This window comes from Saccopteryx leptura, chromosome 4, assembly GCF_036850995.1.
Source record: "Saccopteryx leptura isolate mSacLep1 chromosome 4, mSacLep1_pri_phased_curated, whole genome shotgun sequence".
Taxonomy (NCBI): domain Eukaryota; kingdom Metazoa; phylum Chordata; class Mammalia; order Chiroptera; family Emballonuridae; genus Saccopteryx; species Saccopteryx leptura.
Window position 1 is genome coordinate 54,552,005 of NC_089506.1, and position 72,089 is coordinate 54,624,093.

The following is a 72,089-nucleotide window of genomic DNA, read 5'->3' on the forward strand; positions in this document are numbered from 1 at the left end:
ACGAATAGGTGGTAGGGACCAGGTTGACTACCACTGATCTAGACTATATTTCTGCAAGGTTGATGGGATTACAGCCTTGTTAAGCCTTTTCCTTTAACCATTTAAGCCTTTTTCTCCAAGTCCAGGTGAGTATGAGAAAGCTCTGGGCCTCTGCCATTCTTGGAGAAGGACAGAAAACTGTAGAAATTCCTCCATTGTGGACAGGCAGACTGATGGTTAATGGCCGTGGTATCCTTTGGAAGCACTTATGGTACCCAGAATATCTTTCTAAGTTTTCTCTTAGGGAACTCCAAGGTTTTGCTTGTGCTGAAGTCTCAAGGTCTGGGTCATAAATATATTTGAGAAATTAAACAAATCTATGACTCTTGTTCACAGAAAAAGACCCATGCTGAATTCTTCATACAATTTTAGGATGTTCAAGGACCTCTTCAATCTACACTGTAACCCCCCAGAATAGGAGACTCTGAGTGGCATGCCCCAGGAGCCTGCCAATGACCTCTATGGTATCATTACTATTTTTATCAATGAGTTGGGTTCTGAAGGCAATGATGACACACCAACCAAATGCATGGTTAAGACTAAGACCAGAGCCCTGCTAAGTAGCTCAGTAGGTTGGAGTGTTGTCTCAATACACCAAGGTTGAGGGTTTGATCCCCAGTCAGGGCACAACAAAAAACAACTAATGAATGCATAAATAAATGAAATAATAAATCAATGTTTCTTTCTCTTCTTTCCCCTCTCTTTCTCTCAAACCAATTAAAAAAAAAAGAAAAACCAAGATCAGAAAAACAGAAATCACATTGTTTGGCACACCAATTTAATATGGCAACATTTACTAGAAGCGAAAGTGAACTATTGTATTTAGACGCCGTTTTACACTGAATTGTGTTCTCCCCAAATTCATATGTTGAAATCCTAACCACCAGCATGTGACTGTATGTATAAATAGGGCCTTTTAAGTAGGTGATTAATGCCGCGGACCAGCGCGGCTCCAAATAACGGTGCGGAACTGAGGAAACACACTTTGTCAAAACAAAACCGTTGGGACCGGGAGGACTCTTCAAACTGCCTGGCAGTATCTGAGTGCCTCATAGCCCCAGTTCGCTTAATTATATAGGCATATGCAAATCAAGGACCCTGATACAAAGTTGCACATCAAAGGCTAAGACAGGAACTCTCCCAAGGCAAAAACAGGATACATTAGTGAAATTTACAAACATCTGAAACAAACAAAGAGTCAGAGGAGGGGCATGTATATTGCTTCCTGCAACCCAAGGAAGGAAGTGGAGTGGGTGCAAATACTCAGCATCAAAGCCAAATATGGAGATGGAGGGGGGAGAACTTAGCCTCCTGCCAAGCCTGGAATCTATAATGGCTTTTTTGCCATTAACGGTCCACAACAGATTAAGCTCTGGCCAGATAGCTTGGTTTAGAGCAGGGGTCCCCAAACTATGGCCCACGGGCCACATGCGGCCCCCTGAGGCCATTTATCCAGCCCCCGCCGCACTTCCGGAAGGGGCACCTCTTTCATTGGTGGTCAGTGAGAGGAGCACATTGACCATCTCATTAGCCAAAAGCAGGCCCATAGTTCCCATTGAAATACTGGTCAGTTTGTTGATTTAAATTTATTTGTTCTTCATTTTAAATATTGTATTTGTTCCCGTTTTGTTTTTTTACTTTAAAATAAGATATGTGCAGTGTGCACAGGGATTTGTTCATAGTTTTTTCTTATAGTCCGGCCCTCCAACGGTCTGAGGGACAGTGAACTGGCCCCCTGTGTAAAAAGTTTGGGGACCCCTGGTTTAGAGCATTGTTCCAAAGTGTAGAGGTTGCTGATTAAATCACCAACCGGGGCATATACAGGAACAGATCGATGTTCTGGCCTCTCTCTCTCTCTACCTCTCTCTTGCAATAAAATAAAATAAAATAAAATAAAATAAAATAAAATAAAATAAAATAGAAGAGAGAGAAATGATTAAGTTAAGTGTTAAAATGAGGCTGTTAGGGTGAGCCTAATGTCCTTATAAGAAGAAGAAATTTGAACAAACAAGGAGACACAGAGGAAAGACCATGTGAAGAGGGAGCGAAGGGACAGCCAACATAATAGTGGTAATCATTAGGCTACAAGCCAAAGAGAGAACCTGAGTAGCAACCAATCTGCTGACACCTTGATCTTGGACTTTTAGCCTCCAGAACTGAGAAAATAAATTTCTGTTTATTGTGGTCACTGGAGTGAACTAATACAGATTCCAAAAGAAAATTCAATAAGAGGAAAATAAGGGATGGAGATGGGACAGATATTTGACTTTAGAGCAGCAGTGTCAAAGCTATATGAAAGAGACATAGGGATTTAAGTTGATTTTAAATGCAGTAAAAATAAAATTCTTGCTGCCCCTCCTTGTAGCACTCCTCATCACAGAGCCCCTGTCTTTGAGAAAAGCAGTCTTTATCATGGGACTTGCTTTTGCCAATGAAATGAGCAGATGTGAGCAAGGTGGACCACTTTTAAGCAGTTGACCATCATTGCATTCTTTGCCATGGGATGAGCAGTATAAGAAGTATTTTAACCAGACACTGATGATACCTTATCAGAAATAGTGAAGAGTAAATGTGTTGTTGGTGATGTGGAGTCAGTGGCTTTTAAAAATTTTTAATAATGTAACAAAATCTTAGAAAGAACCCTCAACATAATAGTGGTGTTTAAATTTAGCGGTATTTAAATTAGTCTAAATTTATTTTATATAGTCAGGTTAATAACAATTTGTATAAAGCCAATCACTATAACAGTGAAGCTTTTCTGATGAATATAAACAATTGAGAATTGGAAATATTTACTCATCAATTGTTATCATGTAGCTGCTTTTTGCCAAGGACTATTCTTGGCATTGGAAATACAACACAGGTTAAGTTTCTTGGTCTCCTGGAAGAACCTGAGTAGAGGAGACAGACGATCAACAACTAAACCAATAAATAAGATACTTTTTTAATAGTGGTAAGTGCTGTAAAGAACAAATAATGCAATGTGATAGAGTAGGTGGCTGTGTATAGACACAGTAACGTGAGTGGCCTGGGATGACCTCTCTTAGGAGCTAACATTTGAGATGAAGCTTGAGTGACAAGGAGGATTCTGAGCAGGAACATTGCAAGCAGAGGAAATGGCAGTCCAAAGGCCACAGTGGAAGTAAACATGTGTCTGAGTAACAGTGATGCTGTGCTCTGCTACTGCAGAACAAGAGGGAGAGAGGTGGAGGAGGGACAGGTCACCTAAGATCTTACATGCCAGTTCTCAAACCATCTATAGTAAAGAACTTTCAAAAATAAAATTTTAAGTCACAGGACAACATATGACCCAACATGACTAGTTTGCAGCATGTACTGCTACAAGATCATCACCATTCAAGTTTGACAAACCCCCAGCCCAACTGGACCCCATCTTCAATGAGGTGAGTTCACAGATCATGTGCTCGACATTGTGACAATGTCCAATTGCTATGACAGTTTCTAAATGCTGACTTTCAATTTCTCTTCTTACTGTATGTACCTTGATGAAGACCAGGAATACGTGTCTGTGGATCTGCAGACTACCCTTTGCATAGTGCTTAGAAAGGACTGTGAATTTTACTCTAAGTGTGGTGGGAGGCATACACAGGGGAGGCAGGAATGAGAACAACGAAGGACCTATTACAGGACTTTGGTGGCAGGCATTCTTTATTAAGATGGAGAAGACTCATGGAGGAACAAATCTGGTAGGAGAGAGCAAAAGTTCTGCCTTGAAGTGAGAAGTATCTAGGCCTCCAAGTGAGAGGTCAAGAAGAGAGTTAGATATATGAATCTGGGGCTCACAGCTGAAGTCAGGGCCAGAGTTGTAATTTTGGGAGTCATGATAGCCTGTATTTAAAGCTGCAGACTAGGTGAGTTATATTAGCAAATGTTGTTATGAAAGAAATGGCATCCTAAGACCTAGACCTGGGGGCATTCTGACATGAGAGTTGCTGACTCCATCAGTGTCAGTATCCAAGAACTTTGATTCTAAGATTTATTGAATCAGGGCATCAGGAAACAAATAATTAAATCCCAAAGTGTCACAAGGTTGGCATAAAAAGGGTCAATAAATACACATAGAATGAGTAAATGAGCTCCAAAATACCCTTCCAATTCTGAGATATTGAAATTCTAGTATTAATTAAGCTCCATATCCATGCCATAGTGGGTTGAATAGTGGCCTCCAAGAAGCCATTCCATGCCTCAGAAACTGTGAATGGGACCTTATTTCATAAAAGAATCTTTGCAGATATAAGTAAGATCTCAAGATGAGATCATCCTGGATTATCCATGTTGGCCCAAAATCCAACAGAAAGTATCTTTTTTTTTTTTTTCTTTTTCTTTCTGAAGCTGGAAACGGGGAGAGACAGTCAGACAGACTCCCGCATGCGCCCGACCGGGATCCACCCGGCACGCCCACCAGGGGGCGATGCTCTGCCCCTCCGGGGCGTCGCTCTGCCGTGACCAGAGCCACTCTAGCACCTGGGGCAGAGGCCAAGGAGCCATCCCCAGCGCCCAGGCCATCTTTGCTCCAATGGAGCCTCGCTGTGGGAGGGGAAGAGAGAGACAGAGAGGAAGGAGGGGGGGTGAGGGTGGAGAAGCAAATGGGCGCTTCTCCTATGTGCCCTGGCCGGGAATCGAACCCGGGGCCCCCGCACGCCAGGCCGACGCTCTACCGCTGAGCCAACAGAAAGTATCTTTATAAGAGACACACAGAGGAGGGACACAGACAGAAAGGGAGAGGCCATGTGACTATGGCACAGATTGGAGTAACGCTGCCTTTAATCAAGGAAGCTGAGGAATGGTGGCTGTTTCTGGAAGGGAGAAGAAGCAGGAAGGCTGCTCCTCCAGAGCTGTTAGAGGGAGCGCAGCCCTTCGGACATGTTGAGTTTATATTTCTGGTCTTCAGGACTGAGAGAATAAATGTCTGCGATTTTAAGCTACCCAGCCTGGGGTAGTTTGTGAGGGCAGCTTGCGGAACTAACATCCACGGAATCTTTCAGCTATGTTGTATTCTGAGCCAGTGATTCTCAGCTCTGAGGGCACCTCCGGATGACCCGGAGAACTGATACGACAGGCTACAGCCCAGGTCACAGCCCAGAGATTCCGCGTCCTTGGGCAAGCGGTGCAGGCTGGCTCCGGTGGACAGTCTGAGTTGAAAATTATCACTTAATTAGTCACAACTTAATACCATGGGGTGACACAGAAGTACATGGAATCGGAACAGCAATATAAAAAAATTTTAACCTTAGGAAATGGCTTTGGAATTAATAATCTGTATTGTCATGCCCTAATATATTCTTAAGAACTATTGAGGTCCTTTTGTCGCTCAGGTAGTCCTGTCCTGCCCCTGAAGGGGAAAATGGCTGTTTTGACAGATCTGGATGCTGCCCTTGCTGCCCCTGAAACACCAGGGAAAGCATCCTTCTCGATCGACAATGCTTAACTTTAACAGGACTCAAAAGACGTCATTTTCAAGCCTTCGCTGCAAATTGTTTCATCACCTTCCTTACAATGAGATAATCACAATTTTGAATTTCTAGTGGCATGGTTCATCATGTAACTAAAAAAAAAAAAATCTGCAGCCTAGATGTGCTGAATAGGAGAATAGAACATTATTATTTGGAGGGGAGAGGGTCCCTAATTGTGGAAAAAAGCAATTCCTTATATGTCAGCCCTAAATAAATGTTTCTTTATTTCTGAAGTTGTGTGACCTCTTGTGGTGGTCTTTCTAGCACGTCAGGAAGCAGTCAGGAGTGAATTGCAGTTAGCAGTGTGTACTCATCTATAAAGGGCCTTTGACAACGAGCTCACTGCATCTATTGACTCCCTGGGAAGTCTGAGGTCACAAGCTTGGCTGGAGCATATGAGCCCAGATAATGAAGATGGTTTTACCCTCTTGACACAAAGCCAGAAAGTTCATCTACTTCACTGTGCACTTTGGGTCATGTGCTAACCATGAGGGTTTCTCTAACACTAATCCCCCTAATGATGGCTTCTCCTAGCCCTCACACAAACCCCACAAAGCCCCGTGGCTTGGCAATCCAGACAGAATAAAGGCAGCCCGGTGTTTGGATTTTGAACTGAGTTCAAGGCAATTAAAGTCATGGGCTAAGGAGAAAGGAGGGGCTTTAGAAATACCCATGTAATAAGTAGTATGACTAGAGTGCTCTGCAAATTAACTCAATTAGACAAAGCCTGATTTAACAGGGGGAAGATGGTGAGAAGCGCTACCCTCATTAAGTTGGGCTGTTAGAGGCGCCTCTAATAAAATTAAATTTGTTTTAGTTGTTTGGATCACATAAAAGAGTCTGTGCATGTGCACATGTGCACATGCATGGGTTCTGTGATTTTGAGGGTATTTTTTTAAAGAGGAGAGGAATAGACCGCAAAAGAAAAATATATTTTAAAATCTCCAAATCAAAAACTGAGTGAATGCTCAGGAGCTCAAGTGGGAGAGAAGAAGAAAGTTGTTTGGTAGTGGAAGGTGAGAGAAGGTTCTCCCAATTATAAAGCCATGAGCCCCCTGCAGTGGGGGCTTCTGCTCAGTTGCCTGGGTTATGGAATCCTGCCCAGAGCCCAGGCGCAGTTCCCCCGGGTCTGCATGACGGTGGCCAGCCTGGTGTCCAAGGAGTGCTGCCCGCCTTTGGGTGCGGAGCCGGCCAATGTCTGCGGCTCTCAGGAGGGCCGCGGCCAGTGCACGGAGGTACAAGCCGACACCCGGCCCTGGAGTGGTCCTTACGTCCTGAGAAACCAGGATGACCGAGAGCGGTGGCCACGGAAGTTCTTCAACCGGACCTGCAAGTGCACAGGTGAGGGGGACCCGTATGGGGAAACGTGCTGCTCCAAAGTTAGTGGGGAGGGCCCGGCTGGGAATGCTGCCCCTCGTAAGGCAGGGATGAGGCTCATTTGACTGTGAGACTAGGTTTTGAGAGGAAAAGCACGTTTGTTTCTCGTAGGCAGCAAATTGAGTAAGGCTGTTGTCTTGGTCATATTCTTCCAACCCTCTAGTGCATGTAGTTATGAAATCTAAATAAACAATACACGGGCCAAGCCTGGCTATATGAACTCATGCCAACATACCACTGGCTTGTCCGTTGGAAGCTAAAGAGCTCAGGAGTCAGCTTTGAAACCCAGAGCAAGTCCTTTCACGATGCAATGCCCTCTCCTGAAATGGGTTTGTACTTGTTGGAGAGAGGGGTGGGTGAGGTTGGAAGACAGGCATGCAAGGCAGGTGTTCTGTATAGTCCTTGTCTCAGCGTTTCTAATGGTTTGAACAGATCTCAGGCAGGGTAAAGGCGATGCCTGGGTTGTAACTCTGCCAAAGTCGGAGAGATGTGGTGGGTCAGAGCTTTCTCAGCGATCTGGAGAAGGAAGATTGTGATCAGATAACAATGGCTTTTTTCACTCTTGTCTGGGTTTGATGTGGGCATTTCCGATTTGTTCCGTGTCTCTCTTTTCAGCCTTGTTCTCTCTTATTATCCATTTCTTTGAAATCTCTGTGCCCTTCTTGTTCCTCTGACTCTTCCGTGCCTTCTCAGGTCCTCTTGGGCAGGGCTCCCATCCAGTGTCAGCAGCATGCACAGCAGTGATAGAGTCTCACAGGCTGGCAGGGCACTGGAAACACAAGAAAACATATGCAGCAACTTGAACAAAGCTCTTGGACACTGTTCTACAGTCTCCAGCTGCATAAGAGTTTTTCTTTTGTAAGTTATGTTTTTATTATGTTCTTATATGATAGTGGACCATAGGAAAATACAGATAGTTGAACTATGTAAGGGTATAAAAAGTAAACTAAGGGAATGTATAAAGGATTGTGATATAAATGTAGAAATGATGCTAGTTTTTTCAACTTTAATTCTGGCTTATAATAATTTTTGTAGCCATATTATTAATTCTGTGTTACAAAGCATCTGTTAGTTTTACCTTGAGCATTCATTTGGACAAGAAATTCTTTTTTCTTCTTTTTCCAAATGAGAGGAGGGGAGATAGTGAGACAGAGTCCCACATGTGCCCCAATTGGGATCCACCCAGCAACCCCCATCTGGGACTGATGCTCTGTCTGTCTGGGGCCATGCTTGCAATGAAGCTATTTTTAGTGCCTGAGGCGGAGGCTCCACAGCGCCATCCTCAGTGCCTGGGACTGATGTGCTCAAATCAATCAAGCTATGGCTACAGGAGGAAGAAAGAGAGAGAGAAATAAAAAAGAGGACGAGGGGAGGAAAAGCAGATGATCGCTTCTCCAGTGTTCCCTGATGAGGAATTGAACAAGGACATCCACACACAGGGTAGATGCTCTACCACTGAGCCAACCGGCCAGGGCCTGGACATAAAATTTTTAATAGCATATTGAATATATACTATCCATTTTTTCTAAGCTAATTGAGCATTTGCTTTATAGATATTATCTCATGAGTTCTCATGGCTTTTTAGTCTAATGAGAAGCAGCTGATTTCATGTTACCTATGCAATTGGAAACCAGTAACTTCTTTGCCCATGACTCAAAAAATCTTCTAGAACACTTCTTTCCGGGTCAATCAATGTTAGAGTACCACAGAATACAAAGGTTGGAAATCTTTATGTGATAGAATCTTGAGACAGAAGGTATTAGAAAATCAGATATAATATTTAACACTTCTTATCAACATTTTATTTTATTTGACCTGGGTAACAAGTTTGGTTTTTTTTAAAGGCAGGGATGGAAAGAATAGAGAATGGCAGAATAGAAGGAATAATTGTGATCTCCTTTTCTTGAGGGAATGCTTATAAATATATCTCTAGAAGTGATGATAACTTAGGGTCACAGTGACCTGTATTCATAACATAAAAGGGGGTTCTGGCTGGGTAGCTCAGTTGATTAGAATATCCTCCCAATAATCCAAGGTTGCAGATTCAATCCCTGGTCAGAGGCAGAGGACCAGAAACAGTACCTGTCCTATAAGTCCAGGCTGTGAGGACCTCACATGTCCGTAAGCCAGTCAAAGGAAGCATGGCTTCCTTAGGGTATAGGTCTCCAACTCTGACCATTGTCAAGACCATGACTGCTTCTGAAGCCCACTACCAAGTCATGGCTCACCCTTTCCTTCCATGTTTGTTCTGTCTGGACTCATTAAGGACCATAGTTTTTTCCATCCCAACTTTGGGTGGCTAGATGGTTTTTACTTTTGGTCTTAGGACTAAATCTCTAGTCACTAAGCTGAAAAGTTATTTAGTATACACAATAATTATTATAATATGTCATATGTTCCAAAGCAAGACACATGTCTTTAATTGTATTCTCCCTAAAGAATGAGTTGCTTGCTTTGCTAGGGTAGCTTTTTCATGGTTTAGAAGCCAGTCTTCAGAATTTAACCCTGATCTTGAGTGCTCCAAAGCCCTCTTCTCTGGTAGGTTCATAATTAGTTTGCAAATAAGACCCCAGGGATTCTTCTAGGGTGACCCAAAATGTAAAGAAGAGGTGTAGATTAACTTCTGGCAAATTGATTATTGATGATCTTGAACTTTGTTAAATCAGTGGAAAAATAAACATGCCATTTGCCTGTTGCTGGACATTAAGGTTGTTTCTATATCTTGGCTATTGGGAATAGTACTGCAATGAATATGGAAATGTTAACATCTCTTTGAGATCCTGATTTCAATTCCTTTGGATAAATATCCAAAAGTGAGATTGCTGAATTATATGATAGTTCTATTTTTAAGCTTTTGAAAAGCCTTTATACTGTTTTCTATAGCAGTTTTATGCATTCCCACCAGTAGTGTACAGGTTTCCAATTTTCACATATCCTAGCCAAGTGGTGTATATGTGCGATTAAATACTATCCAGCCTGAAAAAAAATAAGAAAATTCTGCAATATGTAAAAACATGGATGAACCTAGAGGATATTATGCTAAAGAAATGTCAGCTACAGAAAGAGAAATACTGAAGGAATCACTTATATGAGGAATCTAAATTAATCAAATTGAGCAAGATAAGTTCTACAGTTCTGTATAGCTTTGTAACTACAGTAATGTATTGTACACTTCAAAATGTGTTAAGAAGGTAGATATCATGTTTAGTGTTCTTACCACAAATTTTTTTTAAATAAAAAATTAACATACCATAGTCTCTATGATCTTGAAGTTGGTAAAAGATTTTAGCTTATTTAATTAAAAAGAATGAAAACTAGCCCTGGCCAGTTGGTTCCGTGGTAGAGCATCAGCCCAGCATGTGGATATCCTTGTTTGATTCCTAGTCAAGGCACACAGAAGCAATCATTTGCTTCTCTACCCCTTCCCCCCCCTCTCCTTCTCCTGCAGCCATAGCTTGATTGATTTGTGAAACTTGGCCCCAGGCACTGAGGATAGCTCCATGAAACCTCTGCCTCAGACACTAAAAATAGCTTGGTTGCAAGCATGGCCCCAGATGGACAGAGCATTGACCCTGGACAGGGATTGCAGGGTATATCCTGGTCAGAGTAATGAGGGATTCTTTCTTTCTGTCTTCTCTCCTCTCATTTGGAAAAAAAAGGAAAAAAAATGAATGCAAACTCTGAAGGGAAAAAAAATCTTAAATTATGTCTCAAATTCTTTAGAGAAAACTTCTATATTTTCTATGGGAATAAATTGAAACCAAACATTATTGAAATTAATTGTCAGGAAGAACTGAATTTCAGGAGACTTGGCCATTTACTTCACAAGTTGTACCTTTCAGTTGGCATTTCTGAGACTGATCAGTTGTAACTGTGTTTCTAAACTTTTGAAAAACATGCACACCAAATAGTTTTAGAACAGTTGTCTGAGAAGATCTTGTTTGTACAAGTGACTAATTGCCTCCATTTTTCAATCTCTGAAATGGGGATAATGATGAAACCACACCTGCAAAATCCTTTTGAGCTCTATAGATGAAAGGCCCTATGTGAGTAGAAAGTATTGTTATTAAAATAATAGAATCCCTAATTAAAAGGAATAGGCTATTTGGCGCTCCTTATAAATTCACTAATTGGTGGCCTTTAAGCTTATTTAGTCTAATAGCTTTCTGAGGTTGAGCTGATGTAGTTCATGTAGGAACGTGCGTAGTCTGGTTACCCTTAGTCTCTTTCCATTTGTATCCCAGTCCTAAGTAGGTATTGGACTTTGTTTTCTTAAATTTAATTTTTGTCAAGAACATATTCAATAGTAGATAGATAGATATCTAGGGATTCTTTATTTTTTCTCTCTCCATTTCTAAAAGGCCCCTCTTCCATTTTTTGCTGCTGCTATTGGTGGATTAAAGGAAAAAGTTAACTTGTTAAATTGATGTAAGAAACTACTAGGAAATTTAAATTAAAGAAATAAACATTTTGAGTACTAGGTGTTACATTGTTGAACTTTTCAGTTATCTTCAGCATTTTAACAAAATATTTGGACCAGGTTTAGAAGCTAAAAAATGAAAAAGATCTGCAGAGCATTGGAATATTTTTTTCTGTGGCATGGTAAAAAAATGAATTTTTTTATTGAATACATTTCTGGGTCACAAGTGAGTTGAAATTCAGACAAATATTTCCTTGTTTGTACTCCTACAATTGCTTTTCATGGGCAACCTTGGCTTTGTGAAAAGACACATCTGTGTTCAACAAAATTGTGAAAGATCTCTGGTTTTCTGAGCCAGAATTAACATCTTGTCTTTTGTCTCCCTGGTGTTTGGTTTGTTCCTCTGTTTTCACTTTCGCCACAGGCAGACTTGCATTGATATGTCATTGTGTTCATATCCATCTACCCTAGATGAAGGCACTGTACATTATTTATGTTTGTATCCTCTAGTGCTTATTTTATTCTGTTCAATTATTCTTGGCTTTCTTCATTATGAACCCAACCAATGTTTTATTTAGCACCAATAGTGTTAGGCCCCTAAGGTACAAAAAGGAAAAAACATTACGTGATTTTTAATACGTTGGTAGTATAGTGGATGAGTAAGACAGATATGAAAACAAATACTTACATGGTACTAGTTGATAAGTGGTATCCAGTAATACCAGTAATAATAACAATATAGAGCTTACTATGCACCAGACACTGTTTTGAGTGTTCTAATATATTTACATGCTTGTTTTCCATAAGAACAATACAAAGTAGCCTGACCTGCAGTGGCACAGTGGGTAAAGCGTCGACCTGGAATGCTGAGGTTGCCAGTTCAAAACCCTGGGCTTACGTAGTCAAGGCACATATGAAAGTTGATGCTTTCTGCTCCTCCCCCTTTCTCTCTCTCTCTCTCTCTCTGTCCCCTCTCTCTAAAATGAATAAATAAAATCTAAAATAAATAAATAAATATATGTTTAAAAAAAAGAGCCATATGAAGTAGAACTCTTACCCCAATATGACAGTTTTCGAGAGGTGAAATCCAAAGTTACAAAGTGTGGCAATTTGTGAATGCACATAAAACCGTGGGAGCCCAGAGGAAGGCATGCTCGATTTCAGCTGCCCTTTAGGTAGTAGGTATTAATCAAGAAAATTGTTGAATAAATGGCTGAAGGAGATAATTAGTTACTGGTAATTTTGTTTCAAGCAACTGAAAATAATCATGTAAAGAAAGAGTAGGAATCTTAAAGCTCATGATGAATTACTCAGTTTGAACAATGAGATCCCAAAATTCAAAGACAAGTTTTATGCCTTTAAATGTAGAAATGTATTGATTTTATTATTTCAAAATTTAGGTCTGCTGTTTCTTAGAATTTTGAAGGAAAGAATTACGTTTTTATTTTAGAACTGTATATATCTACCTCCAGTCATCTGGCTATAGGTGAACAGCTGGAAGTTTGGGTGTTTAGTATTCTTCAGATGCATTTTATTCAATCAGTCCTCAAAAAATACTTTATTTTTTATAAAAGCTGCCAGAATAGGTCATACATTTTCATTAAAGATGTTTTAAAAGTAATTATTGTACAATTTTCAGTCAAGATGGTGATGTAGGTAAATTCAGTACTCAAATTCTCCCACAACCACATCAAAATTACAACTAAACTACAGAACAGCCATCATTTAGAACCACCTAAAATCTAGCTAAATATAAAAACTATAATTAAAGATATAAAGAAGAAGCCACATTGAGACTGATCTGAAGGGTGGATGAGAATCAGAGATATGGAACAGGCTGGTCCCCAGCCCATGTATGGTAGAGATGAACGGGAAGCAATTGAATGATCTGGAATTGGGACATGATCTGGAGAGGCAGCTTTCTCCTAGACATAAGTGCTGGCAGAGGCCATTGTTCCTGTATAGAGATGGCAGGCAGGTGCCATATCTGAGTCTCTATCAACCTTGCTTATACTGTTCGCCTATCCTGGTGATTACCTGAGACCCGGACCCACCCAATTTGCAGTCCCATACAAGCTATTTCCAATGGATTTTCCATATGAATGTCCTGTCTTGGATCATGCTTCAGGCTTTCTTAAAATCTCTCAAACAAGCAACATCTGGCTTTGGTGTACCCCTTACATCTCTCTAAGTGGACCCTGGTCTGGTACTAGCAGCAACCAGCTTTAGTTTGCAGCTTGGCCTCTCCTGAGCGCCTCTAAGCCCAGCACAGGTAGCAGCCATCTGCAGATCACTTTGTAGCTCATGCTGGGTGGTCCTGGGTAGGGCACAGGTGGTGGATAACCTTGGTCTGCACCTTCTGGGAGGACTCAGAGCCACTCTACAGTGACACATTCAAGGGGTAGACTTAGTAAGCACCAGAGCCCCACTGAAGTAAGTCCTGCTCCATGGTGTGGGGCCAGGCACAGCTGATCCTTCATGATGGTCGCAACCATGCTTGAAGCCCATCTGCCTGGGACAAATCCCTCCCATTGTCATCATGCCAATAGCAATCAAAGTTCTAATACAACAGAAGGGTACGCACAGCCCACATGGGAAGTGCATTTGGAGTGCTCAGCTCAGGTGATTAAGGATGCTGTGCCACTGAACCCTACAGAATACCTACTATATAAGGCCACTCTACCAAGCCTGGGAGACTGAGTAGCTCTGTAAAATACATATACATCAACACAAAGAGGCACCAAAATGAGGAGACAAAGAAACATGCCCCTAATGAAAGAACAGAACAAAACTCCAGAAAAAGAGCTAAACAATATGGAGATAAGCAATCTACTAGAAACAGGGTTCAGAACACTGGTTATGAGTATGCTCAATGAACTTAAGGGAAGAGTGGGTGAACTTGGTGAGAAAATCAACAAAGACACAGGAAACAAAAATGGAACTAGAAAACAAAATAGAACTATTCAGAAATCAAGAATATAGTAACTGAAATGAAGAATACATTACAGGGAATCAATAGTTGGAATAGATGAAGCAGAGGTTCAAATCAGAGATTTGGAAGAAGTAGAAAACCACCAATTAGTACAGCAAAAAGAAAAAAATAGTCAGAAAAGAAATGAGGCTAGTGACCTCTGAGACAACTTTAAGTATACCAATATTCTTATCCTAGGGGTTCCAGAAGGAGGAGAGATAGATAGCAAAAAATTGAAAATCTATGTGAAAAAATAATGACAAAATTTTTTTCTAACCTGGTGAAGGAAATAGACATACAAGTTCAGGAAGTGCAGAGAGTCCCAAACAAAGGAAACCCAAAAAGGCCCAAATCAAGTCACATTATAATTAAAATGTCAAAGGTTAAAACAAACAAACAAACAAAATGCCAAAGGTTAAAGATAGAGAGACAATCCTTTTTATTTTTTTATTTAGTGAGAGGAAGGGAGGCAGAGACAAACTCCCGCATGTGCCCCAACTGGGGTCCACCCAGCAAGCCCACTAGGGGGCAATGCTCTGCCCATTTGGGGCCCTTGCTCTGTGGCAACCAGAGCCATTTGTTTAGCACCTGAGGTGGAGGCTATGGAGCCACCCTCAGCACCCGGGGCCAACTAGCTCTAACCGAGCCATGGCTGTAGGAGGAACTGCGGGAGCACAGCGTGGAAGCATCCGTAGCTCACATGTAGAATTAAGGGTGACCCTGTAAAGGGTCCATGGGAGCTTAAAGGGGGAGTAGGTAACCTAGGCAACCAAGGAGGAAGAACAAGTAAAAAGATCTGGAAGCGTGAGATGGAGGAGGAGGTGATCCGGAGAGCTGGTCACCCAGGTTAACCGCTTTTCTCCTCCTATCTTCTGGGAGATAAAGTATTATTTTCCCTCTTTGTTTCAACATTTGACTCCAATGATTTTGGCAGTAACAAAAGCAGCGCTCAAGGCTAAGAGGAGAAAAGTCAAAAGCAAGCGAAAATAATTTAAACGTCAGTGTTAATCAGAAAGCTGCTTAGAGATTAAGATGGCTAGTCCTTGTTCCCTGGGATGACAGAGCAGAGACATTTGTGCAACCACAGGGAACCTGCAGTGATTTGCATTTCCTGACACCGTGGCAGCTAATTGACCTTTATGACCTGACAGCTTCCATTGATTTTGTCTTAACTCTGTCTCCTTTGTGAAATAAACCAGCTTTCTCACTTAGTTTTTCCTGTAAATTCTTGAAAATCAGCTTATTTATTTGGGTTTCACTTTTAGCTTAGTGTATACGCTCTTCTCCGAATCAATGAACTGTGTCAGCCTTTCAGTGTACGCCACAGGACGGTAGGGCTCAGCAGCGTGGATGTCGAGGCTGCTGCTCAGTCCCAGGGAGGGGCAGGGGGAGGACATAGGAAGGAATCCCTGGGGCATGGCCAGTGAGGAGAAGAAGTATGTAGAGGACAACATGGGATAAGTTTGCTAGGGCCACTATAGCAAAGAACCGCAGACAGGGTGACAAACTGTATTGTCTCACAGTTCTCGAGGTCTGAAGTCCAAGATCAAGATGCCGGCAGGTTTGGCTGTCTTCTTTCCGTGTCTTCACTATCTGTGTAACTGTCTGTGCCCAACTTTCCTCTTCTTATAAGGACACCAGACATACTAGATGGAGGGCCACTATCATGACCTCAGTTTAACTTTAATTACCCCTTTAAATACACTCTCTGCAAAGACAGTCACATCCTGAGGTACTGGGGATTAGGACTTCAACATATTAACTTGGGGGGAGACCAAGTTCAGCCATAACAGCATGTCATACATTCAATATTCTGTCTTTGCAGGAAAAATTTTTAGGGAACTTTCTAGTGTTCATTTTGAGATACTTGTACAAACATTTCAAGAGAATAAAGGATAGAAATTGCCTTTCTTTTCCCTCTTGTAAGCACCTTCATCTTCTCTTCCATTCTATCCTAAGTTCAAATTCAGAAATTCCTTCCAAACTACATAAACTTACTTATGCCATCTCTTCCCCACCCTCTCCTCCCTTAAATACTCTAGGGAACTTTGCTGGCTACAACTGTGGAGACTGCAGGTTTGGCTGGACTGGCTCCAACTGCGATCAGAAGAAACCACTGGTTGTTCGACAGAACATTCATTTTTTGACGCCTCAGGAGAGAGAGCAGTTCCTGGGTGCCTTAGACCTCGCAAAGAATACCACACACCCTGACTACGTGATCACTACGCAACACTGGCTGGGGCTGCTTGGGCCCAATGGGACCCAGCCACAGGTTGCCAACTGCAGCATTTACGATTTCTTTGTGTGGCTCCATTACTATTCTGTAAGAGATACATTATTAGGTGGGTGTTGTTCTTAAATGAAAGCATATTATTATAGGTTTGGTTTTGGGGGTGGGTGGGTGGAAAGTAGTTTCAGGCAAGTGAATTCACAAGAGCACAAGCTGAAGGAAGGGTTAGGTTTGTGAAAATCAGACAATTGTCAAATGCCGCCTACAGTTAGGCTGGAGCAGTTTCTTCCTGTACATTGGCTGCAGTCATGTGAAAATGTTCTCTCCTGTGGTTTGTGGTTTGATTTCAAAGTCGAACTCTTCTCTACAACATTAATTCTCAAAGGAAAAGTGAAGACAAGTTTCTTTTGATGCCAGAAGAAAACATTTCTAACTCTGGCCATGGAAGCCCTCTTTGACCTTTTCTTCAAATTAGAGGAATTAACTGAATATGTGTTAAAGCATGTGAAACGTCTTTGGGCAGAATTAGAGTGTTTGTGCTAGAAGTGTCACATTGAATTCACATGTATTAGTTTTCAGATGTTCAGGTCATCATTTATGGTGCCCATGCACTGCTGGGATGCCCAGGGTTTTTCTGGAGTTGTATTGTCATGAAAATCATAAGCTGAGCCACAGCAATGCCGTGTTCCTTCTGGCTCAGTTACTGTCTACAGCTACAGTGCCCTGCCCTTCTGGACCCTAAACATTGAGGCCTGGGTTGGACTTGGAATGGGGGTTTGTCTGCTGGGAACTTCATTAATCTAGTAGGTTCAGCTTCATCCTCAGTCATTTTTCAGTCAGGGGAAAACCATAGACACTAGTTTGTTCCAGGAGGGTTTGAATCCATTCCAGGGTCTGCTCAATACAGTTCTGAACCCTTGGCTATACCTGCAATTATCTCCCATCTGGAAACCCCTATTGGGTGTCAGGGTGAATGAGGACATCAAGCTCACTTTGAACAGTCCCACTCTCATTTGGAACTGCCCATCCTTGCGTTTATCACTGGTTCCCCATCACTTCCTTCTCCCTCACCATTTTTTAAATTTAAATTTAAATTTTTTTAAAATTAAAAAATGTTCAATTACACTTGACAAACAATATTATTCTCCTTCATAATTATGTTTTGAGAACTTTAAACTTTGTTCTGGATTAAAACCTTTAAAAAGGACTGTGTAGCTAATAGCAGCAACAATAGCCCTTTCCTCAATGTGAGTCTCTTAAAATCGTGCCTCTCGGGTAAGCATCTGTCTCTCTTTATTGATAGATAAAGAGGTTCCTCTGGTCATAAATCTTTATAGCTTTCTCATCATGACTCTGAGGAATTGTTGCTTTATGAGAAGCTAGTCTCTCAAGAGGAAAAGAACTCTATAGTTTCTAGTTGTATCCAGAAATTAAATTTATATTCATGTCTTTTCAGCTCTCCGAAGTTATTATAGGTACTTTGAAAAAGAACTAAAGTTAGCTAAAGTTTCTACATAATCATCAAAGCTGTTATAAAAGGGGAAAAGTGGGTGGAACAAGCAGTAGGGAGGTCATTATATTGCCTACAACTTTTCAGTGAAATTGGCAGTCCAGTGGCCAGCAAATTGGTTCGAATGTACCAGTATATATTTTTCTCTCTTCTAGTCTCGGCAACCAGGCTTGTTAGCCAATAGTTGTAACTGATTGATGGTGAAGGCAAAATCTGTAAAAGTTGTGAAAATTCATTTTGGTTATATAAATGCTGAAGTAGATTGAGTGTGGTAGAAGTTTCTTTATTCTTAATTAATCCCTCCCTTATCAATGTATGCATTTGTAAATAATTGGTTAGAAAATGTTTTGTAAAAATATATTTTGCCTGACCAGATGGTGGTGCAGTGGATAGAGCATTGGCCTGGGATGCTGAAGATTTAGGTTTAAAATACTGAGATCTCTATTTTGAGTGCAGAGTCACCTGAGCTTGAACCCATGGCTTGAACCTGGGGTCAGAGACATGACCCCATGGTCACTGGCTTGAGCCCAAGGGTTGATGGCTTGAGCTCAAGGCTGCTGGCTTAAGCTCAAGGCTGCTGGCTAAAGCCAGCAGTAATTGGCTCAGCTGGAGGCCCCCTCATCAAGGCACATATGAGAAAGCAATCAATGAACAACTAAGGTGCTGCAATGAAGAATTGATGTGTCTCATCTCTTTCCCTTCCTGTCTGTTTCTGTCTGTCTCTCTTTCTTGCTAAAAAAATAAAAATAAATAAAAATGTATTTTATTTTGGTCTTAATGATCTATTACATCGGCTACTGTGATTTCATTTTAATGAAATACAGTATTGCTTAAAATTAAATATATTTATATAACATGGGCTCTTAAATCTGAAAGTGATCCGGATTTCTCTGGGTCTCTGGGGACAAACTTTTGAGAGATGTAGAGGAATTTATCCTAAAACTGAGTTGCTTCTAAAATTGTTTTGGTGTTGATGTTGTTGCTTTCAGAAAAATAAATGACAAAAACAATTTTTTTGGACAAGAAAATCATGGTTGTATTGGCTTTGCAGGTGCATTCTAGGTAAGGTTTAACTTAAAAAAATTCTATTCTGTGATCTCTAATTAGTTTCTCAATCATTTTAGGACCAGGGCGCCCATACAAAGCCATTGATTTTTCACATCAAGGACCTGCCTTTGTCACCTGGCACCGGTACCATTTGTTGTGGCTGGAAAGAGATCTTCAGGTTGGTGAATGCTATACCTTTCATTCTTTAAATTATGCTATACATTTTGTGAAGACCCGTATCAGTCTTTGCATTATATGCTTTCTTGTTGTATCTGATGGCATGAATTAAATGAGACATGCCCTTTGCTTTCAGCGACTTATTGGCAATGAGTCCTTTGCTTTGCCCTACTGGAACTTTGCCACAGGCAGGAACGAGTGTGATGTGTGTACAGACCAGCTGCTCGGGGCAGCAAGACAAGATGATCCGACTCTGATTAGTCAGAACTCAAGATTCTCCAGCTGGGAAATTGTCTGTGATAGGTAATCACCTCTGGTCTGGAAATCCAGAGACCGTATTTTCTTACTCTGAGAAATGGAGAGTCCCTTTATATTTCTGTTTCTAATGCATGCAGGATTCTATTGACATGTTTCTGAAAATGACTTTCTTGGGGGAGGTGGGATTTTTTATCTATTTATCTATTTATTTATTTTTATATAATTATATTTTTTGGGGAGGTGGGATTTTAAAAAACTCTGTGCCCTTTCATAAAAAATAGAGGTAAAAAAATCACATTTGTGAATTGAGTATGCTTGGCCATCATTTTGAGATCAACTGTTTAGCACCAGTCATATTCCAAGCACTATTATAGTGCTGGGAATGTAAAGATGAATAAAACATAGCTTTCCTTTTGAATATCATTTTGTATTTACACAGGTGGATTGCTTGTAAACAAAGAATCATACAGTATCAGAAGGAAGTATCATAATAGATGTATGTGCAAAGCCAAGGAGAGAGGCAGGGAAAGGCTCTAAGGAGGCAAAGACCTCAACCAGGGAAGGGAGGGTGGTGAGTATGTTCAAGGTTGGGGGGGAGTTTCATGTATGAAGCTAGAACGATCTCGGGAAGCAATCTGGTGTGGCTGGACCACAGGGGCCTGGGAGTTGAGAGGGGCTGGAGAAAGGGTGTGGGAGGGTGAGCTCTAAGTACTCAAAAACACAGGAGGTGAGCAGCCCGCAGCCCAAGAGGAAGTCTGTCCTCAGTGATTCCTTAAATTTGTTTCTTTTTCCTGGCTCAGATCTCAGAAAAAGATTCCCCAAGAGGGCTTCCTTTATTCATTTGTTTCTTCCAAAATTTTATTTTTAACCCTGCTGATCGAGCTTCCTTGTCCTGTGTCTTTTGACTGTTCCAGGGTACAGAGTGAGCTGCATTGTCAACCCCGCGAGGCTGGGCATGTGCATATTTTCAGGTGTCTAAGCCACGCTAGCTGGGGTCCCATTCTTCACATCCTCAGCTTTTCTTGCAGCCCTGCAGATAGTGTTCCACACCACACAGTGATGTAACAAGAGCTTTTTACGTGACTTAGCATAATTTCATACAGCACTGTTTTTCAGTGCCTTGAGGTATTTTAATAGGTGGTATATGAAAAGAGCTTTCTATAAATTTAGGGAATGCTTAATAAAAACATTTTTTTAAAAATTTAGAGTGAGTCAGGGCATTTCTTATGTAAGTGTATTATTATTCTCAAGAAGGGTCTATAGTTATCTGACGCTGGCGCCCCTATTTCACAGACCATCTCACTGGAACACATTTGGGAATGTTGCCTTGGAGGCTCTTCTTTTTTTTTTGCCTCGTTTTAGGTACTGGCTTTTGGTTCTCATGGTGCTGATGCTGACTCATTTCCCACATCCTCATTAATGTCCCCCTACCCAGTAAAACCCACACAGAAACAGCTTAACATTTTATCTCTATAAAATAACAGTCTGATAGTGGCCTTTCAGCCACAATAGGCACGTAGAATATAATCTTTTGGGGGAGGCGTGAAACTTTGTCAGCCTCCATGTTACAACATAAGCATCCCACTGCCTTAGAACATTTTCTAACACAGCGTTTGTCCTAATATCTCCCCTCCATATTGTTTCATCTGTTTTCACTCTGACAGCCTTCATTTGCCTTCAGTTTGCTTAAAATGCTTTCCTTCTGCCCAAATTGGCTTAGCTTAGTATAGTACTGGTCATCTTATTCTTTCTTCAGTTATTTTTTAATTTTTTTTTTTTTGTGGCAGAGACAGAGAGAGTCAGAGAGAGGGACAGACAGACAGGAAGGGAGAGAGATGAGAAATATCAATTCTTCATTGCAGTTCCTTAGTTGTTCATTGACTGCTTTCTCATATGTGCCTTGACCGTGGGACTACAGCAGACCGAGTGACCCCTTGCTCAAGCCAGCGACCTTGGGCTCAAGCTGGCGAGCCTTGTTCAAACCCGAAGAGCCCACGCTCAAGCTGACAACCTCGGGGTCTCAAACCTGGGTCCTCTGCATCCAAGCCTGACGCTCTATCCACTGTGCCACCGCCTGGTCAGGCTCTTCAGTTATTTTAAGATTCAAATGCACATACTAGGAATTACCACTTTGTCTGTAAATTATCTTACTGTCTTTCCAGTATTTGAGTAATTATTAGGCATATTTATTCATATGTCATATTTTTGCATCTATGTTTTTGAAGTACCTTTGGAGATAGTACTTTTATGACATATTTTTGATCCTTGTAAGGTCACTATAATAAGTTTATTGGATGACTCTGATTGGTTTGCTTGGCCCAAAGTTATGATACTTTCTACACAGTAAGACATATTCTTTTTAATCCCCTTACAAATCTTAGCTTAGATGACTACAACCGCCGGGTCACCTTGTGTAATGGAACCTATGAAGGTTTGCTGAGAAGAAATCAAAGGGGTAGAGATGGTGAGAAATTGCCGTCCGAAAAAGACGTACAAGATTGTCTGTCTCTCGAGAAGTTTGACAATCCCCCTTTCTTCCAGAACTCCACCTTCAGCTTCAGGTAGGTGCTCTGAGCTCTGCTAGACCGGTACTTTCGATTTTCATGACTGTGGTTGAAATGAACAGAAAGGAAATCCAGGTTAGAGAGATTTACAGAGTTAATAATGGAGAGGGGCTTGATAAGAGGGGTAACAAGGGATCAGTGTTAGAAAAGTCATCATCCACTCACTATAATTAATAGTGCAGTTTTAATAACTTAGCTTTTTAAAACCATTTTTTGTATTCCATAAATATATTACAGTCTTCAGAACCAGGGTAACTCATTGAATATAGTATTTAAAAAATATTTGCTCATGCTCTTTCTTTTACTTTTCTATCTTTTTAAAAATAAATGATCTGTCATAGAGCTTAATATTGGGGACTGATATCTCAGAGGACTGTTATAGACTTAATGCATCTTAAATTACAACTCAGCAATGACATTGCCATATGTAAATTTTAAAGGCCAGCTAATAATTCTCTCCCTCTAAAAAGACTTTAAAAATTATGAAAAATATGTATTTATATAAATAAGATTTTAAACAAGCATGAATGGGACTCCAAAAAGAAATGTTGGATAGATTCATATTATTCTCCCAAACTGGATTTTCTATGTGATCTGGGTGTAAATTATATAGCTGATGGGTTATTTGGAGACAGGGTCAGGGTAGACTGAACTTAAATGCAGAGGTTGTGTTAGGTGTAGCAGGTCTCAGGTTTTGTGACAGGGTTGGTACAGCCCTCAGGGTGGGGTCAAAGGTAAGAGAAAGGGCAACATTTGAGACTATCTTTGAAAAGGAACAGGTTCTCAAAGTGTGGTACCCAGACAACCATAATTGGCATCACTTAGGAACAGGCTAGAAATACAAATTGTTAGAACCCAGCCTGTACCTACTGAGTCAGAAACTCTGGGAGGGGGGCATGATAGGAGTGTTTTTCTCCCATGATTCTGCTGTATGCTTAAATTTGAGGATTACTGAAGTTAGGCTATAAACAATTAGAATTACCTGAAAATGGGTAGGTTGCTAAAAAAACACAGGGAAATTTCAGGATATGTTTATTTTGGGATATGTTAGAACACTGAATATATATTACAGTCAAGCTGCAGGTCTATTTAGTTGAGAAATAGGAATATAAAATTATATGTTAATTCAAAAAACATTTATTGATCATAGACCATGTGCTGGGCAGGGTATTGAGCCCTGACAATAAAAATCTGAAGAAAAAAAGACTGCCCTCTAGGAGTTTGTAGTCTGAGGGAGATGGATGTGAAGATTAAAAATTGTCACACACCCTGGCCGGTTGGCTCAGCGGTAGAGCGTCGGCCTGGCGTGCGGGGGCCCTGGGTTCGATTCCCGGCCAGGGCACATAGTAGAAGCGTCCATTTGCTTCTCCACTCCCCCCCCCCCCCACTCCTTCCTCTCTGTCTCTCTCTTCCCCACCCGCAGCCAAGGCTCCATTGGAGCAAAGATGGCCCGGGCGCTGGGGATGGCTCCTTGGCCTCTGCTCCAGGCGCTAGAGTGGCTCTGGTCGCGGCAGAGCGACGCCCTGGAGGGGCAGAGCGTCGCCCCCTGGTGGGCAGAGCATCGCCCCTGGTGGGCGTGCCGGGTGGATCCCAGTCGGGCGCATGCGGGAGTCTGTCTGACTGTCTCTCCCCGTTTCCAGCTTCAGAAAAATACAAAAAAAAAATAAAAATTGTCACACAGTACACAAAAGATATATAATCCAGCTAGTAGGTGAAAAACCAGCACTGAATAAGAGTTCCCTCCCCTTGGAGAAGATGATCATTAAAAGTTGGGGCTATTTCTTAGTCTATGAGCTGTAACATAGCTTCCCGTTTCCTTACCCAATCTCAGATTGGGAGATGATTAGGTAGGCTGGAGCAAAGAAAAAAAACCCATCAATTTGTGACTGTTGTTGTTGCTGTTGATTTCTTCCAGGAATGCCCTGGAGGGGTTTGATAAAGCAGATGGGACCCCAGACTCCCAAGTGATGAGCCTTCACAACTTGGTTCATTCCTTCCTGAACGGGACAAGCGCCTTGCCACATTCTGCTGCCAATGATCCTATTTTTGTGGTATGTTCAAAGCCTAGGAATAGATGAAAAATGTTTTAGATACTATGTTGGATTTATTTGCTTTTCAATAAGATTAAAGTTTGTTATGTGTTTTATTCTCTGTGTGAACAATGGGATGTATGCATATGTAAATTAATTTCAGTCTGCCCCAGATGGGGTGGTTTGAAGTCCCCTTCTCAGAAACTAGCACTTTGGAGATGGTTAGCTTTGGAATGATCCTAGATAGGACTTTACAGTCTAGAGGTACATTTATTAATTACTGTAATGATAGTATAAATAATATCATAATTTAGCATAATTATATCATAAATTTGCATAATTATAAATGATGTTTAATTGGTGAAAAGGTGGTGTTGAAGATAAGTGGTGGGTTAGAAGGACTTTGTAGATACCATGACCCTAGCATGAAGTCCAGCATTCTGGCCCCTTTGAAGCAGCACAGGAAGCCCAAAGTTCTGTTTGGTGTGTGGTCCTGGTTCCCTCACTTCCCAAAGGCTTCTGATTAAAAGTCAGCTGTTCCTACTGTCAGAATATCGTGTCTGTTTTGGAACAAACCTTTCATGCAAGATGCTTGTAAGAGGAGAGTGAGTACTTCCGTGGGTGTATAAGAACAGGTTCTTAGGTTTACTAGAATTTGGTCTTATACTTGTTTTTATTGTTACACACCATCAGTGGAAAATCTATTTAAGATGGGGGACATATGACCACTACGCACCCCCATTGCAGGAGGCTTCTGATATATAGAACAGTCTGGTAGAGCTGACTGGACATACTGGGATGGGTCAATATGCAAACTTGAAGGAATATTCTTTGGTCCTGTCTCCTTTGTAAATGAATAGAGATTCAACTCAAATGCATTTAGGATAAGAAAAATTAATTTATTAATTTATTTATAACTTATTTATTTACAGTTATGTAAGCCAATAAATAAATTATTTTCCAAAAACTGGGAAATTCAAGAGAGCTGCTGGCTTCAGGCATTGCTGAATCTGGTGGCTCACATGAGGTCTACTCTCTGTGTGGATCTTCTTAGACAGTTTCTTTCTATGTGGTAGCTGAGATGGCCATTGGGAGTCACCGACACACATGCCACCAGTTTAGCACCTGACTTAAGAAGTCATGTGTCCATAGCAGCAGGACAACAGTCCCAGAATTAGCCCAGAATTAGCCTGGAACAGGTGGTGTGGCAAGGGGAACGAGGTCTTCTGATTGGCCAGATCAAGGTCACATGTTCACCTCCATTGTAGGAATAAGTGCATGAACCTTGTATATATACCGCTTGTAGTTATTTCTTTGCAGGAAGAAATATTCTGTTGGAAGAGGGAGGAGAGTGGAGAATGGGTGCCAGACAGACAAAACCAAAAATGCCTTCAATTAATACAAACATCACATATGATGTTGTTTACTTTGTTAGCAGCCAGTAGAGAGAATTGCTATGACTATGTAGAAGCCTCATAGCTCTTCAAAATTCTTCAGAATATCAATTCCTTTGATACTTTTGAGCCTGATTTTAGTTTCACTTTAAAACAGAAGGGAACTTGACAATGGTATTGTATTAATTAGAGTTTGAAATTTTACTAGTCTAAAAAATATGTTCACTAAGCGGCTCTCCTAAGACAAATAAAATGGGGTAAGCACAAGTCAGAGCCACTTTATCCCAGCTGCCCCTACTGTCCTCCAGGCTAAGAGCAAGAGTAATACACCTGCAGTGGAACATGTGGACTTATTATTGCTTGCTATAGGGATGCTAGGTGATTTGGGGAAGGTTTAAGGAATCGGGGCTTTGGTCTGGGTAGGATGCTCTCAGGAAGCGGGGCTAATTTTATGATTATCATGATAATTCTTACCTATAGAGAACACAAATCAGAACTGGTAAAGCAGTGGCAGTTCCTTGTTTTGGCTAAAAAGGGCTAATGTTCATGTCCAGTATTTTGTGACTTGGACGGTGATCATGTTTCATCTAGGCTTAGACATGATTTTATGGAGTTGTGTTGTTTCTGTCTTGATCCATTACAACATTACAACCAGAGTTATCATGTCTGATGTTGATAGTTCATGAAATGTTTTGTGTCTGACAGGAGAACGCCAAGACCTGACTGATAGTACCAGGCCAGCCCCTGGATGTCAGGGGCTACTCCCCAAACTACCCTCCTTCAGGTGCAGCTCCACCGAGGCTGGCTTCGAAGCTTTAGACAACATAAATGTGTTTTGTGTCAGCCGATGAAACCCCAGAATGTCTGTTTTACAGACACAACTCACCATCCACTATTTTAATATGGTCTTCAGGGTTGTATGCCTTGGATAGATGTTTTCGGAGCAATTACAGGAAGAAACTTCATCACCAATTCCTTTTTATTTTACCAGTATTTTGAGTTTATATTATTATCCAGTGTAGATTGTACTGAAGCAAACATTATATGACCCCCCCCCACTCCGAATTTTCCTCACCTTAATGTTAATCTTAGCAATGTGTTTCAGTCTGCTTAGGATGCATGGCAAAATAGCACCGATGGGGTGGCTTAAACAACTGAAATTGACGTCTCACAGTTCTGGAGACGGGGAAGTCCAAGATCAAGGTGCTGGTTTATTGGCTCCTGGTGAAAAACCTCTGCTTTCTTGCAAGCTCCTTTCACGGCAGCAAGAGAAAGGGAGTGAGCTCCTGGTGTGTCTTCTGATAAGAACACTAATTCTGTTATCTTAGGGTCTTGGCTTTGACATCATTTAACCTTAATTACCTTCTTGTGGGCCCCATATCCACATATAGTCACTTTGGAGATCAAGGCTTTAACAAGAAAATTTGGGGGTGGGTGGGGTCATAATTCAGTCCATAGCACAACACATTCAGGACCATCAATTTTTTCTGGACTCCTGGGAGGCTACCCGACATCATCTAAAGAGCACATGATTACAAATCAAATCAGTTTTATTCAGTCCTGCCTTGTGCAGTCTGGGGAGCCCACTGACCTCTTTTTCCCACTCCGCCAAGTTCTAGTCACAGGCCTAATCTGGTGTTGGGCAAAAGTGTCAAGCAACTCATAATAAGTTAGGATATTATGAAGCTGGTCAAGTACCACACAAATGTTATAAAAATTTCAGTGTGCTTTACAGTAGTTGGGAAAAAAATTAGAGAACTACGCGTTGCATTTGAATTTTCAAATCTTAATTAAGGTTCATCTTGTTCTTCACAGGAGACAGTTGTGCCTCAAGGTGATTTGTTGACAAGCACATAGAGGTATTTCAGAGATGATTCTTATTTTCACTCCACCCAGGGCACAGAAAAGGGAGATAAGAAGAGGGAAGGGAAAGGAGTAGCTACCATGACTCTAAGCTTGCCTGGCGGTGTGAAGGTGGAGGGAGCTTTCTGGAGTCGCAGATAAATAAAAGCATGGTGAGAATGAGCTATAAGAAATCCTGACATGGGAACAGTTGGTGGAGCAGTTCCTTCATTCTAAAATTATTTTTGCCATATGTATGGTAGCAATCAAGGAAGAGAGTGTCACAAATGTGTACTATTGGTCCCGACCTGTAATAAAGGGCAGAGAGAGGCTACCTGTTAGGTCTCCACAGCCATGTTTGCTCTTCTGTAAGATGTCTGCCTTGTTCAAGCATTCTAACTTGGTCTTTCACATCATTTTCTGGCTATGATCTCAGTCATCAGCTATGCCAAGCATTTTTGGTGTCTACCTTTTCTGCTATATACATGAAAGATGAATACATATATTCATCTTTACTATATACCTCTAAATAAGTTTTTATTAAAACATAATTTTCTTTTCTAATCTTATTTTTCAATTACAGTTGACATTCAATATTATTTTATACTAGTTTAAGATGTACAGCATAGTATGTGGTGTATCAAATATTTTACAAAGTGATCCCCCCAATGTTTCAAGTCCCCATCTGGCAGCATACCTAGTTATTACAATGTTATTGACCATCTTCCCTATGCTGTACTTTACATCCTGTGACTATTCTGGAACTACTAATCTGTACTTTTTAGTGCCTTCACCGAACTTTCTCACCCAGCCCTCCAACCACCCTCCCTTTTGGCAACCATCAGTTTGTTCTCTGTATCTAAGAGTTTGTTTCTATTTTGTTTGTACATTTCATTCTTTAGATCCCACATAAAAGTGAAATCATATGGTATTTGTCTTTCTCTGTCTGACTTATTTTACTTAACATAATACCCACTAAGTCCATTTATACTGTTGCAATGGTAAGAGTTCATTCTTTTTGGGGGCTTAAATTATACATTTTCAACTGTGCATCATTTGTGCACACAATTCCTATCATAAGAAAAAATGTCACATTACCCCTTATCAAGTACTTCACAATATTATGAGTAGAAAAGCAAAATCTTCTGACAAATTGAGACTTATACCTCAAATCTATCTCTCCTACAAAAGGGAATAATGATAATCCTAGTAATTTGATTTTCAGCATCTTAATATATCTTACTTCCTCCTTTTGAGGGAGGCTGTAAGTATGCACAGCTTGGCAACATTTTTCTCTGAATGGCCAGGTAGCAAGTATTTTAAGCTTTGCAGGCTGGACAAACTGTTGTATCTACTCAGCTCTGCCACTGTAGCATGAAAGTAGCCATAGACAATACATGAACAAATGAATGTGGTGTTGTAACAAAACTTTGTTTATAAAAATGGGTGGTAAGCCCTATTTGGCCACAGGTTTTAGTTTCCTAACCTCTGGTTTAAAGGATCAATGTCCCTTCTCTGCGATAGGAATAAATATATAGTAATATTTTTCTTCCTGTTCTAGTTGGAAGCCCATATTATGACTTTATGGATAAGGAATTCTGTGAGCTACACATAGTTCAAAGATACTAGATGTTTAATGACCCTTGTCTTTGTTACTTTTAATGCCTTTAATATTTAAAATTTTGGTTTTTGGGGGGATATGTTATCATGTACATATAAGTAAACAGAAAGCCACAGCCTTTCCTGGAAGGTACCGAAGGAGTAATGTTTTAGCACTAGTCCTAGAACTCACAAATACTGTAGACTATTTACAAAAAGTTTCATGTTGAAACCAATGTAGCCTTAAAATAATTTTTTACATATTGAGAGCCAGGTTAAAAGCATTTAAGTTAACAGAGTTATAGCTTCTGGAATTTAAAATATATGAGGCAATTCATGCAAGTATATTGCATACATTTATTAAAATTATTTTTTGTGATATCTCTTCAAGCAAGAGAAGTATAAAATTGTATGTGATCACAGTAATGAGTAAAAGAAGATATAATAATAAAATACAGAAAAAACTGAATCAATTGCTGAAATCCTAATATTCCTAAAGTAATTGAAGGAAATACACATATTTATCCTGAAAAATAAGATTTGATTACAGCCAGTGGTGGGATTCAGCCAGTTCTCACCAGTTTGGCAGAACTAATAGCTAATTTTTTGTTGAGTTCGGAAAACTGGTTGTTAAAATGGCACTTGTAATCAGGGTTTTCTTTAAGGTAGGCACCTGGGCAGCTGCCCAATGTGGAAATTACAAATTTGCATTCCTTACTCTTTTTTAACATTAATTTGCGCAACAGTGCATTCTAAGTGCCTATAGAAATGTTCATTCTGACCATAGATGAAAAAAAATAGCAAGTGAGGCTGCCAATCAAGAAGCAATATAGAAATATCTTAGATAACAGTTTTATTGTTTTTTGTTAGTTATTATTTAATATTTTTCCATTAACATTTAAAAACTCTTTTTTACAACATAATCTAGTTTTGTGCACCTCTTTTATTGTTCTTCTTTAAGTATTAAATGCATGAAATAACAAACTACCTTTCTGTATATCATTTTTTTATATTTAAAACAGTCGTTAGGGCAGAGAACCAGTTGTTAAATGATTTGAATCCCACCACTGGTCACAGCTAAGTAGTGCTGCCTTCTATTAAAGTTAGATATTACCAAGAAAAGAAAAAAAGAAGGGAGAAGTTTCAACTCATAGTTGCTTCCCTTTAGTTGTTCATTGATTGCTTGTTGTATGTGCCTTGACTGGGCAAGCTCAGGGTTTTGACCCGGGACCTCAGTGTTCCAGATCAACCATTTATCTACTATGCTACCACAGGCCAGGTTTGGTGATTCTTAATTTCATCTCTTCACAGTTGCTTTTATTATAGCTGAGGAAATGTAGTTTTGCTAAATCATGTTAATAGAAATTAACATTAATTGGTGGAGGACAAGTTTGAATATTTTGCTTGGCTTTTAAAAAGAGAGGGCATTGGTTTTATGAAAAGTAAATGTTCACATTTTAAAATGCCACATTTACTAATTTAATTTATGTATTTTAAAGTAACTGAAATTTATAGTCACCAATTCATAAGGAGTATAACATCATGGTGAGTTTTATAAGAGCTGAGATACCAGAGAGGGTGCCTGGCCACCTGCTTGGGCAGACCCTCCCAGAGTGGCAGAATTTCTACAGGCTCAGTCTGGGGGATGCTTTGTTTTTGTTTTGTTTTGTTTGTTTGTTTCGCTTTAACTTGGCAGGTGCTAAATGGCTAAACAGAGTTGAAGGGGTTCTCTTTAACTCCAGATGTTGTAAGGATAAACCCATGCTCTTTGAGAAAAATTAAACTTACACACTTTATTGTTGATGAAATTAAGTAGTACAATGGCAAACCACAATTCATATACAAAGCTAAGATGATTCTAGCATCGATTTGTGTAACACTCTCCTAGAAGTTTGGTGATTTCTTAGCCTTGAATTGCCTGGGAGTATTTCAGTTATCTAGAATCTCTTCTAACATCACCCTGGCTCTCTATCTTCAGCCTGGATTGCACGGTTATAAGGTAGGTAGGCTGAACTGGTCACTTCTTTTAAAGCTGACTTACTACTAGCAGAATGTTCTTGTAGTCCTCCGTTTACATCTGTTAAGAGTTTAATCCTGAAACTACAAGCTTGCTTCCTGAAAGATTTAGCAATTGAATTTTAATGCTGTTAATATTTATTTTAGTATACACACTATTATATCTTGTATACCATGCATATTGAATACTTTTATATGATGTATACATATGTATATTTTGAATGCAATGTTATTAAATATATTTATTCAGAAAGTATGCTTTCTCTACCTGTAGAATTCCTCCAAAATGCCTGGAAAATATGTCCTATTCTGTCTGGTCAGAATAAAATAAGAGAGTGAATAGGCAAAGATAGAAAGAGAAAATTACAATAAGTTCTCAATGTCATCAGTGGGTTCTTGGAAACTGTGACTTTAAGTGAAATGATGCATAATGAAACCAATTTGAATGTAAGCTAAGTGATAGAAACAACAGTTAAATTCTTATGGCATATGTTTGATCACAAAAACATCACCAAACTTCTAAAAAAGACTCCAAACACTCCTCATATTAAATATTGAAATAAATGTGAGCTACTCATACTTTTAAGAAAGGTGAATAAAAAGAAGTTGATATAATTATTTTCCAACTTGCTTATTCCAGTTCAGGGTCTCAGGTGGCTGGAGCCTGTCCCTGCAGCTCAGGGCACAGGGCAGGCAGCCCACCCTGCACAGGACACCCTTCCATCACAGGGTGCACTCAACATCCACCCTCACTCAGACAGGGACAATGTGGGCACATCAGTTCACCTACCAGGTGCGTCTCTGGGATGTGGGAGGAAATCCAAGTCCCCAAAGAAAATCCACACAGACATGGGGAAAATGTGCAGACTGCACACAGACAGTGGCCTTGGCTGGGAACTGATTTATTTTTCTTATCAGTGTTATAACAAAATGACGGATGAAACATTTTTAAGGACCTGGTGTATAGTAAAATGGGAAATGCATAATCAAGGCTGCACACTGCCAAGAAGACTGTTATTGCCCAATATCCTTTTTTCTGTGATGGCTCCTGTCTCTCTTGTGCTGTGCATGGCATACATGTCTCCCAGTGGCAGAGCTTAGCTAGCTAAGTAGGAGCTTGGGTGTTAACTATTTCATGCCTATCACATATGGCTTATTTAGGAAAATGTAAATGCAACATCCTGATTATAGACTGCTTCCACTCCTTGGTAGAACAAGGCAAGAATAAATAAATATTACCATAAAATAACAAGCATGATTAAAAATGTTCTTTAGGAATTAGCAATAGGAATTCTCTTATTTAGGAATTCTGACCCAACTTTTTAATTATGTACATACACTTTTTACCTTAAATTTTATTTTAATTTTTAATTATTTCATTTTATTTATTCATTTTAGAGAAGAGAGAGAAAGAGATAAGAGAGAGAGAGAGAAAGAGAGAGAGAGAGAGAGAGAGAGAGAGAGAGAGAGAGAGAGGAGCAGGAAGCATTAACTCCCTTGACCAGGAAATCTCAGGTTTTCGAACCAGCAACTTCAGCAGCATTCCAGGTCAATGCTTTATCCACTGTGCCATCACAGGTCAGGCCTATTTTATTATTTTTTTGAGAGAGAGAGAGAGAGAGAGAGAGACCAACAGGGACAGACAGGGATAGAAAGACAGAAAGAAAGAGATGAGAAGCATCAACTCTATGTTGCAGCACCTTAGTTGTTCATTGACTGCTTTGCCAAATGTGGCTTGACTGGGGGTGGGGGTGGGGTGGGGTGGGATGGCTCCAGCTGAGCCAGATTTCTTGCTCAAGTCAGAAACCCTTCAAGCCTCAAGCCATCTTGGGCCTCAAGCCATCAACCATGAGATCATGTATGTCTATGATCCCACATTCAACCCAGCAACCCCAAGCTCTAGTTGGTGAGCCTGTTCTTAAGATGGCGACCTCGGAGTTTCAAACCTGACTCTTCAGCATCCCAGGCTAATAATGCTCTATCCACTGCACCATTGCTTGGTCAGGCATTAAGTTTTAAATGGGAACTTCCCATATGGAACTGTGTGCTTGTCTTTTTACTTTTAAGTGCTCACATATCAATTCTCTGAGGACCAGAGTGTTATCATGTTACCACAGTAAGAGCACTAGGAATTGAACAACCTCTCTGGATATTACACGTGAACTCAAATGGTGAGCAGCAGTATGCTGGTCTTTAGTAACATACAAATGTCTTTACAGCCAGCCTTATTTTTTGTCATACTATTCCTCCAGACACAAATATTCTTGTCATTTCACCAGTGTGGCAAGATTCTGAATGTATAATCATCTAAGTTAAGGTTAACTTTGATAGTAACTTTATCCTCCAATGATCTTGAAAAAGATATGCATATTTTTTCTGTAATTTTTAAGTTTCTTTATGCTTGTAAACAAAATATTTGTTGATTAATTGCTTTTTTCTGCAAGTGTTACATTTATATATATATTTTACCTTGAAAGCCCATGTAATCACATTTTCTTTGATAGTTGAAATTTGGTGTTTTTTCTTCCTGTATCTACCCTTATTTTGTTGGGACAAGGAGAATAGGTTTGTATATCAAAATTTGTAGCCTCATTCCTGAAGAACTTTATTATTAATATCAAATATAGCTGTGTATATCTACAACAGAAATAAGGCAACAAGAGTATACTTCTACTTTACTTTTGCTTTTATTTATTACCATCAAATTAAATTTGGCCTTTACAGAGATATTATCTGAGCTCATTTTCAACTTGTGTCTAACAAAAGTACCATCAGTTTCTCAAGAGCAATTCACAGTATCTTGTTTAAAAACAATGTGCACAACTTTTACAAGAATACCTATTTTACAAAAATAGTTTGCATTACTTTTCTTTCTAGCCTGTGGATACGTTATTGCTTCCAGCATTTGCTTTATTGCATTTTTTTTGCATTTTCTTGGAACACACTACCCTTTTTTAAAAAACTACATTCTATAAATTGGATACTCTGTATAGAGTTCCTAGCAAAGCATTTACTGCATAATGTTTTGTAGCCCTTCAGAGACTTATAATCTCTGCCTATTCCTTTGCCTTGTTCTTCTATAAAAGAACACAATTCACATTGTGAATTGCTTTAAGAGTCTTGTCCCCTCCTTCATTATTTACACTTTTTACTGGATGAATTCTGGTGATTTCCAAGAGCTATTTGCCTCTTGCAGCACTAAATCTGGATTTTTCTATGTCCTCCTGAGAGTTTCTTTTTTCTAATCACAGATTAATCTCTGACTTGAATTCAGACAGAATCTAAAAGTTCAAGAAATATTGTGTGGCCTTGTTTGGAAAATATATTCTGGTACAGCCCTAGATACTTTTTCCTTGTATCACATAGGATTTGGTTCAGCTGCGTAGAACAGAAAATTCAAATTACAGAAATCTACACACAAAAAACTTAATTTTTCTCTTTATGTTAAAGAGCACCAGTGGCAGCCAGTCCAGGCTGGTATGTCCTTAATCACCATGGACACTTTCTGTCCTTTTGCTTTACTGTCCTTGGTGAGTGACTTCTTTTCTTAACTTTGCTGGTTGGCTAGTAAGATGGCTGCTGCAGCTCTAGCCATCACATCCACATTCCAGGAAGAAGAAATAGAAAAGGAGAAAGGGGCACTTTTAATTTGAAACAACCATGTTTAAATTTTTCCCCAGCCATCCCATCCAATGATTTCTAGTTAAATCTCATGGATAGTATGGCATATTGCTTCATTCAAAAGACAATGGAAGTTACTAGGGAAAAAGAGAAGACTGGATATTGGGTAAGCAATCAACAGTGCTTGCTACCTTTAAACATTTCATCTACAGTACTTAAGCTCCGTGCTTGAAGCAAAACTTCTATTTGAGGGTGGCAGGCTCCTCAGGCCATAGTGGGAGAAGGAAGCATACCTTTCTTCTCTGGGAAATTTCTATTCTTATCTGGAGTTCCCAGGATAGAGGACATGTGATAACTTTTTCAGGGAAATACAGCTTTTCCAGGGATGATGACTCTTTTCAAAGGTAACTTTTGCTGAACTCTACTTGTGAGAAATGTTGATCACTTGCATTATCAAGTATTCTTCCAAAGTTGTTGCTTTTGTGATAAACAATGCCTTAATCGCTTTGGAGCTTAAATTTGTTACTCAAAACCAAGACTTTAGAATTTAAAAATCTTTTATCTCCCTAAAATCTCAGGCCTTCTAATGTGATATTTTGGTTTTTAAGATGATTGTCTCTGCCATAAATTTTAAAAATCCATTCATGACAAAACATTTCTGTCAGTGAATCCCCTGATTCCTGTTACTATCCCAAATGTAGCCACTTGAGACAATATAGGTAGAAAGCTCCACTGTTGCCTGAACTAAACTGGAAAGAACCTCAGGTAAGATTTGAAAATGTTATTTACTAAATAAACAACAGTAATACAAGCAAGAGGGCAATGCAATTAATGGGGTTAAGAAGTGCAAAGAGCAAAAATTCAGACTGGGGACAATCAGGGAACATAAGGACAGGGACCACTGAATTCATTCTGACTCCAGAAAATAGTAGAAGGAATGGCTGGTGGACTAAGGAAACAGCATCGGCTGGAAAGGTGTCTGTTTGGGTGAATTGTACAAAAGATATCACTTTTTTTGAACGGCATTGTCATCAGCCAACAAATACCGGTACTTCTTAAGCATCGACTCTGTTCAGGTTGCTTGCTAAGCTTGAAGCTTCAAATGTGAAAAGACCTTCTCTCTGACACATAGGAGTTTGGGGTCTTGTTAGGAGGACCTAACAAGGAAATAAATAACTTATAGTATAATTTGACCAGCTATATTTGGGGTATAAGTAATAGTGGTGAATGAATGAATAAATTTACTTGTAAGTATTTATTGAAATAAGTACCTCCCTGCCCCCATGTGACAGGCCCGGGGGTGACAAGCACTGGGGACACAGAGGGAAGGAAAAACAGACACTGTCTCTGAGTCCCTTGAACTTACAGTCCAGAAATGAAAGAGAAACTGTAATGACCAGTCATGAAGCCTAAGTTCTACTCATATTTATATCCTGTTGTGAACTCCAGGTTATACATGTGGAAATCTTCCTGTTGATATTTTGAAACAGGTAATGATTGCTGTATTTAAGGACTTTTACAGCTTCCCAGAGAAAATTAAAATGAGCACTATGCATATTACAATATTTTTAGATTTTCTTTTTCTGGCATAATACTGAAAATTCAAATGAGAGGGTTAGAAAATGAGTACACAGAAGGGTACTCCAGGTGACAAAAATTTGAAAACCCATTTTGGATACATATTTTTAACTGTCCATTTGTATTACAAGACTGGTAAACACAACCTCTTCTTCCTCTTCTGTTAAAGCAAAAACACCTGAAAGCTGACTAGACTATGTATCTTGGCATCCTTGTTGTTTTTTTGAAGTTAATAATTAACTTACACTTGTTGAGGTCACTAAATGTTCCCAAATTAATGTTAAATCTGCAACAGAACTTTCATTTGTTCATTTGACAAAGGGTTTTATAAGCCTGTTTGGAAAGATATTGATGGAGGAACTCAAGAGTTAAAATTTTAGCTTGATGAATGGTGGCTTTGGTTATCGTCAATGGGCTTAATGGTTAATGCAGGTAGAGGCTTTGTTCCAGGAGCAGGGCTGCCTGAGCGGGCCTGCATGACTTAGGGAGATCTGCAAGCAGTCTACCGGTGTGCTCCAGGGGTCTGCAAGCAAAACCTTTGTGCTCTTAGGATGGAAGGCCTGCTGACTATGATCCAATTAACTTTGACTAGATCTGATTAACTCTCTCTGAAATGTCAAAACCCTTACTTACCTTTTTCTTCCTCTTCTAAAAAGGTTATCGTAGGGTCGGGGGTGGAGACAGCTTGGGAACATAACCCCTGTCTCCTCAGATCACTGGCCATCTGAGTCAATTGCCCATAAAAGATTCAATCCTTGTCTCTTCTTATTTGGCTGAAATGGTGACAGGCAACATGAACGCCAATATTTCTGGTTTCAATATGTCATATATCCTTGGAAATGAAACTAAAACTGCCAGTAGGTATGTCACTAAGATTAGATTGGCTATACAGAAATTACTCATGTCAAGAAGAACCCCATTCCATATTAGAGAAAGCTTCATTCAGATGGATCTAATGGAAATAATCTGAGAAATGTTAATGTCATATTCTACTGTCTTGCAGGTCCTCCATTCCTTTACTGATGCCATTTTTGATGAGTGGATGAAAAGATTTAATCCTTCTGCAGATGCTTGGCCTCAGGAGCTGGCACCCATTGGTCACAATCGGATGTATAACATGGTTCCTTTCTTCCCTTCAGTGACTAATGAGGAACTCTTTTTAACTGCAGACCAACTTGGCTACAGCTATGCCATTGGCCTGCCAGGTAACTAATACAATTTCTAAATGAGTGACTCATTCATCTTTTAAAGGAGCTTTCTTTCTCTAGTTCTTTTCTTTCTTTCTCTCTTTCTTTCTTTTTTAAAATGTAAACTAAAACATTAAGTTGAAACATTTGTGTCTCATTAAGTTTACTGGCAATTTTTTAGAATACATATATTTAGTAAAATGAGCTTTTAAACTACAAATTAAAATGAGCCTTTAAACTACAAATTAACGAACTGGTTGGATGACTGTTGTTTTAGAATACTGAAAGTTGCTAAGAGAACTTGTTCCACAGAGGAAATATCTACTTCTATACCTGATTTGGCAATTTTGTCTAAAATAATCAAAAGCTGACCATGGTTTGATCTCACCAGTAAAGTTAAAATGTCCTAGCCAATGGTGGACACATACTTACAAGAGAGATCATTCCTTGAAGGCAAAGCTGGGTTTAGGGTGAGGCTAGTGCAGAACCTGCCTGGACTGCAAAGTTCAAAGGGAGGCCAAAAAGTTTAGTAATCTAGGTAAATAATAATATAATGCAATATGTGAAAACAACATTAACACAAAAAATCTTTGATGAATTCACTATCAACATGTTTTTTTATTTTATTTATTTTTATTATTATTATTATTTTTGGTATTTTTCTGAAGCTGGAAACGGGGAGAGACAGTCAGACAGACTCCCGCATGCGCCCGACCGGGATCCACCCGGCTCGCCCACCAGGGGCCACGCTCTGCCCACCAGGGGGTGATGCTCTGCCCCTCCAGGGCGTCGCCATATTGCGACCAGAGCCACTCTAGCGCCTGGGGCAGAGGCCAAGGAGCCATCCCCAGCGCCCGGGCCATCCCTGCTCCAATGGAGCCCCGGCTGCGGGAGGGGAAGAGAGAGACAGAGAGGAAGGAGGGGGAGATGGAGAAGCAAATGGGCGCTTCTCCTATGTGCCCTAGCTGGGAATCCAACCTGGGTCCCCCGCACGCCAGGCCAACGCTCTACCGCTGAGCCAACCGGCCAGGGCCACTATCAACATTTTATTTTATTTTATTTTTTTTTTTTTAAATAAATTTTTATTAATGGTAATGGGATGACATTAATAAATCAGGGTACATATATTCAAAGAAAACATGTCTAGGTTATTTTGTCATTAAATTATGTTGCATACCCCTCGCCCAAAGTCAGATTGTCCTTCGCCACCCTCTATCTAGTTCTCTGTGCCCCTCCCCCTCCCCCTAACTCTCCCCCTGTCCTCCCTCCCCCCACCCCTGGTGGTAACCACCACACTCTTGTCCATGTCTCTTAGTCTCATTTTTATGTTCCACCAATGTATGGAATCATGTAGTTCTTGTTTTTTTCTGATTTACTTATTTCACTCCTTATAATGTTATCAAGATCCCACCATTTTGCTGTAAATGATCTGATGTCATCGTTTCTTATGGCTGAGTAGTATTCCATAGTGTATATGTGCCACATCTTCTTTATCCAGTCTTCTATTGAAGGGCTTTTTGGTTGTTTCCATGTCTTGGCCACTGTGAACAGTGCTGCAATGAACATGGGGCTACATGTGTCTTCACGTATCAATGTTTCTGAGTTTTGGGGGTATATACCCAGTAGAGGGATTGCTGGGTCATAAGGTAGTTCTATTTGCAGTTTTTTGAGGAACCACCATACTTTCCTCCATAATGGTTGTACTACCTTACAGTCCCACCAACAGTGAATGAGGGTTCCTTTTTCTCCACAGCCTCTCCAACATTTGCTATTACCCGTCTTGTTGATCATAGCTAATCTAACAGGTGTGAGGTGGTATCTCATTGTAGTTTTGATTTGCATTTCCCTAATAACTAATGAAGCTGAGCATTTTTTCATATATCTGTTGGCCATTTGTATCTCTTCCTGGGAGAAGTGTCTATTCATGTCTTCTTCCCATTTTTTTATTGGATTGTTTGTTTGTTTGTTGTTGAGTTTTATGAGTTCTTTGTAAATTTTGGAAATTAGGCCCTTATCTGAGCTGTTGTTTGAAAATATCATTTCCCATTTAGTTGGCTGTCTGTTTATTTTTATATCAGTTTCTCTTGCTGAGCAAAAACTTTTTATTCTGATGTAGTCCCATTCATTTATCTTTGCCTTCACTTCTCTTGCCATTGGAGTCAAGTTCATAAAATGTTCTTTAAAACCTAGGTCCATGAGTTTAGTACCTATGTCTTCTTCTATGTACTTTATTGTTTCAGGTCTTATATTTAGGTCTTTGATCCATTTTGAATTAATTTTAGTACACGGGGACAGGCTGTAGTCGAGTTTCATTCTTTTGCATGTGGCTTTCCAGTTTTCCCAACACCATTTGTTGAAGAGGCTTTCTTTTCTCCATTGTGTGTTGTTGGCCCCTTTATCAAAGATTATTTGACCATATATATGTGGTTTTATTTCTGGGCTTTCTATTCTGTTCCATTGGTCTGAGTGTCTATTTTTCTGCCAATACCATGCTGTTTTGATTATTGTGGCCCTATAATATAGTTTAAAGTCAGGTATTGTAATGCCCCCAGCTTCATTCTTTTTCCTTAGGATTGTTTTGGCTATTCGGGGTTTTTTATAGTTCCATATAAATCTGATGATTTTTTGTTCCATTTCTTTAAAAAATCTCATAGGAATTTTGATGGGAATTGCATTAAATTTGTATATTGCTTTGGGTAATATGGCCATTTTGATTATATTTATTCTTCCTATCCAAGAACAAGGAATATTTTTCCATCTCATTGTATCTTTTTCGATTTCCCTTAACAATGCTTTGTAATTTTCATTATATAGGTCCTTTACATTCTTTGTTATGTTTATTCCTAGGTATTTTATTTTTTTTGTTGCAATCGTGAAGGGGATTATTTTTTTGAGTTCGTTTTCTAATATTTCATTGTTGGCATGGAGAAAGGCTATGGACTTCTGTATGTTAATTTTGTATCCTGCGACCTTACTGTATTGGTTTATTGTTTCTAATAATCTTTTTGTGGAGTCCTTCGGGTTTTCAATGTATAGGATCATATCATCAGCAAAAAGTGATACCTTTACTTCTTCTTTTCCAATATGGATGCCTTTTATTTCTTTGTCTTGTCTGATTGCTCTGGCCAGAACTTCTAGCACCACGTTAAATAAGAGTGGAGAGAGTGGACAACCCTGTCTTGTTCCTGATTTAAGGGGGAAAGCCTTCAGTTTAGTGCCATTTAATATGATGTTAGCTGATGGTTTATCATATATGGCCTTTATCATGTTGAGATATTTTCCTTCTATACCCATTTTGTTGAGAGTCTTAAACATAAAATTGTGTTGTATTTTATCAAAAGCCTTTTCTGCATCTATTGATAAGATCATGTGGTTTTTGTTCTTTGTTTTGTTGATATGGTGTATTACGTTAACCGTTTTGCGTATGTTGAACCATCCTTGAGATTCTGGGATGAATCCCACTTGATCATGATGTATTATTTTTTTAATATGTTGTTGTATTCGGTTTGCCAGTATTTTGTTTAGAATTTTAGCATCTGTATTCATTAGAGATATTGGTCTGTAGTTTTCTTTCTTTGTGCCATCCTTGCCAGGTTTTGGTATGAGGGTTATGTTGGCCTCATAAAATGTGTTTGGAAGTATTGCTTCTTCTTCAATTTTTTGGAAGACTTTGAGTAGAATAGGAACCAAGTCTTCTTTGAATGTTTGATAGAATTCACTAGTATAACCGTCTGGGCCTGGACTTTTATTTTTGGGGAGGTTTTTAATAGTTTTTTCTATTTCCTCCCTGCTGATTGGTCTGTTTAGGCTTTCTGCTTCTTCATGACTCAGTCTAGGAAGGTTGTATTGTTCTAGGAATTTATCCATTTCTTCTAGATTGTTGTATTTGGTGGCATATAATTTTTCATAGTATTCTACAATAATTCTTTGTATATCTATGATGTCTGTGGTGATCTCTCCTCTTTCATTTTGGATTTTATTTATTTGAGTCCTGTGCCTTTTTTCCTTGGTGAGTCTTGCCAAGGGTTTGTCAATTTTGTTGACCTTTTCAAAGAACCAGCTCCTTGTTTTATTGATTTTTTCTATAGTTTTTCTGTTCTCTATTTCATTTATTTCTGCTCTGATTTTTATTATCTCCTTTCTTCGGCTGGTTTTGGGTTGTCTTTGTTCTTCTTTTTCTAGTTCCTTAAGGTGTGAAGTTAAGTGGTTTACTTCGGCTCTCTCTTGTTTGTTCATATAGGCCTGAAGTGATATGAACTTTCCTCTTATTACTGCTTTTGCTGCATCCCAGAGATTCTGATATGTCGTATTTTCATTTTCATTTGTCTGTATGTATCTTTTGATCTCTGCGCTTATTTCTTCTTTGACCCATTCATTTTTTAGAAGTATGTTGTTTAGTTTCCACATTTTTGTGGGTTTTTCCCCCTCTTTTTTGCAGTTGAATTCTAGTTTCAAGGCTTTATGATCAGAAAATATGCTTGGTACAATTTCAATTTTTCTAAATTTGCTGATATTGTCTTTGTGGCCCAACATATGGTCAATTCTTGAGAATGTTCCATGTACACTAGAGAAAAATGTATACTCTGTCGCTTTGGGATGAAGTGTCCTGTAGATGTCTATCATATCCAGGTGTTCTAGTATTTCGTTCAAGGCCACTATATCTTTATTGATTCTCTGTTTGGATGACCGATCTAGAGCCGTCAGCGGAGTATTGAGGTCTCCAAGTATGATTGTATTTTTGTTAGTTTTTGTTTTAAGGTCAATAAGTAGCTGTCTTATATATTTTGGTGCTCCTTGGTTTGGTGCATATATATTAAGGATTGTTATGTCTTCTTGATTCAGTGTCCCCTTAATCATTATGAAGTGACCATTTTTGTCTCTGAGTACTTTTTCTGTCTTGTAGTCAGCATTATCAGATATGAGTATTGCTACACCTGCTTTTTTTTGGGTGTTGTTTGCTTGGAGTATTGTTTTCCAGCCTTTCACTTTGAATTTGTTTTTATCCTTGTTGCTTAGATGTGTTTCTTGTAGGCAGCATATAGTTGGATTTTCTTTTTTAATCCATTCTGCTACTCTGTGTCTTTTTATTGGTAAGTTTAATCCATTTACATTTAGTGTAATTATTGATACTTGTGGGTTCCCTACTACCATTTTATAAATTGCTTTCTGTTAGTTTTGTATCTAGTTTGATTCTTCTCTTTTGTTTTTCTATCATTTGTTTCTGTTTGTTTGTGTTCCATACTTCTTTCCTTTGTTGCTACCTTTTTTAAGTCATGTGTTTTTGTGGTGGTTTTTTCAAGGGTGGTTACCATTAAGTAATGAAAAGGGTACCTACCATATTCATTGTAGTACCCTATCTTATAAGTATTTCTGCACTTCATCGTCCTTTGCTACTGTTAATCTCCATTCTCTCCCCCCCCTTTTTTTTTCCTTTGTTGTCACAGTTTAAGTTTGGTTTTATTGTGTTCTTGGTGGAGCTGTTACTTGTGGTGTTGTTTTCTTTTGTTCTTTGAATCTGGTTGGAAAACCCCCTTTAGTATTTCCTGGAGTGGGGGCTTTCTCGTGATAAATTCTCTCATCTTTTCTGTATTTGTGAATGTTTTTATATCTCCTTCATACTTGAAGGATAGCTTTGATGGGTATAGTATTCTTGGCTGAAAGTTCCTCTCTTTCAGGGCCTTAAATATTGGGGTCCACTCTCTTCTAGCTTGTAGAGTTTCTGCTGAGAAATCTGATGATAATCTAATAGGCCTTCCTTTATATGTTGTACTCTTCTTTTCCCTGGCTGCCTTGAGAATTTTTTCTTTGTCACTGGTTTGTGTCATCTTTATTATGATGTGCCTTGGAGTGGGTTTGTTGGGGTTAAGAAAACTCGGTGTTCTGTTTGCTTCTTGAACTTGAGGCTTTAGTTCTTTCCACAGGCTTGGGAAGTTCTCGTCTATTATTTGTTTGAGTATATTCTCCATTCCATTTTCTTTCTCTTCTCCCTCTGATATACCTATTATTCTTATGTTATTCTTTCTGATGGAGTCAGATAATTCCTGTAGGGCTTTCTCGTTTTTTATTATTTTTGAGTCTCTTTCTTCTTCTCTCTGTTGTGCCTCAAGTTGTTTGTCTTCTATTTCACTAATCCTATCTTCAATCTGGGTTGTTCTGCTAGCTAAGCTTGTTACCTCGTTTTTCAGCTCGTGAATTGAGTTTTTCATTTCTGTTTGATTTGTTTTTATAGTTTCAATTTCCTTGGTAATATATTCTTTGTGTTCATTGAGTTGTTTTGTGATCTCCCTATATTGCCTTTCCGTGTTTTCTTGTATATCTCTGAGTATTTTTAAGATTTCTATTTTAAATTCTCTGTCATTTAGCTCCAAGGCTTCCAATATGTTAAGTCTTTTCTCCATAGATTTTTCCACATCTATTTGTGTTACCTCTCTTTCTTTTGTATCCATAATATTCGATTTCCTCTTTCTTATTGGCATCTGCGGGTGGTCTTGTTGATAGCACACCGGTGCACTTTCTCGCGGCTTGAATGAACGCCCCTGAGGTAGCTTCCTCCACACCCTCGTCTCTCAGATTCGAGTGATAACAGTCCTTTTGCTTTCAGTTTGCTCCGAAGATAAATTTTCCTGTTTCTAGTTGATAAATTTGTTGTGGTTTTGGGGAGATCTGTCGGACGCGCTGCTCACGGCGCCATTTCCCAACATTTTAAATAAAGACAAGCTGTTTGTTTAATACTCCTGCATTATTTTGTAACGAGACCATTTTTCCCCCAATAATTCCATACCACTCCTGCTAGGTGGGTTTGTGAGGTGACAATTGACAATCACCTGCTAACAGTTTGGGCTACATGTGGGTATATTATAAATTGATATTTATAAATTATAGATTTGTATTAACTTTTCCTTCTTGGTTTAAAACATGGGAGAATACTTTTATAATTTTATATAAGGGCACACATTTTTTTTATTTTCCCAGGCCCCAATATAGATAGATCCATGTGCCTTTTAAAGAATCTTAGTTTATATATATATGAATATATATATATTCAAACTTTATATATATATAAAGTTTGAATCATTATGTTGTATATCTGAAACTAATACAGTGTTGTATGTCAATTATACCTCATTAGAAAGGAATCTTAGAACAGATTGAGAAAGAAAGGTAAAACAATAAAAAAATCTTAATTGTCAAGAAGTCAAAAACCACACATCCCCATCCCCATTTGTGTCTATTTTGTCATCTCTAAATCTCATCCTACAAGGTAATCCAGACTGCATTTGAGCTCACATCTGTCTCTGACTTCAATCTTTCAGGCCCTGAACTCTGTCCTCTGCGTTTCCTTCTAGTTCTGCATCTGCTGCTGCTGTTCTCTTTACTGATTTGAAATTTTATTTTGGGGGACAGCTGAGGATATATCTTTGAAAATTCTTTTTCTTTTCTTTGGGACTAAACATAATAAACCAAGAAGTTTGCAGTGTGCATTTTGACCATGTTTCCATCTCCTCTGAAATCAGCCAATTAACAGGGATCGACTGAGAGACTAAATATGCCCCCACTGCATGAACCCACTAGAAGATACAAATGCATGCTCATTTATTGCTCTGACAAATAAATTCACTATCTCGTCTGGAGGAACATCACTGTAACCGAAAGTTAGAGAAGAAGGTGAGGGATTTGTGAAAGGAGGTAGGTCTTGAGCTAGAGTTGAAGACACGATAGATCTTAGGTAGCTGAAGAGGAAAGAAGGCAGCATTTCAGACTGAAGGAAGGCGGGGACAGGGCTGTGACAGGCACTTGGAGTCTGTATGGAGAACTGTGGAAAAAAGCCTGCTTGCAGTAGAAGGCTTGGGTAGAAGATTATTATGAACTAAAGTTATATCTTTGATGTGTACCTGAAATCTATACAATCTTATTAACCATGCCACCTCAATACATTCAATTAAGAAAGAAAAATAAAAGAAGAAATAATTATTGAATAGTTAAAAAAATATTAAAATAAACGTTGATCTGTGAGAAGAACCTGAGTACCTAGAGCTTTAAAAGCTAGGTGGAAACCACAACTAAATTCCACTTTATACCCATTGGGATATAGCCACTTTATACCCATTAGGATGGCTACTACTGAAAAAAGCAGAAAATAACGAGTGTTGATGAGGCTGTGGAGAGATTGGAAACCTTGTACACTGCTGATTGAAATGTAAAATGGCATAGCCTCTGTGGAAAACAATAAGGCAGTTCCTCAAAAAAAAAAAAAAATGAAGCATACAGTTAGCATGTGATCCAGCAAATCAGTGTCTAAGTACATGCCCCAAATGAATTGAAAGCAAAGTGTAAACAGATATTTGGACACTTCTGTTTGTAACCGCTTTATTCACAACAAACATAATGTGGAAGCAACCCAAAGATTCACTGATGGATAAATGAATACAAAAAATGGGATATATGCATATAATGGAGTATTATTCAGCTTTAAAAAGGAAGGAAATCTTGTCACTTACTACAACATGAATGAATCTTCAAGACAGTATGCCTGGTTAAATAAACCAATCACACAAGGCCAAACACTATATGATTCATTCCTGTGAAGTATCAAGAGTAGTCAAGTTCACAGAGATAGGAAGTAGATTGGTGGTCATCAGGATCTGGGGCAATAGGACATGGGTGAGTTACCATTTCTATTTTGCAAGACGAAAGATGTTCTGTGGATGGACAGTGGTGATAGCTGCACAACAATGTGAATGTACTTACTGTCACGGAACTGCAAACTTTAGAATGGTTAAGACAGTAAAATGTATGATATGTGTATTCTACTGCAATTAATATAATAGTACAACAATAATAATAATAACAATAATAATAAATAGCTATTCAGGAGAGTTTGGACAATAACAAAAGGCAATCATTTTTGGTTTCTGAACAAAGAAATGCAGAACCAAAACCTGTGGTTTAAACTGAGACTGGCAGCAGATGCTGCTGGATTATAGCAAAAGGAGACAAGAAAATAATCCTCTTGGAGGAATCCCATCAGGATGGGTCAGAGCCCTCTGTGAAACCGAGATGAAAGAACTAGAAGGAGCATCTACATTTATTAAGTGTAAGGTACAGAACAAGAACCCAGTGCAGAGAAACTGAATTTAAGAATAGCTGTCTCCAGCCTGACCAGGTGGTGGTGCGGTGGGTAGATTGTTGGCCTGGGACGCTGAGGACCGAGGTTCGAAACCCTGAAGTCCCTGGGTTGAGTGCAGGCTCATCTGGCTTGAATGCAGGGTCGATGGCTTAAGCATGGGGTCACTGGCTCAGCTGGAGCCTCCCCTCCCCATCAAGGCCCATATGAGAAAAGAATCAATGGACAACTAAGGTGTTGCAACTATGAATTGATGCTTCTCATCTCTCTCCCTTCCTGTCTGTATCTATCTATCTATCTATCATCTATCTATATCTATCTATCTATCTATCTATCTATCTATCTATCTATCTATCTATCTATCTATCTATCTATCATGTGTTCCCTTCTCTTTCTCCTGTCTCTCTCTCTCTTGCTAGACAACAATTACAAAAAACAGCTGTCCAAGGATAAGATAATTTTTAAAGAAGTGAAAATTAAACAGAAATATATTAGAAATAAAATCCATTAATTACTTGGAAGAGTGCTCATAAAATACATTTGAGTAGAGGATTAGATTTATCATGTGGAAGATTTAGATTTTATTCATAACTATCTAAATGAGTACGCATTTCATCTGCTCCTGCTCTTTTGTTACAGTAGTCTATCTAATCTGTCTTACACATTCACCATCCTATATAAAAGGTAGAGACAATGGCAGAATTTCTTCACCTGTGAGTTGTGTATTTTGTAGTTCCCCAGATACCATTTTAGCACACACCTTTACAAATGAGTTTCTATCTCACAAAAGTAAATACTTCCTTGGAGAATTTATTCTGTGTAAGTATGTATTGTAAGAAATTTTAAGAATGGAATAAGCTGTATTTAAATAATGGAATGACATTTCCCACTTTCTTAAGAAAAAACAATTGTGAGTATGATAAATAGTTGTTAAGGAAGGAGAAGATAAATTTTTTTTTTCTAGCCAGTGTAGTTTTGCTTTATCAACAAAAATGCATGTGAAAGGCAAATTGGTTTATTTTTTCCCTTTGTGAGGAATACTCAGCTCATAAAAATCCCAATCATAGACCTTTTTCTTCTGCTTTAATTTCAGCTCAAGTAACTCCAAGTTGGACTACCCCTCTCTCAGTGGCTCTGGGAATGCTGCTGGCACTGGTCGGCCTTTTCATGCTGCTGGCTTTCCTTCAGTATAGAAGACTTCAGAAAGGATATGCACCCTTAATGGAGACACATTTAAACCACAAGAGATACACAGAAGAAGCATAGGGTGCTTATGCTTTACCCTAGAGAAGAGGCCAGCCAAGCTGTGGGTGGAATGCTGACCATGAACAAACTAATCCTCCTGTTCTTCCTTTAGCTGAAGATCTTTGGCGCAGCTCATTCTGTTGTGACGATGGTTCCAAACACAGAAAATGCCTAGCTATAGTTTGGCTTGCTTTTTTTATGTAACAAATTCAAGTTGAAGTGCTTGAAACTATCTCTACCATCAGACAAAGTTAGAACTGAAGATTTGCAGTATCTCATAGTGATTCCCCATATTAATTAAGTCCCCTTGTGTATTAAAAAATATTTAAAAAATAGTCAATAGTCTGTATTCAATATAATTTGCAGATTGGTGTAATTTGCAGCTTGGGCAAGATCATGGTTTAATCTTTCTTAGCCCAATGTCTCCATTTGTAATGCAGTGGGTATAAGGGGTGGAAGGGGTGGCAGGTGCTAAGCATCTGTTTAGTCATATATATATATATATTACATCATATATATGTTTATATATATTAACGTGAGAAGAGAGAGATGTGCAGATTTCCACATGTGCCCTGACCAGGATTTACCCAGAAACCCTTGTCTGGGGCCGATGCTTGAATCAACTAAGCTATCCTCAGCACCAAAGACCATACTCAAACCAATTGAGCCATTGATTGTGGGAGGGGAAGAGGGAGAGAACAGAGAAAAGGGAAAGTGTGAAAGAAGGGGGAGAGGGAGAGAAGGGGGAGAGGTAGGGGAAAGTCGCTTCTCCTGTTTTCCCTGACTAGGGAATTGAACCCAGGATGTCCATACACCAGGCTGATGCTCTATCTACTGAGCCACCAGCCAGGGCCCTGTTTCTCTATAAATTGCTATGCTTTTAGGTGCCTTTCTGATTATCTTCTTAAGGCTTAATTTTCTTCTTTTCTGTTTTTTCTCTTCAGCCTTTAAAATGTCCATGAAGATGAAAATAAGCCTTCTTTTCCAAGTAGGATGGAGAATATATGAATAAATAAATAAATGATAAATTCAGTTCTCTTTATAAATTAGACTGTAGAATTTATCAAAAGTCCGAAGTTCTTAACAACAGACATATCACAACATTCAATAGCTGGGTAAACATAAATCCTATAGTGATAAATAAATAAATAAAGGATTAAATGATAGAGCTTTCTAGTTAATTAATGTACAGTTACATACCTACTACCAAGTGTAGAATCCCACTTTCCAGGAATGGCTGACTGGAGAAGGCAGGTGAGGATATAATCCTGAACATGAGACAATTTGATCAGAGTTTCATTGCTCTGAAATCTCATTTGACTGATCCTGAGCCAATTTCTTTACTAGATAGCCTCAGATGAAAAATTATTCACACAAAATGCATTTAGCTTATGTTTAAGAGTTGACTTTGGATTCATTAATGCTACACTGTACTGACAGTTACTTATAAATGCTAATTAATTAAGTCTTATTTAAAAGCAAGCCAGGTATACAAAATATCACTATTCAGAATTAAATGGTTATGTTCCACTAAGTAATCATTAGATCATGAGCGATAAGAATGAGGCAATCTTTATTAAGCTGTTTAAACTCAGCAATAAGATCCCTGCTTCTGAGACATTAACAGTTATTAGATTTCAAGGCAAATTTCATCTGCTTGCACCTAGTACTTGTGCATCGAGAGCGAGGCCCATGTGTAGCATGTGGCCTGTCTGTCTGTTCACTTCAGCCCCTCTCTCTGGAATGGGTGTGTGTAAAGAATGGGTGTTAAGAGGATCCTGAAGCTGCCTTCTACCTATGGGAGCCCAGAGGGGCAAGATTCACCACCGCCGTGTGTTATCCACTGGCATGAAACTGTGAATGCCAGAGAAATGAATGAAGCCCAATCTGAACTAAATTTGAGTCTCATAAAGCTATAGGTATATTTAAGAATAGGCTCAGCAGGTAAGAATCAAGATAGCCCAGAGTCCTTGGGGTGAAGCCCTGCTGGATTCTTTAGCCACTGCCACATATCAATTCCTGCCTTCAACAGCATTCATGGAAAATTGGACAATGTTTCGTTAACATGCTCCACTCTGGAAAGTTTAAGCTCTCAATTCAGGGTTGTGGTAGAACACATTTTTTTACATCCGACTTTTAAGCCACACGAGCGATATATTCAAATGAAGATATAGTTATGTGTGCTAGGTATATTCCTGAAAAGTTGTGTATAAATCAGTTATACTTTAAAAGCACCAAGAAAAATTAGTCTTTATAGATGAACTATTATGACTAATTCTATAATGCAAATAACCACCTCTAGCTTATCTCTCAGGTATATCAAAATTTTCGTATGTAATATTTTCAGAAGATTTGTTTAAAGCAAGACATCCAAGGTAGAAGTAAAGAGTAGTCATTTACACTCACCTATTTTTATCTACAGTGATTGGAACTTATTATAAGTATTATATTTTATAATGTCTTCCTGAAAGAAATAATTTCTTAATTTTATAGTTTGTATAAAAGCAATACAATTTTCTAACATTATCTAATATTATAATAAATCAATGACGAATGTCTTTTAACAACTTTAAAGGTAGAACAAATCTGTAGAATAAAAAAGTGGTATGTACATACATTGAATATTATGCAAATAAACTTAGAAAATATCACCAAGCATTGCAGGACTATACTTCTCAATCATAGGGGAAAAAAATTAATTTTGAAGATAATGAATAGGTAACTTTATATTCTATATCCTCAGTATTAGAAAAATTATGTGTATGTGAATTTTGATTTCAAAAGAAATGTTTTATATATTTAATACATAGAAATGAAATGAAATCCAATAACCTCTATTATTTGTGAATTAAATTATCTTCTGATTCTAAAATTCTTTGACATTAATTTGTGTCTTGCTTAAGATTGAACAATTTGAATTATAATAATCCTAATGAATAATTTTAATCTCACATTAACAAGAAGTAGAAAACTTATTAAAGAAAAAAATAAAAATACATCGTTGATTTGCAGGTTATTGTTCATCTGTTGGGGATTTTTTTTTGTGATAGAGACAGAGAGAGGGACAGATAAGGAAAGACAGACAGGAAGGGAGAGAAATGAGAAGCATCAAGTCTTCGTTACAGCTCCTTGGCTTTTCATTGATTGCTTTCTTAGATGTGCCTTGATGAGGGGCAAGGGCTACAGCAGAGCGAGTGACCCCTTGCTCAAGCTAGCAACCTTGGGCTCAAACTCGAAAGACCTGGGGCTTCAAGCCAGAGACCATGGGGTCATATCTATGATTCCACACTCAGGCCAGTGACCTCGCGCTCAAACTGGTGAGCCCATGCTGAAGCTGGAGGAGCCTGGCTCAATCAGGGGCGACCTCCAGGTTTTGAACCTGGGTCCTCCACGTCCCAATCTGACGCTCTATCCATTGTGCCACTGCCTGGTCAGGCGGGGGCTATTATTTTGTAATTTGTGAACATCAATTCCAATCTTTTCATATATGAATATAAGTATATATACTACATAATAGCTACTTTACTTTGGAAAATAAGTTCTTAAACTTATTTAAATAAGTTCTTTCTACTTTTGAGTTTCTAAGCAATTGCTAGTTCCTGGCTGTTTTACATAGATGGGGTGGGAAAAATGAGACACCACCCTTTCCCCAGGTTACTCTTTTTTTTTTTTTTTTTTTTTTTTTTACAGAGACAGAGAAAGAGAGTTAGAGAGAGAGATAGACAGGGACAGACAGACAGGAACGGAGAGATGAGAAGCATCAATCATTAGTTTTTCGTTGCGCATTGCGACACCTTAGTTGTTCGTTAATTGCTTTCTCATATGTGCCTTGACTGCAGGCCTTCAGCAGACCGAGTAACCCCTTGCTTGAGCCAGGGACCTGGGTCCAAGCTGGTGAGCTTTTGCTCAAACCAGATGAGCCTGAGCTCAAGCTGGCGACCTAGAGGTCTCGAACCTGGGTCCTCGGCATCTCAGTCCGATGCTCTATCTACTGCGCCACCGCCTGGTCAGGATCCCCAGGTTACTCTTGATGTCCCCATAGACTGATCCTGGGGTGGGAGTATGGTAGAGTGGCTACTTAAAGTCACTGACCAGGAAGGAAGAGCCATGCAGCAGCTAACTCTAATCCTCCTGGAAAGCTTTCTAGGTCAATCAGCTTGTTGTTGGAGATCTTAGAAGAAGGAAGTTAGAAACAGTGAGGTAATGGTTATGTCCTGTTCACTTCTATATATAGCCTTGAAGTTTCTAGAGGTCAGGCTGTATACCACTCTGTACAGCTGCAATGCCTTTGTATCAAAGCACTTTAAGAGTACTCAGAAAATGTTGGCAGTTAATGGATCAGGCACATGGAGGAGCCCATTCACTCCACACTGGGATGTAATTACTCTCCTCAACGCAGTAGCAAACTCAAGGTTAAACTCTTCCCATTTCTACAGTGTCTTGCTCATCCCAAATACTCTATTAATATTTTTAAATGAGTAAATTAATCTCAGAGTAGAACTTGAAGTATGAAATACTCTGTAAAGCCAATAGCCAGGGCTACCATCACAGCCGCCTGGCCCATGCAGGTTCGCATTGGATTCGGACAGTTGGTAAAGAAACAACGAAGCCAAAAACTGGTGGGCCATCATCTTTAATACTAGCTTTCACCCAGCAGGCAAGTAAAAACACACACTGGGCTCCAAAACTGTTGGGCAGATAAAATGTATTATGCTCACTTTGTTAAAGATGACGCTGCCCACGTGGAGGCCATCACCCAGGTGATATTAATGTGTGTTGAGAATCCTTGTAGCCTGGGGCTTGGTTTTGGGATTAAGCCTTTCCCACCCGTCTTGATGTGGGGTGGTACAATCCAATCATGCCTCAGAGAGGTGACTTTGTATTAGAGACTTCCTTGTTTGTATATTGGATTAAGGGTTTGGATTTCTACACTATAAAATGGAGGCAGAACGGGACTTGGCTCTTGGTTCCTGAGATTATCATTAGAAGAGAGAGCAGAGGAGAGCAGAGAAAGGCCATGTGGAGGAGGCCAGAAGAAGCAGCCAAGCCTGACCTGTGGTGGCGCAGTGGATAAAGCATCGACCTGGAAATGCTGAGGTCGCCGGTTCGAAACCCTGGGCTTGCCTGGTCAAGGCACATATGGGAGTTGATGCTTCCAGCTCCTCCCCCCTTCTCTCTGTCTCTCTCTCCTCTCTCTCTCTCCTCTCTAAAAATGAATAAATAAAATTTAAAAAAAAAAAAAAAAAAAAAAAAAAAAAAAAAGAAGCAGCCAAGATGGCGGAGTGCTGAGTGAGATGCCAGTTTGTGTAGAGTTTGTATTTGGGATAAGGAAGGAGATGGGGAACTGAGGAGAATAAGGTTGGTGAGCTAGAAACCTTTGATTCTAGGAAACTCGGATAAGTCAGTGGCTTTGTGAGCACTGAATGTGACTGGGTTTTGGAGCCCAGTGTGTATTTTTACTTGCCCGCCGGGTGCAAGCTAGGATTAAAGACTATGGCCCACCAGTTTGTGGCTCCGTTGTTTCTTTACCGACTGTCCGAATCCAATGCGAACCTGCATGGGCCGGGCGGCTGTGATGGTGGCCCTGGCCGTGCCTCCTGGCTTTACAAAAACCCACTCACATTCAGTGCTCACAAAGCTACTGACTTATCTGAGTTTCCTAGAATCAAAGGTTTCTAGCTCACCAAACTTATTCACCTCTGTTCCCATCTCCTTCCTTCTCCCTGCACAAACTCTGCACAAACTGGCTTCTCACTCAACACTCCGCCATCTTGGCTGCTTCTCCTGGCCTCCTCCATGTGGCCTTTCTCTGCTCTCCTCTCTGTTCTCTCCTCTAATGTTAATCTCAGGAACCAAGAGAGCAAGCTCCTGTTCTGCCCCCATTTTATACTATAGAAATCAATATACAAAATAGGGAAGTCTCTAATACAAAGTCACTTATCTGGGAAATGATGGGATTGTACCACCCCACATCAAAAAGGGTGGGAAAGGCTTAGTCCTAAAACCAAGCCCCAGGCTACAAGGATCCTGCCTGCCCATAGCCCGCCCCCAACACACATTAATATAACCTGGGCGATGGGCTTCCATGTGGGCAGTGCTATCTTTAACAAAGTGAGCATAATATATTTTATCTGCCCAACATACTCTATATTTCATATTCTGAGTTGGGCATATAGTAGCTGGAATTTTACTCCAAGTAATCTAATACAAGGGGACACTTCTTAGCTACATTTTCCCCTGGGTGTATCTTCTCTGCACCATTGTTGGTAGGCTTCAATTGTATCATTTGTAGGAACAAGGATAGGAAGTTAGGAACTCACAGTGTCGTTTTAGGGCTATCTACTACGTGATATCTTAAAAGCCTTGTTCTAGTGGAAAGAGTTAGTGGGCAAATTATTTAGCCAGGCAAGCCAGTGACTCCCTTACCCTAATCAGCCTGAGAGTTTCTTTAGAAATTCTCCAATGATATGGTATTTTGACTTTGGCTATAATGACAGTTCAAGCTGAAAACAACCCTTGTGAATTAATTATGCTCTGCAGGTAGCTTAATGAAATCCTAAAACAACATATAAGAAAATTGTGAGCAATTGGGTAAGTTAAAGTTTTCTAAAAGTAAACTGTAAAGCCAGAAGCCAGGGCTGCCATTGTGGCCATTCACATGCAGGTTCGCATTAGATTCGGACAGTCGGTAAAGAAACAATGGAGCCAAGAACTGGTGGGCCATTATTTTTAATTCTAGCTTGCACCCGGCGGGCAAGTAAAAACACACACTGGGCTCCAAAACCCACTCACATTCAGTGCTCACAAAGCCACTGACTTATCCGAGTTTCCTAGAATCAAAGGTTTCTAGCTCACCAGCCTTATTCTCCCCAGTTCCCCATCTCCTTCCTTATCCCAGATACAAACTCTGTACAAAATGGCATCTCACTCAGCACTCCGCCATCTTGGCTGCTTCTCCTGGCCTACTCCACGTGGCCTTTCTCTGCTCTCCTCTCTGCTCTCTCCTCTAATGTCAGGAACCAAGAGAGCAAGCTCCCGTTCTGCCCCCACTTTATATTGTAGCTTCACAACCTCTAATCCAATATACAAAATAGGGAAGTCTCTAATACAAAGTCACTTCTCTGAGGCATGATTGGATTGTACCGCCCCACATCAAAAAGGGTGGGAAAGGCTTAATCCCAAAACCAAGCCCCAGGCTACAAGGATTCTCCCTGCCTTTAGCCCACCCCCAACACACATTAATATCACCTGGGCGACGGCCTCCTCATGGGCAGCGTCATCTTTAACAAAGTGAGCATAATATACTTTATCTGCCCAACATAAACAAAGCAAACAGAAGCACATGGTTCCTATGTAAGACCTGTATGCTTTATATATTTTCACCAAGACTGTATCTATCTGGCAGACATCATTAATCCACTTGTGTTATTTGCCATGTTGATTCAAGTCAGACTGCTTGGCTGTATTATGACTGACTTTGTTCCTATTTCTTCTAGCCACTCTCCGCTCCTCTGTAGGTTTATAAGCGTAAGCTAAAACTATCACAGTGTCTCTCAAATATAATTGTTCTCTGTGTTATAATAATGCCTCGTAGAAAGGCTTAGACTTGTTCTTCTTTATTAAAATACCAGAAATTTCCTGCCTGAGTACACACTCTGATTACTCATTCACTGTTTATATTATTGAGCATCTCTGAGCATGTAATTAGCACAATGACCTTCCCGATTAACAGCATAGCTGAATTGGGCTAACAATCAAGCAAAACCTGCCCTCTTGTGTTTTATTAGAACATTGCACAATGTCGTCAAATTCTTTCCCTGTGTTAATTGCTTGGGTCAGAGAAAAAAACAAACGTTGGTAGCTAGTGTTGCCATGAATTCAAAAATTCGAACAGATAAAGCACAATACTTAGAAGGAAATGATTTCCTGAGCAACCAAAGTGATCATATAAATAAGGCTCTTAGAATTTCCTTCTTAATATATTTTGAAATGTTAAATGTTCATTAGCAAGCCATAAAAATTTAGGGGAACACTTCAAGCCTCTGGGCAAAACGCTTATGTGCTTGTCAAATACATACACAGGGTATAATTAGTTAATATTATTTATTTAATCATTCTGCAGCTGGAGGTTGGGGAGATTTTTTTTTTCCAATTGAAAACTGTTATCGAGAAGCCGGTAAATTTTGAAAAAGTTTTTAGAAAAAATACTGGATCAGTGACTTGAAACCAGATAGAAATACCTAAGTATGGGTATGGTGTGAGCACTGTCAGATAATGTCCTTACTGGGGAACATTTATTTTTCATGACTGGACTTTTGTCCTGATGGTGCCAAGAGCACATGTTTATTTGGGTGCCCACAGTGGCTTATGCTAGGTCATTAAAAAAGGGACTCATAGAATAAGGAAAACATGGTATTTAGCTAGTTTTCATAAAGCTTTTCATACACATTGGTGTGCGTGCTATAAGGAAAAGGTAAAGAAAGAGTAGATGGGAAAAGCAGGAGCAGAACATTTATTTGCTTATTCTGAGTTTTGCTTAAGTGAAAAAAATCGAGGCTCAAATCTTCCAGCTGGCTCCACCTGCTATTCTCTGTCTCTGGTGGTTCTCTCTGAATGGGGATCACAGACATAGTGATGGTAGCTCTTACGGAGAGTAAAAAAAGGCTAAAACAACCCCCAAAACAGAAAACTGAAATTGAGGAGCAGATTCAAAACACTTAGAACACTCCCAGAAGAAGCAGTCTTCCCTGAAAGAGAACCATTGATTTACTCCCCATTGATAATGAATATGTCCCTACAGGGAAGGCTTTGCTGAAAACTTAATCTCCAAAGCGGCAAATTTATTATCTGTTTCTACTTGACATCTCATCTTTTGATATATTTATTTGCTTCTTTAAAAGCAAGCTTTATCATGACTGTTGCCGCAAAACAGTGTTTTCCTTCTTAAAATGTATATTTGTATTTCAAAGCCTTGCATTTCATGTGTGTTCACGCTTTAGGTCACAGACCTCTTTATGCAAGCAAATGATCAGCCTTGAAAATGGAAATGTAATCTAAGTAACAACCCGTGCAGTTATCTATTGCACCTCCTTCCCTGCGTGAATTGTGGCAAGCGTACAACTCCCAGCCTTTTCTGCTCTGAAACTCTCATTTGAGCAGCACATTTTCTTTTCATTTGAGGCGTTTTACAATTCTGAAGCTTGTAACATTTTATAGACTCAAGGTCGTTTTCTTTCTTTCTATTCATTTCTCTCCACAGCGATGTCCTCTTATCACGACGTAGGCTTCTTTGTGTTTTTAACACTTTTCCCTGAGATCGTCCTGACTCTTTGATCCCGCGCTGACTCTAAGCCCTGCGCTGTCAGCCCGGGAGAGCGCGGCTCTGCTGTGGCTCAGGTGTGCAGTCTGTCAGCGCTTGACAGCATCATCGGGCCTCTCCGACGATCAAAGTGCTCTTCCAACCCAGTAACATGCAAATTTGTTCCTTTTCTGCTTCAGTCTGTCACAGCCTACATTTTTCACCTTAGCTGCACAAAAGCCAGAGTAATAAAATCATTCTGAAGTTGACACTGGACTTCACGGACTCAAATTCGATGTTTTAAAACAACAGTTATTAAAATGTCAAGTCAGTGGAAACTCACCTTGCAGCTAGATGGCTGCCTTGGACCTGGTTTTCCTCTCACTGGAGAGATGATGTGACTTAGTGACTTTTATCACCGAACAGTCTGCTGGCCTTTGTCGTAGCTCTCAGGAGGGAAGAACGCTGTGCTCCCTGGAAGATTTTGCTGAGATCTCTTGCTAAGGTAACTAGACAGAGACAGGAGAAAACAGATTCCACGGCTCAGTTCCCGTTCCTGTCTTTCCCCCACTAGAACTTGTTTCCTTCCTTTCTGTACATTAAAAATGCCACTAGAAAATATTAGTTAAAAAGCCCCTATGATTATTTTTTTTCTATTCAAGCCACCAATAAGTGTTTTAACCTTAATTATCTTTCTGTGTGAAATCTCCGGCAGTCTCAGATAAGGGTGCTGGGCTCCCATGAGTAGCACGATCTTTTCTGAGTCGGGTCACAAGTCAGTGTCCAATACAATCTGAACATATTTCTTCTCCTGACATCTGGCAGGTTTCTTTTCATGCCCGCTGGTCCTGGAACTGGTTCAGGAATTAAGAAGGACTCCCAAGGGTTATTTTTAATGGCAAAGGGGCACTTTGAGGGTAAAACACTAGCCTCAGCTGGTATGAAAGTGAAAAGTGTTCAGAACATTTTCTTTAAATTTCACTTTTAAAATTAATTTTTTGTGGCAAGATTTATAACATAAAATTTGTCATTTTAAGTGTGCAATTTAGTGGTATTATCTATATTCACAATGTTGTACACCATTGCCACCATTTACTTCCAGAACTTTTTAATTATCTCAAACAGACATTCTATACTCATTAAATAACAATTTATTATTGCCTCCCTCATCTCAGCCCATGGTTACCTCTAACAAGACTTGGAGAAGTCTCCCCCATCTCCATCATGAGACCTTCAGAACTGTGATTTGTGTGGAAACCTAACTGTCTTAAACTAATTACCCTATTTAATACCACTGGCTCCAGTCTTTTAGCCATGAATGTGAAACGAAAGGCTAAAACATTGGAAAGGGATGTTTACTTAGAATTCTAGGACAGAAAGCCTAAAGATGTGTTCTCATCCCTGAGGAATATGGTGTAAAGACATGAGGTCTGGCCCTGGCCGGTTGGCTCAGTGGTAGAGTGTTGGCCCAGCATTGGAGGTCCTAGGTTCAATTCCCGGTCAGGGCACACAGGAGAAGTGCCCATCTGCTTCTCCACCCCTCCCCCTCTCCTTCCTCTCTGTCTCTCTCTTCCCCTCTCACAGCCAAGGCTCCATTGGAGCAAAGTTGGCCCTCAGGCGCTAGAATGGCTCTGCCACAATGGGACAACACTCCAGATGGGGTGTTGCTCCCTGGTGGGCATGCCGGGTGGATCCCAGTCAGGTGCATGCGGGAGTCTGTCTGACTGCCTTCCTGCTTCTAATTTTGGAAAAATACACACACAAAAAAAAAAAAAAAAAAAAAAAGAAAGAAAGAAAGAAAGGCATGAGGTCTGGAATCATGGCAGCCATTTTGCCTCTTTAAGGAAGAATTCAAAACAACTGAGGGTATCCCACCTTTAAAAAAATTTTAGAGCCCTGGCTGGTTGGCTCAGTGATAGAGCGTAGGCCTGGCGTGCAGGAGTCCCGGGTTCGATTCCCGGCCAGGGCACACAGGAGAAGCGCCCATCTGCTTCTCCACCCCTCCCCCTTTCCTTCCTCTCTGTTTCTCTCTTCCCCTCCCACAGCCAAGGCTCCAATGGAGCAAAGTTGGCCCGGGCACTGAGGATGGCTCTGTGGCCTCTGCCTCAGGCGCTAGAATGGCTCTGGTTGCAACAGAGCATCGCCCCCTGGTGGGCGTACCAGGTGGATCCCGGTCGGGCGTATGCAGGAGTCTGTCTGACTGCCTCCCCATTTCCAGCTTCAGAAAAATACAAAAAATAAAAAAAATAAAATAAAATTTTTAGGTCAGTTTGAGTTGGGGTTTATCTTACAATATGAAGAATCCTAAATGATAAACTCATTTTCAGGGATTTAAAAAATAAAATAAGGAAGCAGAAGAGCTGGTTTATTTATTAATTTCCAAATACCATAATCCATGCCTTTAATTGAATAAAAAGAAAATTTTCCTTGTCCCTTAATGATTGCAAGAGAAACATGGGTGCATAAGTAAGGGCTCCTTTGCATTGTGAAGGACAAAGGACAGTGGGGTGTAGTGGTTTAATATGTGGGCTGTGCAGGCAGAGGCAAGCATTTAAATTACAGCTCACTCACATGTCACCTATTGATTGATTTTTAGAGAGAGAAGAAAGGAGAGAGACAGATATATAGAGAGAAACATCGATTTTGTTGCTCCATTTATTCATACATCATTGGTTGATTCTAATATGTGTCCCAACTGGGGATCAAACTCACAACATAAGCATGTCCAGATGACCCTCTAATTAACTTTCATTTTTTACCTGCTCTGGTCTTTAGTTTCATCATCTGCAAAAAATTGTTAGGAACACTTTCCTAATCCAAATACACATAGGTTGTTGTAAGAATGAATTGAATTATATACATAACCTTTTTATAACAATACCTGTGTATTAAACTGGGTGGCTTCAATAGCAGAAATTTATTTTTGCACAACTTTGAGGGCTAGAAGATTAAAATCAAGATGCGGGCAGGATTGGTTTCCTCTGAGGCATCTCTCCTTGACTTGAAGATAACTCCCCTTTGCTGCCTTTTTTCATGGCCTGTCCTTTGTGCACTCACACCCTGGTTTCTTCCTATGTGTCTGAATTTCTTCTCATAAGGGCACCAGACAGATTGAATTAAGGCCCACACTAACAGCCTCATTTTAACTTAATCACCTCATTTAAATGTCCAATCTCTAAATATTCTTACATTCTGAGGTACTGAGGATTGGGATTAGAACATGTAAATTTTGAAAGGATGACAAAATTTATAATGGAGGCACATAATTCAGCCTTCAGCAGCTTGGAACAAAGACATTGCTTAGTAAATGTTAATATTATCTGTTAAATCTCTTTAGAAGTGCCTGGTGTGTAAAACCAATGCTGTAGGTTTTATCTTGTTGATTACAACAAGCAATTGCAGCTCAGAAAACCAAAAGTAGGCTCTGCAGAGTATGCAGAGACATCTAAAAAATCGAGCAGGCTTCCGCTGTGGGTTCAGTGCTCCTTTATTCATAATGAAAGAAACTGAGATTTCTTGATGCTCGTGTGGGGTCAGAGTGTCAGTGAGCCACAGATGGTTTTAGTTGACATGGAGACTTCTCACCACTGAGTAAGAAAAACGGAAGTGAGGGAATGACAGGGAGAGGCATTTCAAGGAGAGCCAACCATTCTGTTAGGTCCCAAAGGGCACTACTGCCTTTTTCATTTGGTGGAGAGAGAACGGGAATGCAAATGGTGTGTGAAATGTTAAATGTGAGTGAACTTTAAGCAATTGACATGGTGCTTCTGCTTCATTACCAATTTCATTTTTTCTGTGCTAGTGAAGCCAGAGAAAATGTTCCCAGTTTCCAGTTCTTTCTAAGAGATTAAGAATTTTAATGGTGGGCTCAGATTGGATTTACTGTAGAATTACCTTGGATCTTGCCCTTTCCTTAGCTTTCATCCTTTGGTTTGGTTTTGAAGTGAGAGAGAAAAAATAAGGAATTGGATAATCGGGAGGAAATGGGTTGACTAACTCTCCATGTTTCTCAGTCTCAAGCTTGAGTTATTGCCTTACAGAACAAGCAATAGAAATGAAGAGATTCAGCTCTGGTCAGGTAGCTCAGTTGGTGAGAGTGTCATTCTGGTATGCCAAGGTTGTGGTTTACATCCCCCATTAGGTTACATACAAAAATCAACTAATGAATGCACAACTAGGTGGAACAACAAATAAATGTTTCTCTCTCTCTCTGAAATCAGTCAATCAATAAATAAAAGAAATGAAGAGACTCTCCCCTGCTTAGCCACATGCCTCCCTACTTAATATATGCCTACACACCTTTAAGTTTTCAGTTTATAATTTTAACCTTCCAGAGGTATTTTTATGACTTTGTATATTTTATCTGATGTTTTTTCACATATGTGATGGTGGTAGAATACATTTTTCCAAAAATTCTGCATTGATATTCTTAGATTGATTGCCTTACAAATTGCACATTGAATTTGCATATATTTTAAACCAATGAAGATTGTGAGCTGTGCTGCACAGGTTGCTGCCTGCCAGGCACTGCTCAGTTTCAACACAGTTGTTAGGTCTTTTTTTCCCTCTACAGTGTTTGTGTACTTATTTGGGTATTTAATTTTATGTTTACGCCTTAGTATTTTAGGAAAGTGACTGAAAAATGAAACAAAAGAGGAAAGATTAATACTAGTGATAAATTTCACAAATTTAATATATGTGGGACAAAGATGGAAACCAAGTGTGGGTAGATTTAATCTCAATGAAATATAAATGGTTAACTGTGGGTTTAATAGCAAAGGGAAAGAACAAGATAATAAAGTTCCTGAAATAACATCAGAGATTATCTGGAAATGGTGAAGTATAATTAAATTCTTAGATTTTTTTTTTTTTTACTTTTTGAAAATGTATGTTTGTTGTTGAGCTTTCAACTTCAATGTTTTAGGTCTTTGGCTATTTACTAGAATTAGAAGTAGAATTAGAATTATATTTGAGAGACATGGTGGCATGAGAGATACTGCTGATCTCTCCCCTTGAAATTTCACAAATTGAACAACTATAATGCAGCAGAGGAACCCTTGCTAGGATTTTAGGCGTGCCTGAAAGATCCACTCACTGAATGGACTAAAGGTGGGATGGGGTGAAAAGGGGGATGGAAAATAAAACACAGTTTTATTTATTTTTTCTGCTGGACTACAGGGAAGAGGGAAGCTTGGGCTCTCTGGATTTTGTCTGAGGGGTGTGAAGGGATAAACTCAGAGTGACCAGGTCTCCTTCTTCTGGGAACAGTGGTGAGACAGAGGAGAAGAGGGGGGATAAACCAAAGTGGCCAGAGCATGGGGGTCATAGCCAGTGTTCCTGAGGTCTGCTTGAAGCCCACACTCAGCAGAGACAGAGAAAACTGAAGTGCAGCCCTCAGCCTCTCTTATCCAGCCTCCTTCACCTCGTGGTATAGGGAGTGGTAGAAATAAACCCCACAACTAGCTCTCTAAAGCCAAACTCTCCCCTGAAGAACACAGGTGCTCTATGTCTGGTCCCCAGAGCTGTTGAGATATGGGAGGGAGCACCTGGAAGCCTGAGATTGCCATTGCTAGAGCTATAAAGCAGGTAATCTGAAGCAGTAAAGATGAAATAAAGCTGAAACCATAAAGCCCTCAAAGAAGCCCAACCCATCAATGCCACTGTGGCCCTGCTTACATCATTGCGACAGCAACATCTCAGCGGACAGCCCAACAATATCACAGAGCTAAAGGTTGTAATACAGTAACACTTACTGGAAGAAACATCTCAAAACCAAAATTTACTTTATTTTATCTTCTTTCCTCTTCTTTCCTTTTTTCTTCTTATTCTCTTTTGCTTTCTCATTTCTGAATTTTATTTTTAAATTGTTCATATTTTTATTCTTATTTGTTTTGTGAGTGTTTTGTTTTTTACATTTTTTGTTTGCTTTGTTTTACATTTTTCTTATTCACTTGTCACAATTTCTTAAATTTTATAATTTTTATAGTATTTATTAAAATTAAAAAAAAATTAAGTTGCTTTTTTGTTAGGGTTCTTAACAATACCACTCTCAAATGTCACCATGGAAGAAGAAAGCAAAAACCATTGCTAATAAGACAGAGACCTATTTCAGAAAGAGAACAAAAAATTTTCAGAAAAATCTTAATAACATGGAAGCTTTGGAGTTAAGTGATAGAGAATTCAAACTTGAAGTTCTGAAAATACTCAATGAGATGTGAGAAGACATCATTGGCAACTTAATGAGCTCAGAAAACAAATTAATGAACAAAATGAATACCTCACCAAAGAGACAGAATATTTAAAAACAGAGATGAAGAACTCAATATGCAAATAGAAGACTAGGGAACAAATTTAGTTAATAGAACAAGCCAGATAGAGGAAAGAATCAGTGACATCAAAGAAAGGCAACTAGAGATGTTACAGAGAGAAGAGGAGAGAGACTCATGAGTTAAAATAAATACTGAGAAATCTCTACAAGAATGGTCTGATTTCCTCAGAAAGAGCAATATAAGGGTAATGGGTATATCAGAAGAAGAGAGAGAAAGGGGAGTGAAGAGCTTATTCAAACAAATAATTGATGAAAAATTTCCAAACCTATGAAAGAGTTAGAGCCTTGACTCTAAGAAGCAAACAGAACACTGAGTTACCACAAACCAAAGAGACCTACTCAGAGGCATATTGTAATAAAACTGTCAAAAATCAATGACAAAGAAAGAATCTTCAAGGCAGCTAGGGAAAAGAAGAGCATAACATATAAAGGAAAGCCCATTAGGTTATTATCAGACATCTCAGAAAAAACTCTACAAGCCAGAAGAGATTGGACCCAAACATTCAAAGTACTGAAAGAGAGAAATTATCAGCAAAGAATACTATACCCATCAAAGTTATCCTTCAAATCTGAGGGATAAATAAAAACTTTTAGAGACATATAGAAGCTAAGAAAATTTATCACCAGAAAACTCCCACTTCAGGAAATACTCAAGGGGGTTATTTGACTAGATACAAAAAACAAAACAAATGAAACTACAAGTAAAAGTTCCAACAAAGTCACAATAAAAGCAAGGGTAATTTATGACAACAATAACACAAAAAGGGAGAGGATAAAGATCTGCAGTAGCAAAGAAGGATGGAACACACAAGCATACATATGAGAAAGAACTCTTGTACATATGAACATATTTTTCTTAATCCAATAATAACCACCCACAAAAAGGTCACTTACTGAAACACATAGCTTAAAAAATAAGAAACAGAGAAAAAAATGGAATATCATGAAAAAAATACACCAGACAGAAACAAAAAAGAGAAAAACCAAACAAGGCACAGAAATACCAGAAAACAAAACATAAGATGGCTATAGGAAATCCTCAAGTGTCAATAATTACCCTAAATGTAAATGGACTGAACTCACCAGTAAAGAGGCACAGAGTAGCAGATTGGATCAAAAAGCAAAATACAATCATATGCTGCCTTCCAGAGACACATCTGAGCAGCAAGGACAAAAGTAGATTCAAAATGAAAGGTTGTAAAATGATTCTCCAAGCAAATAATATTAAAAAAAAATAGGCGTAACCATATTCATATCTGATAATGTTGACTTCAAGAAAACAAAGGTAACCAAAGACAAAGATAGATGTACCCTAATGATAAAGGAGACATTGTATCAAGAAGATATAACACTTCTTAATATATAAGCACCGAACCAGGGAGCAACAAAATACATAAGACATCTCCTACTGATCTAAAAATAAAAACAAACAAATACACAATTATACTTGGAGATCTCAAGACACCATTGACAGCTCTGAAACAATCATCTAAACAAAAAATCTATAAAGAAATATCAGCCTTAACTGACACTCTGAACCAAATAAACATAATAGACATTTATAGCACATTTCATCCCAAAAGGTCAGATTATACATTCTTCTCCAGTGTGCATCGAACATTCTCAAGGATAGACTATATGTTGGGCCACAAAACTAACATCAACAAATTCAGAAAGACTGAAATTATACCAAGCATATTTTCTGATCATAAGTCTTTGAAATTAGAATTCAACTGTAAAAAAGAAGTAAAGAAACCTACAGAAATGTAGAAATTAGACAACATACTTCTAAAAAATGACTGAGTCAAAGAAGAAATATAAGCAGAGATCAAAAGATATATACAGACAAACAAAAATGACAACATAATATATCAAAATTTCTGAGATGCAATGAAAGCAGTGGTAAGAGAGAAGTTTATATTATTACAGGCTTATATCAAGAAACAAGAGAGATAACAAGTAAATAACCTAACATCACACCTTAAGAAACTATAAAAAGAAGAACAAAGGCAACCCAAAATCAGCAGAAGAAAGGAAATAGTAAAAATGAGAGCAGAACTAAATGAAATAGAGAACAAAGAAACTACAGAAAAATATAACAAAGAGCTGGTACTTTAAAAATATCAATAAAATTGACAAACCACTGGCTAGACTCACTAAGTAAGGAACAAAGAGGAAGGATTCATATAAACAAAATCTGAAATGAAAGAGGAGAAATTACCACAGATATCACAGATATACAAAAGATCAAGTAGAATATTATGAAAGATTATATGCCACCAAATTTAATAACCTAGAGGAAATGGATAAATTCCTAGAACTATATAATCATTCTTGACTGAGCCATGAATAAATGGAAAACTTAACTATACCTATAAGCATGGAGGAAATAGAAACAACTATCAAGAACTTCCCCAAAAACAAAAGTCCAGGACCAGAGGGCTTGCTAGTGAATTCTACCAAATATTCAAAGAAGACTTGGTACCTATTCTTTTCAAAGTTTTCCAAAAAATAGAAGAGGAAGCAATACTCCCCAACACATTTTATGAGGCTAACATAACCCTCATATGAATACCTGGCAAGGACAACACAAAGAAAGGAAACTATAGACCAATAACTCTAATAAATACCAATGCAAAAATCCTAAACAAAATACTAGCAAATCAAATACAACAGCACAATAAAAAATTAATACATTATGATCAAGTGGGATTTATTCCAGGAGCAAATGGATGGTTCAACATACAGAAATCGATCAATGTAATACACCACATCAACAAAAAAAAGAACAAAAATCATATGATCCTATCAATAGATGCAGAAAAGGCATCCAATAAGATAAAACATCCCTTTATGTTTAAAACATTCAGTATTAGATTAGAAGGGTTAGAAGGAAAATACCTCAACATAATAAAGGACATATATGATAAACCATCAGATAATCTCATACTAAATGGTGAAAAAATAAAGACTTTTCCTCTAAAATCAGGAATGAGACAATGCTGCCCATGCTTTCCACTCTTATTCAACATAGTTATGGAAGTTTTCACCAGAGCAATCAGGCAAGAGAAAGAAATAAAAGACATTCATATCAGGAAAAAAGTAAAGGTATCACTTTTTTTTAAGGTATCACTTTTTGCAGATGACATGATCTTGTATATAGATAACCTCAAAGACTCCACACACACACAAACACACACACACACACACACAAACCTATTAGAAACAATAAACCAATACAGTAAAGTACAGTATCAGGATACAAAATCAATATACAATAGCCTATTGCTTTTATATATGCCAATAATAAAACTTCAGAAAATTTACTCAAAAAAAATTTCTTTTATAATTGCAACAAAGAAAATAAAGTAACTAGGAATAAAGTTAAAGAAGGATGTGAAGGACCTATATATTGAGAAATACAAAACATTGTTGAAAAATATTGAAAAAGACACAATAAAGTGAAAAGTTATTCCAGGTTCATGGAGTAGAAGAATAAAAAAAGTTAAAATGGCCATATTACCCAAAGCAATATACAAATTTAATGCAACCCCCATCAAAATTCCAATGTCATTTTTTAAGAAATAGAATAAAAATACCAGGTTGTACGGAACCACAAAAAACCTGAATAACCAAAGCAATTCTGAGGAAAAAGAATGAATCTGGAGGCATCATACTACCTGACTTCAAATTATACTATAGAGCCATAATAATCAAAACAACATAGTTTTTTGGTAGGAAAACAGACATACAGACAATTGGGAGAGAATTGAAAGTCCAGAAATAAAACCACATATATATGGATAAATCATCTTCGACAAAGAAGACAATAACACACAATGGAGAAAAGAAAGCCTCTTCAATATATGGGGCTGGGAAAATTGGAAAGCCACATGCAAAAGAATGAAACTTGATTACAGTTTCTCCCCATGCACAAAAATGAATTCAAAATGGGTCAAACACCTAAAGATAAGACCTGAATCTATAAATTACATAGAAGAAAACATAGGTACTAAGCTCATGGACCTTGGCCGTAGAGAATAATTTATGAATTTGACCCCAAAGGCAAGGGAAGTAAAGGCAAACATAAATGAATGGAACTATAACAAACTAAAAAGCTTCTGTGCAACAAAATAAACTGACAACAAAACAAATAGGCAGCCAACTAAATGGGAGATGATATTTGCAAACAACAGTTTCAATAAGGGGTTAATATCCAAAATATATAAAGATCTCACAAAACTCAGCAACAAACAAGCAAACCATCCAATTAAAAGGTGGGGAGAGGACCTGAACAGACACTAAGCACAAGAGGACATACAAATGGCCAACAGGTATATGAAAAGATGTTCATCTTCACTAGCTATTCAAGAAATGCAAATCAAAAGTACAATGAGATACCACCTCAAACCCATTAGATTGGCTGTTATCAACAAGACAGATAATAAGTGTTGGAAAGGCTGTGGAGAAAAAGGAACCCTCATTCACTGTTGGTAGAAATGTAAACTAGTACAACCTTTGTGGAAGAAAGTATGGTTGTTCCTAAAAAAAATTAAGAATAGAATTACCATATGATCTAGCAATCCTTCTATTGGATATCAACCTCCAAAACTCAAAAACATTGGTACATAAGGACACATGCTCCCCTATGTTCATTGCAGCATTATTCACAGTGGCCAAGACATGGAAACAATCAAAGTGTCCCTAGATAGAGGATTGGATAAAAAGAAGTGGTGCATATATACAATGGAATACTACTCAGCTGTAATAAAGAAAGACATAGTGACATTTATGACACCATGAATGGACCTTGAGAACATTATACTGAGTAAAATAGTAAATCAGAGAAAGCTAAGAACTGTATGATTTTACACATAGGTGGGATATAAAACTGAGACTTATGGACATAAATAAAAGTGAAATGGTTACCAGGGGAAAAGGAACCTGGGGGAGTGGGGAGGGGACTTGAGTGAATTTGGAGGGGTGACAGAATGGGGCGAAGGGTGTAAAGAGGGACAAATAGAAGGTGACAGAAAATGATTTGACTTTGAGTGATGAGTATGCAACATAATCAGTTCAAATGCTATAGAAATGTTCACCTGAAACCTATGTTTGCTTATTAATCAATTTCACCCTGTTAAAGTTAATTTTCTAAATGAAATTTAAAAATTAAAAAAAATCAACTCATGTCAATGACTAATGCAAAGTTAATTTTATTTAAATGAAAGTTACTAATAATATTACCTGAAATGACTTGATATTTTTGTCAATTTTTAATTAGGTAACAGATTATCAAGTTATAAAACAACAGGTTTCTTAAATGAGAGAAACCTCACTTAAATTTTTGTAAGACAATTTCTAATTATCATTATTGTTTCTTTTCTTTTTTATGTAGAATTAAATTAGAGATTTCAAAATTCTTATTTTTTACTTCAGGGAAGTGTATATATAATTAAATACAGTGGTCCCTCGTCTATTGCTGGGGTTAGCTTCCAGAACCCGCCCCCAAACCCGCCCCCCACCCCATGATAGGCAAAAATCCGTGAAGTAGTGACCTTATATTTATTTTATTATTTATATGTATTTTAAGGCTTTATTTTGATTTAGTGTTCTTTTAATATGTTTTAATTAATATTTTTATATTGTTTCAATTTTTTAGACTAGAAAATGCTTATTTTACAGCAAAAATAATTTAAATAATAAATATATAAAATACCTATATGCCTCCAAATCTTGCAATATAGCAAAAAATCTGCGATACAAAGTCAGATATATACAATTTAAAAATTTGCACTACAGTGAGACCATGAAAAGTGAACCGTGGTATGGTGAGGGACGACTGTATATTTCTGTGTAAATGCAATAGCACCCTCTGAAAGTCTGGAATACTGTATAGCTTCCATAAATTGATGTCTTCTTTTGTTAACCTTACATATTTTTGTTGACTTCGACATTTAATATTTTATATTCTGATTATCACATTTGTCTCTTTAAGATGATTAAATACATTTAATGTACAATTACTTTTTAAAAGAATAATTATAATAGAATTGACTGCAATCAGGTAAATGGTATTTGGCCAAAGCTAATTTTAATCTGCAGTCCCAGTATTAAATATTCTTTTTCATTGGATCATAAAACATATCAATATAATGTCTATTTATTTTAACTATTAAACCTAAGCAAAATTAACTACATGTTCTCCACTGGCACATAGGAGCCACATAGTAAATATTGGTTAAATAATTAAATAAATTAATAACAGTTTTAACTATTTGAACAACCTGGTAACAACCTTTAGAAGATTAAGGATGCAAATTATCCTTCAGGAGAAAGTTCAGAGCTGAAATTTCTGGATTGGGAACTCATATGCCGGAAGTGGTTATCAAACCATTAAAGATAATAACATCTGCAACATGACCCTAGAGGTGAAACCATTTGCTGGCAGAATGATATTGGTTATACAGCTTGACCTCTCCCAGCTTCATTTTGCCCATCTGTAAAACTGGAGGATTTGGGATTAAATGATCTTGAAGACTCCACTAAGGTAAAGAGGAGAAACCACATATTATAACAGGAAGAACACTAAACTAAGAAGAATAACCCTGGGTCTAAGTTCCTTTTCTAACATTCACTAGTCTGGAACTGAAACTAGTGAATGTTATGACTTGGGCAAATTATATATGTTGCCTGAACCTCAAGTTTCTTTTATAAAGTGATGATAGTACCTCTTTCACTATAGGTAGGTTGCAAGGATTGAATTAGGTAACATGTATGAAGATACTAAAACTGATTAATGCACAGGTGTTCAGTAATCATTCATTGAATCTCAGCTAATGAACCTTTAATAAATCTGAAGTTTATGTTTGGTGATTATAAAAAGGACTGGAGGACCAGTTTATTTTCATGTGATTTTTTGCCTTGCTTATCTTTGGAAACTTTGACTAACAAAAGTAAATAACATGTAAAGCAGGGGATAATTTGATTTATCAAAAGGATAAAAATGAAGCAAAAGAAGCAGAAGAATTGATAATATCTTGTTTCTGTCATAATTTAATTACAGAGTGAGACACCATATCTAGCTCTGAGTTTCTTAACAGCTGATTGAAATCTAAGAATATATTGGCTTTTATAATTAGCAGTAGAGCATCCAAAGAAAGCATACATACTCAGTTGTAGAGATCTCAATAGAGCATTAAAGCAAACACATGCCCTTTCTGATCATTGGACCTGTGCGACTATACAGGTCACATACTCGTAAAGCTGTACGCCACATTTTTGTTTTGCTCCTGGTAAATTATGTAGCCGTGCTTGCTGGGGGTACTAACTGAGGTAGGAGAGTAAGAAATTTACTCCATTCTACAAAGGCATACAGGCATCAGAGGAGTCACCAGGCCAGCAAAATCTAGAAGAATGCTTCCAAATATTCCCTATGATAGCTCATTTCAATGTCTCTTGTTACTTAGAGCAGAGTTATAGGAGATATAGTACAGCCAATTTATAACCAAGATATTGATTTTCTCAACCCTAAGGGCTGTGGGCAGAGCCAAAGCTGGTCAAAACCTCAAGGTCCTCAAGGAGCCCCATCCGGTGACATGAGAACCTTACGAATGGAAAGGAAGTTTGGGAAACATGGCCTTAGAGAGGTCTAGTTGTGGCCAAAATCAAAAGACTTTTTAAATCTATAATTTATGATACTAAAGAAGTGACCATTAAAAAACACCTTGTTTTAATATGGACATGATTTAACCTCATGACCATCGCAATGTGATCAGTTTTGGTTAGAGCCAGCTGATTAGGGGAGAATGTGAAGTCAGCAATTTTGATGATACAATTGATTCCTATTATTCACGGTAGTTATATTGTATAAAGTCTTGGCCAACAGTGAATTAGAAAACACTAAATAATTGCCCCTAGAAGAAATACAGGGTTAGGTTCCAGTAAGCCCCTGGCCACAACATTTTCATTAACCAATCAATATATAACTGTTTTATGTGTGTTTCTGTTTAAAGCTATCTTGTTTAATATATATTGTTGATTTATTAACATTGAACTCATAGGCAAGAACACTACAACATTCTTAAATGAAGCTTACCTAATACATTTATTTTCCCTGTAAGGCACTTCCAAGATGCTTTGAGTTTAGGAATGCTACACAGTGCTTCAGCACTATCTTGGGGGCCCTTTTAAACAGTAAAATCACTGCCCGATAGCCCAAATATATGAAAAACATGGCACTAAATGGACTGCAAAATGGACAAACATTTATAGTAGGAGAGCTGAAACAAGAAAGCAAAGCAGCACCTTGTTCGGCATCAGCTGGGATGTGTGCATCAAGTGACTCAGTTTTCACTGCTTTGTGCATGCGCATGTCTGTGAATGACTGTGGAGGTGCCTGAGTATTGATCTGGGGTTACAAATGAGTTTTAACTGGTAGGCATATTGGCAAATGCTCAAATCATGAGGATTGACTGTACTGAGGGCAAAGTACAAAAACACCAGTTATGTACTTAATTCTACTATTTAATTTAGAGTTTCAAACCAACGAATTTTCCTCTTTTTGTGGGCTAAAATCTCAATTTAAAGTGAAAAGATAAGCCACACAAAGTGTGTGGGTGGCACAGTGCACTTATTCCATCCGAATGTTTAGAAGGATGAAAATCTCAACTAAAATGGCAGATCAGTAATGAATCATTCCATAAAATGAAGTTAACTATGGCATGAGTAAATTTTTCACAGAGTTGAGAAAGGTATACAACA

At 38.7% G+C, this 72,089-nt stretch overlaps 1 protein-coding gene across 1 annotated transcript; it reads left to right on the forward strand.

Annotated features, from left to right (window-relative positions):
* Positions 1–6,123: 6,123 nt before the first annotated feature.
* DCT (dopachrome tautomerase) lies at positions 6,124–48,038 on the forward strand. Its single transcript, XM_066380689.1, has 8 exons — positions 6,124–6,854; positions 16,324–16,623; positions 19,146–19,246; positions 19,382–19,548; positions 21,885–22,064; positions 23,983–24,118; positions 37,151–37,352; positions 47,552–48,038. The coding sequence occupies exons 1-8, from the start codon at positions 6,560–6,562 to the stop codon at positions 47,722–47,724; spliced, it is 1,554 nt and encodes a 517-aa protein (XP_066236786.1). The 5' UTR covers positions 6,124–6,559; the 3' UTR covers positions 47,725–48,038.
* Positions 48,039–72,089: the final 24,051 nt, after the last annotated feature.

Coding starts and splice junctions, on each gene's coding strand:
- DCT (XM_066380689.1), top strand. CDS start 6,560: ATGAGCCCCCTGCAGTGGGGGCTTCTGCTCAGTTGCCTGGGTTATGGA. Junction 19,247..19,381: donor GGCTGGAAAGAGATCTTCAG/GTTGGTGAATGC, acceptor CTTTGCTTTCAG/CGACTTATTGGCAATGAGTC. Junction 24,119..37,150: donor CCAATGATCCTATTTTTGTG/GTATGTTCAAAG, acceptor ACTGTCTTGCAG/GTCCTCCATTCCTTTACTGA.